This window comes from Zosterops lateralis (assembly GCF_965231275.1).
Source record: "Zosterops lateralis genome assembly, chromosome: W".
NCBI classification, from domain to species: Eukaryota; Metazoa; Chordata; class Aves; order Passeriformes; family Zosteropidae; genus Zosterops; species Zosterops lateralis.
The window spans coordinates 11,483,960-11,548,354 of NC_139801.1; the positions used below are offsets into that span (position 1 = coordinate 11,483,960).

A 64,395-nucleotide genomic window follows, 5' to 3' on the forward strand; every position below is an offset into this window, starting at 1 on the left:
TTATAACCCATACAAATTAGATAATTGTATTTATAATGGGAAAAAATATTGGATTGTGGAAAACTTGGGAACAAGTGGTGACAGGTTGGGAAATAAATGTCCAAAAGGAGAAAGATGGATTTGTTTTACATATGCTGTTGGGAGTAAAGCCCAAGATTTAGTAAAAGAGCAACTGGTAAACAAAAAGACAAAGCCAGCACAGCAATCAAAACCGGTACAAATCTCACTCCAGAATTTGTATACAAAACTGGACCAGCAATTAGAAAAAGAAATGGATATCTTGAGACTGGGGAAAAATCTATTTGTGGAACTAGGGGAAAGAATAAGCCAAGAACTTAACATAACCGACTGCTGGGTCTGTGGAGGAGCTTTGATGTCAGAGGAATGGCCATGGAAAGGCAGTGGCTTAGGCCTGGTTGAACTCCTTAAGTGGAACCAGACAAATACAAAAGGGGAAAACTGACCGGAAGGGTGGATTCTAAGCTCAACAATAATAGGTGAAGAATGTCTCTGGCGCACTGGGAAAAACTTTCTTAATGAAGTGGGAAACACTCCCTGTAAAAGATATAAGGTAAGCAATGGAACTTTTACTTGGTGGATACCAGAGAAACCAACTTGGTATTGGACTCAAAAGAAAATAAAAAGGGGAAATTGTGAATATAATAAAGTAGATGGACTTTTTCAATGTAATGACACAGAAAAAAATCCCTATTTTGGGATCCCAGAAATATCCAAATTTTGGGAGAATATAAATCAACAGGAAAAAGATTATTGGAAGGCACCAGATGGCTTATTTTGGATATGTGGAAAGAGAGCATACCCAAGACTCCCCTCTAGGTGGAAAGGGAGCTGCACTTTGGGAATTATACAACCAGGATTCTTTCTTTTACCAGGACCAAAGGGAGATCAATTAGGGATACCAGTTTATGAGGACTTAAAAAGAAATAAAAGGGATGTTTTGGAGGATTCCAGAAATGGGGGGATGATGAATGGCCCCCTGAAGGCATATTGGAAACATATGGGCCAGCCACCTGGGCACAGGATGGGAGTTGGGGTTATCGGACCCCAATTTATATGCTGAACCGCATCATAAGACTCCAGGCTGTTGTAGAAATAATAACAAACAAAACTGGTCAGGCGTTGGAATTAATATCAAGTCAACAACGCCAAACAAGGGCCGCAGTATATCAAAATAGGTTAGCTTTAGATTATTTACTAGCTGAAGAAGGGGGTGTTTGTGGAAAATTTAATACATCAGATTGTTGTTTGAAAATAGATGACAACGGAGATGCTGTTCTGGATATAGTCAATGATATCAGAAAAGTAGCTCATGTACCAGTCCAAAAGTGGGAATCAATGCTAAAAAGCAGCTGGTGGGATAATTTACTGGGAATAGAATGGTGGAAAAAACTAGGATTTTTTCTCTTATGTGCTACTGCTGGCCTGATATTTCTTCCTTGTTTAATCCCCTGTTTTATTCAGCTGATTACAAATGTAGTTCAAGGCATGCAAGTGGTAACAGTACCTACAGACTCAAAATTGACTACATCCGGAACGGCTCAAAGGATTATGGTGTTAAAGAAACAAAATTATGTAAAAGACCCCTTTGAAGAAGCAAAATTGATCTATGAAAAAAATGAACAAATAATGGAAGCTAGAAAACAAGGAATATGGCTCAAGCCAAATGAATTATTAAAAAAAAAGGGGAGGATTTGTTATATATATTTTATATAAAGTTGGCTTTTCGCAAGATGTGTGCTATATAGTGAATAATGTTGTGGTAAGGATATAGAATATAAGTTTTTATTTCTGCTTTTAGAACATTAGGTATAGTGGTAATAACTGATGTAATATGCTTAAACTGTCTGTTTGGTCGGGATAACATCCAGTGAACATGTAAAGAGGACCCTGCTATTGATATACCAACTATCAGCATCTACCACCTGAAGAAAGCATGGACCAAGGCCCAAGCTGGACGCGATAAAAAGGACACAGCCACAAAACACGCATGCTCTAAAAAGGCGGACCCAAGGAGGGGCCATGCAAAACAGTTCCTGGAATATGGAAACTAGTTTATGGAATTATATGAATATTCATATATCGATATAATGGGAAGGGTATTTAACAAGTGTCTCTGAGAAAGCAAAGTGTGGACTTGGCTAAATGCCAAGTCACCCGGCCGGCCATACTTGGCTTTTTTTATCTCCTAATTGTCTTAATTATTTTATTAAACATAGTTTTTAAAATTTACCAAAAAGTGAACCTCGTTTTTCACAATTAGTAAGTTCCAACTGGAGGTTTGTTACAACTCGTGCGGGCGGGGTCACAGGGTCTTAAAAAGCGACTCACACCTCTAAGTCTGGGAGCCCAGGATTGTAAGGGCATGACTGTAACGGCACTGACTAAGAGGTGAAGAGACGGTGAAGAGACGGGTTCTCATTTGAATATCCAAAGACTGTTTATTCAGGAACACAGTGAAGGGGTCCAGGGACACAGAATAGAGGTTCAGGGATGAAAACAGCTTTGAATAGAATCAGGGACGAGAACGAGGAGGGGCCGAGGGCACAGGGTTATAAATGAGACAAATTGGGCGATTCTGAGGGTCAAGGTCCAATAGGGATAGGGAAAAGTGGTGCAGAGGGGTAAATAGGAACCGGGGGGACTAATAGGATCACAGGGGTGGGGTATGCAGCAATACAGAGCCAATGGGGTTCAAGGGAAGGAAGAACATTCTAGGAGGGGTGTATATATAGTGAACGGGGGCTGAACAGGGTGACATAAGCTTAACAAACCAATAGAACAAGGAAACCTAAGAGATATTAACATGTGGCTGCAAAGGCCCATGGGAGGAAGGTTTTCCTCACCCTAATCTATAGGGGTGTTTCTGCCTGGTTGCATCGGTCCCTCCAGGGTTGAGGCATAATTAGCTTGGTGGCAGGCCTCTGGGCCTTCACAGACATTCAGATGAGTCTCCATGACCCAACTGTGGTCTTCCCTGTGCTAAGACACCATCACTAAAGGACAAGAGTATACATGACAAATGCAGCAATTGGATGCACTGGCTGTGATTGTCACTGCCTCGTTTGGACTCAGCTCAATGTTGTGTCACAGTGCTGCCTCTGCAGGGATGTGGGAATGGAAAGTGAAAAAGAGGTTTGCATTTAATGTCCCAGTTGGTCCAAGCAGAACTTCTGGGTAGAGGCAAAGGCAATGGGCCTCTGCCTATTCTGACCACTCCTCAGGGAACTGAATGTAAACTGAGCCATCAAATACACGTCTCCCTGAATGGTTTCCAGGGACAAATGCTTTTCCACAGCCACATCCCATTGCTTTCTTCCTCTGCCTGCAGTGGGGCAACTGGGAAGAAACTGTGGGCTGGGGTGATGAGCACGGACCATAGTGTGAAACTCCCTAGAGTCTGAGCCCAGATGATCAGACCCCTTTGAGTTTCCTCAGGACTCAGCCCGATGGCAACTTAATGGAGAGAGGCAGCTTTGATCCTGTTGTCCAAAAAGTAAATTTAATAATACAAAAATAACAAACAATAAGGCATACACTGTATTGGACCAAACCAGATCAAGACAGTAACAAGGGGCAAAAGGCAAAATGCTAAAGATGGGATTTAGGGTCAGACAGGGGTACTTATACACCCTGGTGTGGGTGGGGAGTTAAGGTGGGGTCTGAGGGAATGGTCTAATGGGGGACAACGATTAAGAATATTAAAATTCTTGCGCCAAAAATCAACCTATAACACAGAGAACCAAGAACTTTCTGGTAACAATTTGCATAGAGGGCATGTGAATAAACCTTTTGCTTATGGCACTGAAAACAGGGTTTCCCAAAGCATTTTTCCAGGGTTCTCTTTTTCTTCTCTGGGGAAACTGCCCTCTACAGTGGTGCTGTTTCTTCCTAGCTGCCAGCATCACTGCAGGGGCAATGGATTTCTGAGCTGTATTCCTCCAAGGGAACCATGAAGTTATTTCTAGCTTTGACCAAAGTTTTCTCTTCTGAGTGTCCCTGTCTGTGCTCCCCACTGTGCTGTGACCACTCCATCAGCCTGTTTTCAGCAGGCACTGATAGCTGTGATGTGCCAGGAGCCCTGGAGGGCTGCCCGTGCATTTTGTGAGCCCTGTTGCCACAATACTGAACACAGAGCAGATGTCTATTTCAATAGAGATGGCTTTGATTCCTTTTCAACTTTTCTCTCGAGCTTCCACGATGTGTGAATACTTCTTCCCAGGAGCCAAGCGTGCTGTCAGGGCCCAACAGGCAGGCATTGTGGCTGCAGCCAGTGAGGAGGGCAGCAAGGTTGAGAAGCAAGTGGAAGAGCAGCACAAAGCAAGCTGATGGCACTGGCCTCTCAGGAAGGATAGCTGAAGCTCTAGGGGCAGGGACTGAAGATGTGTGCATCTGCATTCACGTGTTTGTGTACACGTGTGTATGTGTGTGTGTATGTGTTTGTGTGGCTGTTTTGGTGCTGGAAGCCTGGCAAGGCTGGGAAAAAGCAGTCTCCTTCTCACAGCTAGTGCTCCCTAGCACTTCATTCACTTCTTTTTCCCCTCCCAGTTGCCTCCATCAGATCATCGCTGAGACATAGATTTGAAAAATCCCAGCTGATCCTTTATAGTAGATTTAAGAACATATACTGTATGTTAGAATGTATTCCAAGTAGTACTTTAGAATATATGAGATGGCATTTTAGAAGACATTTAGTGAACACTGAATGCTGTGTCTGTTACCCTTTCGCATATATCTGAGCAACACAAGTATGGGAAACCTTTGGCATACTCAGAAGAAGAACTAGAAGAACTAGCCTAAACAGCAGAAGAACAGGGCTAAGGGCGCAGATAAAAAAAAAGAACACAGACTCTAAGATGCTATGTTCCCTTGAAAACGTGCCAAGAGGGCCAAAGCACACATGGGAGAGATAAAGGTGAAGAGGTGAATGACAGAAGACCACTACCACGGCCTAGAGACCACCACCACTAAGGACTGAGCATGCCCAGAAGGGCGTAGAGTAATTACCATACCGAGCGCAGATGGGTGGGGTCAGGGAATTAATATGTATGAAGGGGGACCACAGAATGTCATGCATATGTAAGACCTCAGGGAATAATGAGGGCAAGTTCCCTGGTGGGTATGCGTGTTTTTGGTGAAATTATTCCCCACGCATCTCGACGTCAATAAATACATACCGCTCTAACAACTACTATTAGTTGTGGAGTTCTTTCCGCATCGTTTCAGTTGGCGACCGCGAAGGGACACCTCTGTCCAGCTGCAGGGGCGGGCAGAGTGGGACTCCCCAGGCGCCGCCGGGGCATTCCCGGTGGGGATCCCCTACGTCCCTGCTCACCCGCGGGGGAACAGAAGGACCTGTCGGAGCCAACGCAGATGAAGGTATGTATTAATCTAAAATGGAAAGCGTACGCTGAGATAGGAGGGCTCCAGTAAGACACGTGAGAGATGTCCACGCAATTGGGTGTACCGCCCTGGGGGTCAGCTTGCAAGTATACTGGCTGGGAACCGGCAAGGGCCAGCATAGGGATTTAGGGGATTCCCTGGCCGAGAGGCGACCTGCTAGAGGCCTTGGGGGTAGGCCTAGGGAACCCCTGCATTGGTGAACCGCGGTTGTGAAGTTATAAGAACAAAGTCCGGACTTTTTGTGTGTGTATGTGAGAGACAGTCAGGAAGTGACAGCGCATGGTGTGAGCAAGGCACACTGGGAAATGTAGTATTGAGAAAGGAGGAGGGGAATCCTCACTCCCAAGGCGTCTCAAGGGAATTTGAGTGGATTTTTGCCTGAAGAGTTGCTAATTTGTGGACCAGTGTGGTGGTCAGACGTGTTTGTGCTGATTGTGTTGTGTAGGTATCGTGCATCAGGGACACCCTTTGCTTTGCATGGCTGAGGCGGCTGAAAGATTGGGAGCAAGTGTCACGTGTTTGTGTTGTGTGTTTAGTAATGTATATTCAGACTGTTTATTGCAGAGGAAACTCTGTATTGTGTAATTCATAGGATTCCTCTCAGCCCGTCCCAGGTTGAGAAAAGTATTTCGTTTCCAGGAATGCAGGATGGCCCGGAGAGCGACCAGGGAGATTGATTTTTCCCGTACCTGCGGGACTGGGGAGTCGTGCAAGGCTGGCAGCGCGGGGTGGGGGAGGGGTAGAGGGTTCGCTTCCCCACGCCACGGGTGGTTGGGCCGCCTCGCAGTGAAGTCGCTCGCTCTCCCCTCCTCACCGGCCCTGCTGAGTGCCGCCACTTGCCGCTCGCTCGCCTTCCCCCCCCCCCCGCCCCACTCGCACTGCTGAGCGCTGCCCGCCGTTCACTCGCTCTCCCCACCCTCGGCGGCGTGGCTGGGCGCCGCTCGCCGCCCGCTCGGCTTTCGCTGCGCGTTCAGTTCCTGTCGTCCCGCACACAGCCCGCCGTATTTCTCCCTGCCGGCTCGCTGGCTCAAGTGTGACTGAGCAAAAACTGCTCGCTGCGCTGTGCGCTCCCCCCCATCTTCGGCACCACCGGCCGCAGGCGCCTGGTACAGGCGGGGCCTGCCAGGACCAGGTACCTTGTGTGCAAAGTGTATCTCAAATACATTTCTGTGGTAATACAGCTATAACTCCAACAAGCTAATAGCTTTCCAGCCTTCTGTAAATACCCAAACGTAGCCTTTTCCTCTTTTTATAGCCTTACGGCTGCCTCCCCTTCCATAAGCTGTGAAAGCATTCTATTTTCCCCTTCAGGACCCATGTTGGGACCCCAACAAGACGGCAGGTAGGCAAAGGTTGTTAAGCTACCAAGAGTGGATAGCAAGGGGAGTGGGGAAAACTATACCTAAGACTATAAATTGGTCAGCTTTATACATAATAAAACAAGGTCCCTCTGAAAAAACCACCTGAATTTCTAGACCGCCTGAGGGATGCCAGGCGCTGCCACACCTCACTGGATCCGGCATCCAAGATAGGGATGCAAACTTCAAAAACTCAGGGAGTCAGATGGGAGAAACTTAGAAGTCCTGTTGGAAGAACCATGGAGGATTTTTAGCAATCAGGAAGAAGAGTACAAACAAAGAAAGAGAAAGTTTGTGACAGTAGTATAGGAAGAAAAGAGAGGAGAACATGGGCGTAGATGGGAGTCACCCAAGCGAGACCAGCCTCAGCTGGGCAGAGGCCAGTGTGCAAATTTTAAGAAGTTTGGCCACTGAAAAATGAGTGTTGGGAACAAAGACGAGGTGGACACGAGGCAAGAAAAAGAGGGGGTAGTGGCACATGTGCAAAAAGACTGAGGGGGACTGAGGGTGTCTACCCCAGCAGACCCACTGGTTATAAAATGAAGCTGGGGGAGGAGGAGTCTCGGGCTTAAATGGTTTCTTTTCTTCCCGAGATTTCCAAAGGCTGGTGGTTCGTGTGGGTGCGAGAGAGTGTTTTTCCCTCTTGACCTCTGAAGGATTTAGGGTCTGCTGTCTGACTCAGTGTCTCTGTGTTCTGTGGTTGGCGCGAGAATGATGAGGAGTCTCAAGGTCTTGGTTTTCTTGGTTTCTCACGTTGTTTATTAATTCTTATCTTACAATTCTCAGTGTCCGGCCAAGATGTTCACAGCAGCTCGGACACGAGGTGACTCCCCCCATGTGATGGGAGGTCGCTACCTCTTATACAGATAACTACGTACCCATTATTTACAATTCTGTGCCAATGTCTATCACCTATACTAACAGGGTCATGTCTACTTTGACCCAATCCACTGAAACTACTTTGTGCCCACGTCAGTGCAGAAGATGGATGCCAAGGGAGAAGAAGAAGAACCCAGGGCATCGCCCTAAAATCTCCATCTGGTCCCTTTGCAGCTACATTCTAAAAATCCCAAAACTACAAAATCTTCTACACAGTGATAACTACACTACTCTCTGTCACACATTTGTGACTTGCAATTCTTCTCTCTGTTGGATGTTTTTCACATGGACCAAAATCAACGACTGTGTCTTTCTGGGCTCTGTGCCAGGCAAAACCCCTGAACAGACCCCAGACCCTCTTTCTCAGGTCCCAGGCCTCTCTACCGACGTCTGTGACTTTCCAGGGCGCCCAGAGGGATGCCCTGGACTCCAACAGAGGAGAAAGAAGTAAAATTTTTGGTTGACACTGGAGCAATATAGTCTGCTTTGAACAAGGATTTAGTACCTATAGATGATGATTATGTTACAGTGGTAGGAGCAACTGACCAATCTGAAAATGCATATTTCTGTAAAAACATTAAATTTAAGAAAGAGAAATTGTTCTGGAGGTAAACAACGAGCAATACGTGGAGGTGTTAAGTCTAATACTAACAGCAATTTGGGCTGATGGGGAAATTGCCAAGGAAATATTAAAACCAGGTATTTCCTGGAGTATGGGCCTTTGATGTGCCAGGAAGGGCAAAGAATGCTACCCCTATACAAGTTAGGGTTAAGGAAGGAAGACAACCAGTTAGGATTAAACAATACCCTTTGAAGAAGGAAAACAGGGAGGGAATTAACTCCATAATAGAGAAATTTTTACAGCTAGGATTGCTGAAGGAGTGACAACCCAATTTTAATACCCCATACTAGCTGTTCGAAAACTAGACTGGTTATATCAGCTAGTACAGGACTTACGGGCAGTGAATAAGATAACAGAATCTTTATCCTATAGTGGCCAACCTATACACATTGCTAACATACCTAACACCAGAGCTAATTTTATTTACCGTTCTAGATTTGGAAGATGCCTTCTTTTGCATTCCTATCCATGAAGCCAGTCAAAAAATTTTTGCATTTGAATGGGAAAGCCTGAAAAGCGAGAGCAAAACTCAGCTCCTATGGGCCCTTATTTGGAAGACAACTTGCAAAGGATCCGGAGTCCTGGGAAACCCTACCAGAAGATAGCCACCAGAACAGAGGAGCCATGTGTGGCCTGGGTGGTTGCAATGGACTCCAGGACAGAGCCATAAATGGTGTAGATTGTGGATCTAAAATTATAGACTACTCATCAAACTCCTACTTACTGCGAATGGGGGTACAGCCCTTCAGTGGACAAAGAGGCCAACTGAGCCTACAAACAGCTGAAGAAGGCTTTCATGTCAGCTCCAGCCTTAGGACTCCCGGATATAAATAAACCATTCTTCCTGTTTTCCCATGAAAAAAAGGGGATTGCCCTGGGGATATTAGCCCAGGAACTGGGCCCATGTCAAAGGGCAGTTGCCTATTTTTCAAAGCAGCTAGATGCAACAGCTAAGGGATGGCCTGGGTGCCTAGGGCTGTCTCAGCAGTTATACTAACAAGATAATGTGGAAATAGTTGTGACTAACATCGTCAATCCAGCTTCTTTCCTCCGTGGGAACCAAGGGGAACTGGTAGAACATGATTGCATAGAAACCATCAAAGCCATCTACTCCAGCCAACTAGACCTGAAGGACATCCCTCTCACAGACACAGAAACCTGGTTTACTGATGGAAGCAGCTGTGCTATTAGTGGAAGACAATACACTGGATATGCAGTCACTACCTGTAGAGAGGTTCCAGACCCTTACCAGCAAACACCTCTGCACAGAAAGCTAAAATAATTGCACTAACCCGTGCTCTTGAAATGGCAAAAAAGAAGAAAATAAACATTTATACAGACTCAAAATATGTTTTTGGAGTGGTGTATGCACATGGAGCCATTTGGAATGAAAGAGGACTACTGAACTGGACTCACAAGGGAAAACATCAAACAGTCTGATTACCTGAGAAAGTGTCAATCATGCATATAAAAGCCCATTAAAAAAAAAAAAAAAGTGAGCTCAGAATTGGAAGAAGGACAAACTGGTGAATAGGAAGGCAAAAGAAGCAGCAAAAGGTGAGATAACAACAGAAGGGATTTTGGTTCCAGACAGGCAAATTCCTCTCGAAGGTAAGCCAGTATATGACAAAAGGGACAAAAAAGTTGATTAAGAGTCAAAAGGGAACATATAACCAAGGGGTGGGCAGTTACAGAAGATAACAAAATAGTCATCCCTTCTCCTTTGTTATGACCATTGGTAAGGGAAGAACATCAAAAGACACACTGGGGAATAGATGCCCTATATAACTACCTAATTGAAAGAATAGTGGCCAGGAATCTATACTCCACTGTCGCTCAAGTATCTTTACCTCCAGACCAATCCCAAGAATATAACTGGACCAAAAATGGGCCAAATTGGAAGGGGCCAAAAGCCTGGGGAACAATGACAAATGGATTTCACTGAATTGCCAAAAAAAGGGGGGTACAGGTACTTATTGGTATTAACAGATACCTTTTCAGGATGGCCAGAAGCCTTCCCCACAAGGACTGCAAAAGCGTGAGAGGTAACTAAGGTATTGTTACAAAAAAACCCAAACAAACAAAACAAAACAAAACAAAACAAAAAACAAAAAAAAAAAAAAAAAAAAAAAACACAAAAAAAAAAAAAAAAAAACAAAAACACCACGCTTCAGAGTTCCAGCCATGATATCCTCAGACAGAGGAAAACATGACTGGAACTCGGAGCACAGGGCCTGATGCACCAGTGTATGACATACAACCTGGAGACTATGTAAATGTTAGGTCTCTTGCAGAGAAAACCTTGGAACCACTGTGGGAGGGATCGTACCTGGTGCTCCTGACTACCTTCACCACGATTAAGATCAAGGAGCAGAGTGCTTGGATCCACCACAGCTGAATTAAGAAAAAAGTTCCAGAAGTCTCTTGAGGGTGACACCAAACCAAGGACTGCCAACAAACCCACAATCAGCATTACCAGAAAACATCAGTTGCCCTCAGAATTGTGGTTTCTGCTACCCCTGGGTGAGATTAGAATGTGTGGAGTGTAGATTGGACAGGTGGTATCAATTTAGAGGAAGCAGCTTCCCCAGGTGTATGGAATGTAGACATCGACACTTTCAGGAGTTCAATAAATGGGTGTTGTTATCCCAAGTGACAGGAACACTGGTTAATTCCCCCGAAACCTGTCAGGAAGCACTAAGCTTGTTTGAATCTCAGGAGCATTTGGGGCAGGCTATTCAGTGGTATCATAACGAACTCCGGAAGCTTGAGCAGAAAGAGAGGGAGAAGGAAGTCAAGACAATTGAATGTGGGAAAGGGATATTTATCCCTGGGACTTGGGGTGTTAGACCTGACAAACAAAGCAGAGATGAGGAGATGTTTAGCCATCCCAGGAGACCCTTTCCCCACATGTTTAATTGGTACCCCCATAAGTAAATTTACTGCTTTTACAAAATGGGTAGGAGCAGGAGGAAGGAAATATATATATATATATATAAGCAAATGGATCAGGTGCAGAGAATCACTGGTGTAACATAGCCGGGGTGGGAAAAAATTGGACATATGAAAGATTGAAGATGAAGCCAAATGGTGGGGGGAGGGGCTTCCAAGTAGGCATGATAGCACCATCACTGGATGAAAGAAGACTAGAGCCTCAAGAACTGGACCTGTTAGGATCAATGCCTAGAAATTATTACTTAAACTCTCCATGGCATCAGAATGTGACTAATTATTCCAACAATGGGATTCACCCTGGGAGTGCTGGTGAAATCTGTAGAGACAAAGCATAGCCCACAATTCCAAGTAATTCATTTGGTGGGCCTTGTTGTTTAGAGAAACTACTCAGAGAGTGTAACATAGAAGGAAAACTAAAACAGCTCCTGCAATCATCTTTATTGGCATTAGGAACTAATCAGTGGCAGATTTCAAAGAAGGCAATATATCTGAGGCTTCCAGTAGTATGCAAGCACAATTGGGCAGGATGCTCTCTTTGGATGGTCACCAACATGGACTGGAATCTTAAACACCCTATGTCACCCCATCATTAGATAATAGTGGGTATACATGAGATAATATTAAAAGGAGAATTATCGAAATAGTTGACTAAAGGCTAGAAAGAAGCCTCCATAGTAGTAAAAGAATTTACTACATTTATAGAAAAGGGAGGAGATGAGACATAGATTTGAAAAATCCCAGCTGATGCTGTTGTGGTTTGAAAGCAAAACGAATGAGAGGCTCAAAGTCAGAGATATAATTTAATAAGAAGAGAGGTAAAAAGGTAAAAATAAAATAAAATAAATGCAATAACACAAATGATCACTGACAGAGTCAGAATACAACCTGAGCAGGATGGTGGAAGCAGTCCAGGTGAGGTGCTCTTTCTGAAGCAGTGATCCTGTAGAAAGGTCTGGCAGCTCTGCTCCTCTGGGAATCCAGTGGGTAAGTGCTCTTGCACTGTCCCACATACCAGCTTATATCCAGGTGAGAATGCTTGGCTCCTCCCCCTGGGCAGAGCATCTCACAATAGGATGAGGAGTGTGAAGTGGGTCCTTGATGGCCCATTAAACAGAGATAACCCCTGGAGGGAGTTACCTGTGACTCATGGGCCAGGCGTTAATGGGCCATTAGCAGAAGACACCCCAAAGGCCATTAGCAGAAGAGGCAGGGGGCTTGGGAAAACACTAGCCCACCTGGTTTCAATAGTTCATGAAGATGGTGATAGAATAAATACTTTGTGTACATCCTACACTGCAACCCAGGACAGATCCTTTATAGTAGATTTAAGAACATATACTGTATGTTAGAATGTGTGAAAAACGAGGTTCACTTTTTAGTAAATTTTAAGGAATATGTTTAATAAAATAATTAAGACAATTAGGAGATAAGAAAAAACCAAAAACGGCCGGCCGGGTGACTTGGCACTCAGCCAAGTCCACACCTTGCTTTCTCAGAGACACTCGTTAAATACCCTTTTCGTTATATTGATATATGAAATTCCATAAACTAGTTTCCATATTCCAGGAACTGCCCTGCATGATCCCTCCTTGGATCCGCCTTTTTAGAGCATGCGTGTTTCGTGGCTGTGTCCTTCTTATCGCGTCCAGCTTGGGCCTTGGTCCGTGCTTGCTGCGGGTGATAGATGCTGATAGTTGGTGTATCAGTAGCAGAGTCTTCTTTACATGTTCACTGGATGTTATCCCAACCAAACAGACAGTTTAAGCAGCTGCTACATCAACTACTCCCTTTATATCTAGTCTTACCAATAGCAGAAATAAACTTATACCTTTATATCTTTACTATGTTATTAGTCATATAGCACACATCTTGCGAAAAGCCAATTTTATAATACACACATATAACAAACCCCACCTCTTCTTTTTTTATAATTCATTTGGCTTTGAGCCATATTCCTTGTTTTCTAGCTTCCATTATTTCCTCTTATAGACACTTACTTTCCAACCAGTCACCACTGGTCCTTAAGTTTTCCACAATTTAATATTTTCCCAATTATCTAATTTGGATGGGTTATAGCAGTGACTGTCGATACGGGTATGTGCAATAAGAAAGGAACCTCAGTGTCTTTTCATATAGAACTTTCAATAGTATCTGTAGCATGATTTTGCCAATATCCTATAAGGCAAAAGACAAAGAATGAGTGAAGTGACAGAAAAAGGAATAACAGAGGTCTGGTATGGCTTATACCTCCACCCTCCATGCCTATGGGGTTGCTACCCACAGCAGGAGTATATGATCTTCTTGGTGGCAAGTACAGCGGCCAACCCAGTCTTGCCCTCTATTTCCTTGTTAATTCTTTTTGTTTGTTTGTTTGTTAGTTTTCAGACAAATTGCCTTTGACCTTTTTTTTTTTTTTTTTTTTTTTTTAACCGTAATTCTCTCCACTGTTCCTCAGGTATTTCCCACTCAACAGGCACTGGTAATCCCCATTTACTGGGATATATGTACACATGCATCACTAAAAGGCAGTAAAGTCTTTTAATCCAAAGGCCAGCTGCAAAGCCTTTTTAGAACTGACAATTAATTATACTGGCCATAGCTGCACTCCGAGTAAAACTGCATCTTTAGTTCAACTATTCCATGTCACTTCTGATACCATTTAATTTTTGAAAGCTTCCACCTTTTTAACTGTAACTAGGATTGAGGGACAGGTTAAAAAGAAATTGAAAGAGAGAAAAAAATTTACTCAACAAAAAATAACTTAAACTACAGAGTGAAAAGAAGAAAGAAGAGAAAAAAACCAACAAAAAACAACAGAAACTTCTTTTACCCCTTCTGATGTTCGAGTTTTATCATATTGAAGGTTTCTGTTGGGCCAATCCTCTGCTCAGCCTATTCTTAGGGCAGGAAGACAATGAATTCTTGCTATTCTAGAAGATTTTCCTTCACTATTTAGGAGAACTCAGAAAGATACATACACTATAAGATTTATTTCTATCTAAGGCAAACACACTCACTCAATTTGACATGCATTGATTTGAAAGATTAGATGCTCCTTAGAAACTTCGATAAGAACCCCCTTTGACAATCAACACCACCAGTTTTGTGAGCTAGGTCTTATCTGCAGCCAGCTGGAAAACTAAGAAAAAAAACCTTCCAAAACAGTTTCTGCAAAATTCATAGTAACTTATCAAGCAGGGAAATAAATGAAACTACTAGAAAAATTTTGCATATACCACAATAATATTTCCAAGCAGCAAGTATCTTGTCATTCATACTATCTCTCCTTATATTCCACAAGAAAATCTGACATCTTCTTATATAAAAAAAGAAAACCAAAACACCTTCAAAAGTTTCTTAACAAAGACACACAAAGAACTGCCCATAGAAAAAGAAAAAAAACAAACAAACAACAACAACAACAAAAAAAAAACTTCTCAACCAATATCTACATCTCAACCTCTGTCTAAGAGGCGAATGACAAAGTTTTTCCACCTTATAAAGTTATATAATTAGTACCTTAAATTATTTTTGATCCACCCATTTGAAGAACAAATCTTTATATCCCTTCTCATGACTTCTAAATAGTAGAAGAAAATTTTGCTCTTGAGAATAAACTTGACAGAACTAGATTTCTATCAGTAATTATCTGTACCTTTTTGTGGGGACAACGCTGCCAGCGTAACTGAAGAATGTCCTGTATTGGTTACAAATGTTGTGTGTGTACACAAAGGAATCACAGCTCCTGTATTAACTTTGACACAGTACCAGTTTAGTTGAAAACTCTTTCCTTAGTTCCCACTCTGTCGGGTAGTAGTTCACCCTATATTTTGTGAGCACTAACATATCCTCTTGGTATTTCACATAGGCGCTCTTCTCTGCCCTCCTTCTTTAAACAAAACAGATTAATAAGTAATAAAATGCCTTTAAGTTAGTATGAAAGAAGTACCTTAAACACACACAAAAATAGAAAAAATAAAAGAAGCAAAAACATATTGTTTGTTCTGTAAGATATAAAACCTAAAATAAATTAGCCAAAATGTTAGGGATATGGAGCCCGTCTTCTTCTTGTGATTTTCATGTACCTGCAATATTATACAGTGGAGTGACATAAACACTTTCAAAAAAAAACCAATATTACATATTTCAATTTCAACTCCCCACACTAGAATTACTTGAAAGTCCATTTCCTTTGTAGCTGTGAAGAAACAGAGGTAGCATTTGACAGACCGGACTGATTTTTAGGTGTTAGGCAGAGAAGTAAAACAGAGAAAGTCCTTTGTCCATAACTTCCAAATTTACTTGAGTCTTTTCCAGTTCATGACCACTCAGCTCTGTTTAAAATTCAACTTTGTATCACCTGGTTTAGATGCTACAGTTCATTCTTGGGTTCTCACACCGGTCTCTTGATTTTACTGACGTTGATTCAAAACTTGCAGCTTTAGTTTTTCAGCCATACCGCAGCTTCAGTTGCCTGCAATACCTGAAAAAGCATCTTCCCACTATGGGGTTAAAGAACTTCCTCTCCCATTTTTGCAATTGTAAAGCTATACCCTCTTAACATTAATTTCTCTTTATTTCATAATTTAAACATCATCTCAAAGGGTGTTACTTTCAGGTTCCAATCTGGGTTGCATCTGGACTCCCAACATACATTTTACTCATGGCATTTGAGCATAAATTTTGTTTAAAAAAAATCCCCAATAACAAAAGATCTAATTTCATCCATAATTCCTTCTTCTTCTAATTCCTTCTTATCAAACACCAGAACTCTCACAACTCTTTTGACTCCAATCTCCTGTTTCATTAAAACTATTTCTTCCTATTTCTGAGGTCACCCCCCAGCATTTGATGTCTTATAGCTATCTCTTTAGGCAATTTCAATGCACTCCCAAAAAAAAGCCAAAAACCAAACCAAACAAAAACAACTTCTAAGACCTCTAAGAATTTCCAAAATTCTCAAAAAACCTTTCAAGACCTCTAACATAAGACTCTCCAAGCTTCTGTCCCACCTTCAGGATTCCATCCAGTCACTGCCTGGTCTCCTCTCTGCCATCCAACAGCCCGAACATCACCCCCTCCTTTTTTCCCCCGAGGCACAGAAAACTCATCAGCTCAGCAGCACAGCACCATGTGCTGCATAGACCATCTTTCAAAACAAAAACTCCTATTTTACTTCAGCAGTCTATATTACACATACATTCACTCAAGAACAACAATAACAACAACAATAAAAACTCTTCAAAATGAATTTCCCCATTAATCTGCAAAACTGCACCAATCCTCTTTTTAGACAGCCCTCTTGAACCTGAATTCTTCATTAATTCCCTTGCAGTTCCCCCTTTTCCATTCAGACATTTTAACCGTTTCAACAATTCACTTCCTTAACACAAATAAACTCCACAACAAGCACACCTCTTCAGCTGCACTTACTTCCACTTACACAAAGACAACACAAAAAGATTGGTACCCTTTTTAAAAAAAAAAAAAAAAATTGTTAGTTTTTACTCATAGGTATTTGACTAACCCCCAGATGTTCTTAGATTATCACACTTTTCAAGCCTTTAGTATTCCTCAACCTGGCAGCCTTTTCCAAAGCCCAGGTGTCTTGGACCTTACACCTGCGAGCCTTTTTTGTGTTTTTATCCTCAATCTGGCAAAAACCCAAAAATACCTATATTTGGCCAAACCCTAAATGCTCTTGGGTCTTACGTAACCCTTTTAATTCAACAGCAAGTCTAGGTGTCCTTTGCTTTCTTCCTTTAAGGGGTTGAACCCCTTTTCCTGGGACCCCGTCCCAGACCAGGGGGTTCAAACGTTTCCCCCCCCCAGTATCCTGTTTTCCCAGTGGGTTGTATAGGAAAACTATCGGCTCCCTTTCTGAGGGTCCAACCCCTCCCTGGGACCATCCCAGCCACCCGGGGTTTTTTACAACCCCTCTTTCCTCTGGGATCCCGTCCCAATCACCCGGGGTCACATTCACACTTTTTATCTTTTGCTTCACCTCTGTGCTAGTCGTTTCCCTTGCGAGATAACGAACAGCATGAGAAGCCACACCACACTCACTTCACCAGTCTGAGGTACCCAGCCAGTGTCCCATTCACACAGCACACAGACCCCCCTTTTAACCCGCTCCCCTGAGAAATACTCACAACCATTTTCTTCCTCAGGTTCTTCGTGCACGAGGTTTTTACGGAGCAAAAAATACTGCAGTTTTAGGGAGCCTTTTCCCTTTTCCTTACTTGCTTTTTTCTTTCTCCTTGCTTGTCTCTTTGGATGTTTACCTGCAATCCCCAATTCTCACCAGGAAAAACAAAGTTTTGGGCCGCCAAAAACCAGGCGGGGCGCCTCCCTCGCTCTGCTTTTCATGGCGTTTCAGGGTCGAGGTATATCCCGGACGAGCCCCCAAATTGTGAAAAACGAGGTTCACTTTTTAGTAAATTTTAAGGAATATGTTTAATAAAATAATTAAGACAATTAGGAGATAAGAAAAAACCAAAAACGGCCGGCCGGGTGACTTGGCACTCAGCCAAGTCCACACCTTGCTTTCTCAGAGACACTCGTTAAATACCCTTTTCGTTATATTGATATATGAAATTCCATAAACTAGTTTCCATATTCCAGGAACTGCCCTGCATGATCCCTCCTTGGATCCGCCTTTTTAGAGCATGCGTGTTTCGTGGCTGTGTCCTTCTTATCGCGTCCAGCTTGGGCCTTGGTCCGTGCTTGCTGCGGGTGATAGATGCTGATAGTTGGTGTATCAGTAGCAGAGTCTTCTTTACATGTTCACTGGATGTTATCCCAACCAAACAGACAGTTTAAGCAGCTGCTACATCAACTACTCCCTTTATATCTAGTCTTACCAATAGCAGAAATAAACTTATACCTTTATATCTTTACTATGTTATTAATCATATAGCACACATCTTGCGAAAAGCCAATTTTATAATACACACATATAACAGAATGTATTCCAAGTAGTACTTTAGAATATATGAGATGGCATTTTAGAAGACATTTAGTGAACACTGAATGCTGTGTCTGTTACCCTTTCACATATATCTGAGCAACACAAGTATGGGAAACCTTTGTCATACTCAGAAAAAGAACTAGAAGAACTAGCCTAAACAGCAGAAGAACAGGGCTAAGGGCGCAGATAAAAAAAAACGAACACAGACTCTAAGATGCTATGTTCCCTTGAAAACGTGCCAAGAGGGCCAAAGCACACATGGGAGAGATAAAGGTGAAGAGGTGAATGACAGAAGACCACTACCACGGCCTAGAGACCACCACCACTAAGGACTGAGCATGCCCAGAAGGGCGTAGAGTAATTACCATACCGAGTGCAGATGGGTGGGGTCAGGGAATTAATATGTATGAAGGGGGACCACAGAATGTCATGCATATGTAAGACCTCAGGGAATAATAAGGAGGGCAAGTTCTCTGGTGGGTATGCGTGTTTTTGGTGAAATTATTCCCCACGCATCTCGACGTCAATAAATACATACCGCTCTAACAACTACTATTAGTTGTGGAGTTCTTTCCGCGGCGTTTCAATTGCTGCCTTGCTGCACACGTGGACCAGCTTAGCTGGAGGCTGAGGTGAAGAGACCATCTTGAGAGCAACAGAAACCAGGCGCCAAAAAATATTGAAGATGTGGTAGGAAAGGTAAGGAGATCCCTTCCTTTAGTACAGCAATTCCATGTGAGAATTATCAAGATAAGATAATTACGTCTTTCTGATTTTTTTTCCTTCTCCTTTATGCTTTCCTTCCCTTCCTTTTTTTTTTCCAGTTGATATATTTTTAAAATTACCTTTCTTTTCCTCTTTCCTCTCTTCTTTAACCCATCTTGTCTGCCTTTCCACCCTTTTCTTGGTGCTGTCATATGGAGTCTCTTCAGCTACTCAATGTAATACTCAGGGTCTGGCCTTGGCAAGACAGACCCTAGCTACCCCTCCTGCCTGAGGGGATACTTCCAATGTGCTCTGTACACAATGGTTTGGTCGGTTCTGTCCCCCTCCATGACCTCGGCCTTGTGGTTCCTTCTCCCTCGGTGTGTCTCCATTGGCTTCAGGTCAGTGCAATTACCTGCCCTTTGCCCTGCCCCCAGACCCTCTACTTAAGGGGAGACGGAGGTGGGGTTCCCTCTTTCGCTCTCTCTCTTCCCTCCCCGGCTCGAGGGAGGGGAAGAAATAAAATGGACCCTCGTGCTCAACAAAAGAGGCTTGTCTCGTCTGTTTCCCTGCCGGGGGCTGTAACCTCCCTGGACACGATGAACACTGTCAGAGCAACGTGCCCTCAGAAATATCCCACCCAGAGTTCTGCCCAGGGCTATCAGCTTCTTTGGAAAGGGTGCTTTGCTAGTGTAGGAATTTCACCAGAACCAGCCTCTTGCTATTTTCTTATATAGAAATGTTTTTAATTCTATAAATACTGTGTTCATTTTACTTTAAAAAAAAATTAGGGAAAAAAAGGCTATGTAAAGACACTGCTGGTGGGGCTGGTGCTTTGTTTGCCCATTGGCAGGGCCTCTCAGTTCCTTCACCCTTTCCACTGTTGTGAGCAAACTATTTTTGGTATTCCAAGAGTGCAAGCTTTGCTGAAATTCTGGTTTCCTGCTTTGGGGGGGAAATTAGAGCAGGGAAGAGTTATTTTAAATTACAAAATATATTTGCAATCAGGGGGAAGAATATACGAGAACAATAGTTTGAGAACAATGTTCTGTGATATTAAACTACTGAATTGGATACAATTACTTATAAATACATATATGTGTGTCTCTGTGTGTGTGCATTTAGAGATGTGTGGTTTATTTTAGAGACAGAAGTGTAAATAGAGTATATTTGTAATAAAGAGGTCAGAAACAAAACAGTAGCTCCATCTCACTTATCTTGCAATCTTGGAAACACAGAACTATCCTACAGAAGATCATATTCTTTAAGCTAAATACTGTATTGGAATAAAAAAGTTAACCGGCACAAGGATCTTTTGTGTTGAAGGTGGAAAAGTTGCCCTTGAACTTGTGAACAGTCCATTAAATTTATCATAATCCTTAGGAACATAGTGACTCACCATTCAGCAGACTGGTACAATACACACACACTATCAGCTTAGTAATAAAGACCTCATAAAGACAACACACTGATTTTTTTTTTTTCCCTGTTATGGAAAATTAAAGGTTATGTCAATACAAAATTCCTGTGCTACAGACTCATCTAGTACCATGGGTACTGTGTCTACTGGTCCTGTTAGCAAGTAGCTCTGCCTACCATTGCAGGGCAGTTCCTCCCATCTCAGCTGAGTACTTTGGCCAAATTTTAACTCTCCAGGCTGAAACTTCTGCATGGAACAGACCAATCATGCAAGAACAAAGCCCATCCACCACATTAGCTCATCTCTGACTGGAGCCAGTGGAAGGGATTTGGGGAAGTGGATGAGAATGGAGCGAGCAGGGGCAGTGCTTGCACTCACCTGAGGGGATTTGCAGCTCACCTAATTCCTCAACCAGAGGTGCTAGTTTTATAAACAGTATTGCCCAGTGTTAGGGTTTTTTTTTTTCTTCTATGAAACTGTCCAGTCACTTTTGGCCTGTAGCAAATTGTTCACCAGCTTAACTATACCCTGTGTGAAAAAGTGCCTTCTTTTGTTTGTTTTGAACTTGGCATCTGCTTGTTTGATTTAATGATCTTTAGTCTTTACATTGAAGGAGATGATGAACCAGCATCCTTCACCCACCTCTTCCATCCTAGGTATTTACCTCAGCCTGATTATTTTCCTTAAAAGTACAGGAAGTGTCAATGAAAAAATAGTTCAAGCATTTCTAAGAGGAAGATTGCAAGAAGATGTTTAATTTGCTCCCTTTGTTCTGAGGGAGGACGTGGAGCATCATACTTTTGTCAAGCATGTGCCATTGTTGTCTCATGGAGAAAATGCATGGTTTTGCTATATTACATGAAAATCTCAGTTTTTTAACACTTAGTTGGCACTGGTAGATTTTGGCAGCTGAATTATCTAAATAATCCATTTGCGCTGGAGGAGCTCCATGCACCTGGTGTCCTACAGAACAACTGAGCTGCCTCCTCTGGGGGAACCCAGTTGCAGAGGCTACAAGGAAGGTGTGATACTGAGAATACTAGAGAATGAGGGGAGACGATATATTCTGGACGTGGGAATGAAGGTGGTGAGCAGAAGTGAATGTACTATGGTACTGTTTCTAGTCCAGCTGCAAGGCTCTATAATTTTAAATTATTTATTGGATACAGAGATGTCAGTTGTAATAAGGCATTGACAAGGACTACATTTGTCTCCCATGTTAGTGAGTATCAGCAGCTTCTATTGGCAGTGCTGGAAATTCTGAAGGTCCTAAATAAGTTACCTTGAAGACAAAGTTATTTCCCTAATGCCCATGAATCAGAGACTGATTTATGTCAAAGAACTGAGAAAGTATGTGCTTACAAAAACATTTTAATTCTTCCTTTGACATCCCTGATGTTCTAATTAATAAAATAAATATGTAGTTCTTTTTTTCCCCCAATTCCAGTCAACTTTTAACTTCCACAACATCTTTGGCAAGGTGTTTCAGACTTAAAAACATGAAAGGCATTCAAAGTTACTGGTTTGGGATGCTGTATTCCACTTTTATGGGATAACCCTTTAGCTGTGCTGCTTGTATTGAGAGAAAGGTGCCAGGCAGGAGAATTGTGGGTGGCTCTAAATGCATCACATGGGATTGTCACCACAAGCCCAGGTCAGTGTAACACCAGCCAGCTGAATTTTGCAAAGGCACTGAAGGGTTTGGAACACCCAGATCCATCCTGATACATAGAAACTGGGCATCATATTTTCTAGAGAGGTGTGAGTTTGCATCAGCTCTGCTAGAACCAGATCAGACACATGTTCCCTCCCTCCCCCCAGCACATCACTATGAGGAGTTCTTGGAGTCTGTAAAATGCAGTATTTTTCTGCTTAGCACTCTAATTAATTTCATTTTATTAATTTATGTTTGAAAGTTTAAGAGACATTTCTACCACTTTTTGTGGTAGGTCTAAAGCAACTAACATGGTGCAGGCACTTTCCAAAAGCTCTGTGGTTTTGATAGCTCCCTGCAGTCTTCTGATGTAAAATTAATTATATTTTCACACCAGCAACACAAAAATAGTAGTTAAAAAACATGAAACAGTTGAAGGTCTGACTTGGGTCACATCGCTACTGTGAGGCCCTGGGAGCTGTCCTAAGTGAATTATAGATGCATTTTAAGTCTTGGAAAACAGCAGCACCAGATATTTAAAGGGCAGGCTGGGAGGGAGCAGGGAAGGTCTTTCATAGAGCAGTATCAGCAACTGATCACCTGTCTTTTTTAATGCACAAACTAGAATTTGCTAATTACAGAGGGGAATACAATATTACAGCCCTTTTCTTAGATGTTATGGTGCCAGTCTACCTCACTTCACTGCCTGGCTCAATGATTCAGTCATTGCATGACCAGATGATTACTTAAGATTCCCTGAAAGATTTTCCTCCCTGCCTTTGTTCACCATGTCATTCCTGGGCTTTCTGACCTGCCTTTTCACAGGATGTTTTTCTTTGTGTTTTTGTCACTGCACTTTTCTTTTGGTCAACCTGCCATGCATGGGAGACAGTTACAGATATAATTGCTGGGGAGAATACCTTATCACATGCTTCACAGTTGTCTTGCAAGAGCAGAAGTAGAATTCTCTTAAATAAGTCTGCTACAATCCCTTTCATGTTATATTAAGCTGCATGCAAGTCAGAAATGCATAAAACGTCAAAAGTCAGTATATGGCCCCAAAATAGGAAGAATGGTTTGGCAGTTACTATTCTCTGGTACAAAGTAAACAGGGAGAAAATATGTATAACATCAAGACAAGGCTGAGATAAACAGCAGGAATCTGGAGAGAAAAATCAAGGTAATATATGGATACAAAGAGAAAAGCAAAGCCTCAGAACCAGAAGAGGAGCAGCAGGTCTGCAATGCAGCAGCAGCATGAAATAAAAATCATCCTATTTCATTTGACAGGAGTTTTTCAGGGCTCATGTTCTAAAGATTATTAAAAGGTAGAAGGAGAAGTGATTTAAGTATATTTGAGCAGAATGAATCAGGCAGGATTCAGAAGTACCATGAGTGAATATTCATTAATTTATTTGCTGAACCACTGTACATAATTAGGAAAGCTTTTTGTCAGTAGAAATCTGTTGTATTTCTCTGGGGAATGTTTTTTTCCCCCGGGACCCCTGGAGCCTGTAACCTTATAGTTTGACCCTTCCTTCCTTTCTTGATCTCATTGGCTGAGATCCAGCTATCTTTTTCCTGAGCAGGAGACTACATAATGCCCTGCTCTTCCTTGTTTGTTCTTTTTCCCCTCTGAAAGCCTTCGAGAATAAACGCCTTGGACTAATCCCAGGGAAGAGCCTCTTTTAAAATCTTTTGTCTTGTCCCTGATATATTCCTCCAAAGCCTCTCAAGGAACTGAGCTAGCCAAAGAGCCCTGGGAGGCGGGCGGAGGAGATATATCAGAAATCTCCATTTCTTCCCAGAGGTTTATTAATGGAAAACATTTTTGAATTTAGGTATAAGGTATAAACTTTGAGAAAATTCTTACCTTAAACATTCCACACATTAAAATGAACTCCAGGTAGGCTCATAGGTAACTTAGATGTATAACTATCACACAGAAGCTTTTTAAAGTCATGCTATTTAAAAAAAAAAAAAAAAAAAAGGTGCAGAAGAAAGTAAATATTTTAGTAACAGTAAAGGCATAACAAACTGGCAAATTGGAAAAAAATATTCCACCATGATCCACAAGCCTGTCCTTAACAAACATTACTGTTTGTTTTTTGGTTCAAACCACAGTGAGTTAAGGATGGAAAGACTGCCTAACTGAAATTCTTGTCTTCAGGCTGTTTTAACACAACCTTACCTTAAACAGAGGTGTGTCGCCACAGTGCAACATTCCTCTGAGTCCTGAGGGAGAAAGACTGCCTGCTGTCACATCCTTTCTGAAAGGACCCACCCTATCAGCAGGATAGCTCTGGTATGGCCAGCAATCCAACACTTCCAGCTTACCTTACTTTTTCTTGGATTTTAGACCTAGAAAACTATGAGTTTGAGGGAAGCCCTCACATACCCATGAGGATATTTGTGATGGATCCATGTGATTTCTATACTCTTGCTCAGAGGGCTGCCAGGAAGACTAGTGCCATGAAAGATGTCAATTTGAGCTTTGCTTTAGTAACTGGCAAAACTTACGTGTATAGGAATGTGAATCACACACACTAATGTGTGACTCATGCATGAATGGGAGAAAAGTCACTTCAAAACACTGTTATTTTTCCCTCTCCAGGCCCTGGTAGAATGTTGGGAGCAGCCCACCTCACCAGGTGGTGAGGGACAGAGGTGTGTTGGGACAGCCCTGCAGCAGCCCATGCAGGTGGGGAGAGCTGGCCAAGGAGGGGAGAACCCTCCTGGTGAGCCAAGAAAGAGCCAACCACCCTGAACTGGGAGCTGAACCTCCAAAGATGAACTGGACCTGCCCTCACCACCTCCATCACAGCAGTCTGCCAGGAGCACCCCTAAGACAAAAAGGTCTAAGGAATAAAATACAAGTTCCTGAACTCAGTTGAGTGTTGTTACTGTAAAGTGCCTTCTCAGTTAAATGCCATTTACCTTGTACCTATTGTTATTATAATTGCAAATGCCTTTTCTAAATGCCATCTCTGTTAAATGCCACCTACCTGTACCCCTTCTCCCATCGAATATTGCCTCTGCTGCTCCCGCATGGCAACCGATGACACCACCTGGCATGCAAATGAGGAGAACTCCCATGGGCCTTAGCACCCAGCGGAAGTGGGATTGACACCTAAAAACCCCTAAAAGCTAGCGAGCCATTGCCCAAACAAAACTCCAAACTATGTCAGTGAGAAGAGAAGAACATTGGGCTACCTGCTGGAGCTCTGTGTCTTGGCACCGTGAGTTTGTTAAAAATGGGCAGGAAACAATGTTTTCTCCTTAAAATGCCTTTATTGATCAGCTCTCAAGGGGGTAGCTCGAGGGATGGTCTGAGCCATCACTGCTCTTCCTGGTTCACCGTTGAGGAGGGGGGGGGCAATTCGGCTTTGCAGGTTCGGTCACTGCAGAGACGGGAGCCCGTCCTCGTAGGTGTTCCCGGAGCTCACTCAGGCCGGCCCGATCCAGGGGTATCCTCCCCTTCTAGGCACCCTTTAAGTTACAGCGAGATACAAAAAAACTGTTTACCAACACTTTAGGGCATAGCCAGTTCAGTACTGTCTTTTGTGGGTCCAGATCTTGCGTCGGCTTGTCTCGGCTGGGGACTTTCAGTGCTGATTATGTTCTGGCTCACAGCGAGGCTTCATGGGTGTTTCACTGATTTCCATAGCAAATGCCAGCAGGAAATGCAGACGGGGGGCACGCAGCGGCCATGCCGGCGGTGGTGGCAGGGCGCCCGGCGTTGGCAATGGTGGAGGACTCACGCCGGTGGGGGCACGGGGCTGCGCCGGCGGTGGCAGCGGCCCTGCGCTGCTGCTGAGAATGTAGGCTTGTCGCGGTGTCGAAGGGCAAAGAGCGTAGCGGCCGTGCCCTGGCCCCCTCTGGGGAGCGCGGATGCGGAGAACAAGACTCCTCGCCCCCCCACCCCCCGAAGCGGCGGCAGCAACCCGGGCAGCGCCGCCACTGCCTCCCTCCTGCAGGGAGTGGGGCCATTGGTGCCCAAAGAGCAAACGTGCCCCCTGCCCCTGCAGGGAGACCACAGAGGTGGCCACACCACAGGGGCTTAGAATTACAAACCATTCGGAACATTAATACACTTGAAAAGAATGAAAATGAGAGAACTCCTAAAATTTAGAGTGTTGAAACCCTTAGTTGTTATGTAATAAGTGTAATAATATTTTAAATGTTTATAATTGTAAATTCCTGTAATGTAGCAGTAGAGAGCCACCTCCTTGGTCCCCCTGGAAAGATGGGGGGGCCTGTTTGGTCGCTAGAGGCCGCCCGCGGTCCCCCCTCGCCGACAGTGGAGCGGGCTCGCCCGCCGTCGGGGCTGGGGGGGGAGGGGGGGGGCGGCCGCCGCCGCCAGAGCCACGCCGTATGCCCCCGCAGTCGCCGCCCCGCTCCCACCCCGCTCCCGGAGCTCACACAGCCATCGCGGCTGCCGCTTTCCCCCCCCAGGTGGCTCGCTCGCCTTGGGGCGGCTCGGCCCGCTCCCGGGGCCCACTCCCGCGCCGCGGCGCGGCCGTCCTTTTCCCCCCTGCCGCAGAACAGCTGCCCCGGGCGGCCCGGCCCGGCCCGCTCCCACACCGCTCCCGCCATGAAGCCGCCAGAAGCCGGGGGCATGCACACCCCCCCGTCAAAACCGCTAAACCCCTGAGTCCCCGCTCCCCCCCCCCCCCCCCGGCCGCAGAATGGCTCCCGGCTCCCGCCGCAAGACCCCAGCCGCCGCCATAAAACTCCCGCCATGAGGCTGCCGCACCGCGGCGATTATGCAACCTCCCTAAGCGACCCCAGCCACTAACATGCAAATTAAAAAAACCCAGTGTAACCTGGGACTATTTTTAAAACCAAAAACCCCCTACCAAAACAAATCAATGTAAAATTTGAACCCACAAAAGACAGTACTAAACCGTGTATACCCTAAAGTATTAATGAACAATTTTTTGTAACTTGCTGTAACCTAAAAAGTACCCAAGAAGAAGCAGGACCCCAGACCAACACAATGAAAACTAGAACTCCTCGGACCCCCGACGAGGAAGGAGCTCCCAGCTCTACAGCAACTTAAGCCTGCAGAGCCGAACAAGACCCTCCTCCTCAGGGTGAACCTGGAAGGGCTGCCTGTCGCTCGAGCCCCCCTTGTAAGAGCTGATTAATAAAGGCATTTTAAGGAGAAAAATATTATCTCCGCCCATTTTTTTAACACACTTACTACACAACAATCAAGAAGATTTTAACACTTTAAATTTTCAACATATAACCAGGAGTTTTTGGGGTTTTTTTAAACTCTATTTCTTTCAAGTTGAACAGCACTCTCTCTGCATGACTACCTTAGACTTTTCAACAAGCCAACGTTTCCCCAGGGGCTCTCGCGAGGATGGAAGCCTCAGTTCTGCCATGCGGTGTGCGGCAAAGTTGATCACCTGCTCTCCTGCGTCGTCCATCGTCCATCGGGAGCAGCAGCGGTACGTGCGATCCCTCGGGCCCCCACCTAGAGCTGACCTTAATAAAGGCATTAAAAAGGAGCAGATCTCCTTGCCCATTCATTTCAGAAGGCATCACCACTTTTGTCACAAAAGCAAGTAAACCCCATCAAATATTCCCTCAGTTATTTGTACCCTGTTAGTACCCTGTGTCTCCAGGGCATAGGAGCCAGGAGTACAGGGGTGATGGGGTGTTGACAGTGGGGCCAGGGAAAAGTGCTGTGACTGTGCAGGAGGGACCCTATGACAGCACCTGAGGGGTCGGCATTGCCACTGGTGAAGCCACACCTTGAATGCTGGATCCAGTTCTGGGCCCCTCAGCTCAGAAAGGACATTGAGGTGCTCTACTGGGTCCAGAGAAGAGCAACAGTACTGGGTGAAGCATCTGGAGCACAAGTCTGATGAGGAGCTCTCGAGGAAGCTGAGGATGTTTGGCCTGGAGAAAGGACACTCAGGGAGGACCTTATCGCTCTGTACAACTCCCCGACAGGAGGCTGTAGCCAGGTGAGTGTCGGGCTCTTCTCCCGGGAAATCAGCGACACGACAAGGGGATAAGGTCTTAGCTGTGCCAGGGGAGGTTTAGGTTGAACATTAGAAAGCATTTCTTCACAGAAAGGGTGATTTAGACATTGGAATAGGCAGCCCGGGGAGGTGGTGGAGTCACCGTTTTTAAGGAAAGACTGAACGTGGCACTCAGTGCCCTGGTCTAGTTGACATGGTGGTGTTGGGCCATAGATTGGACTCGATTAACTCAGAGGTCTTTTCCAACCTATTTGTTGTTGATTCTGTGACAGCGCGGGCGACCCGGGGGTCTCCGTGGCCCCTCCCTCCGCCATGTCCCGGTCCCGGCCCGCCCGAGAGGCGGGTGCCGTGACGCCAGGGCCGTGCGGCAGCTCCGCCCCGCGAGGCCGGGGCCGAGACGGAAGCAGCCGCTGCACAGCAGCCGCCGCCTGCAGCCAGAGCCTGACATGGCGCTCTGAGCCAGCCTCGGCCGCGCCGAGAGCCGCCACCCCAGGGGGCCCCGAGCAGTCGCCCCCGCGCCGGGACCGGGGAGCGGGGCATGGACAGGGCCGCTGCGGGGAGCCCGGCGGGCAGGGGACAACGGCGCTAGCGAACCCCGCCCGCCCTTCGCGCAGCGCAGCCCCGCGGCCGCGAGGTGAGGAGCCGGCGGCGGGCGGGGGCCGGCGGGTAGGGCGGGGAGGGAAGGAGGGAGTGCGGCCCGCGCTGAAGCCGCCGCCTCCCCGCCGCTTTGTCCTTCTAGGCCCCGCCGCCGTCCAAGAGAAAGAGGCCGAGATCGGGGAGCAGCGGGCGGCGCTCGCCCGGCCGCCGCAGCCCGCCATGGCCCATTCGCCCGTGGCGGTGCAAGTGCCCGGCATGCAGGTGAGCTCCACACCGGGCCCAAAATGGAGGCGACGGGCCCAGCCCCGGCTCCGGAAGCGGCGCTTGCGGCCCGCACCGGGCGGAGCCGGGGCGCGGGAGGCCGCGGGTGGGCCGCGTTCGGGCTGGAGAGAGGCCAGGCCGGCCGCCTCGCCGGGGCAGCGAGGGCGTCAGGGAGGGAAGCAGAGGGTGCTCTGAGATAACGGGAGGCTTCGGGGGCCGCGTACCTGCACCCTGGCGGGGGAGAAGGGATTCCTCTCCTTGCCTCCTTTGTTCAGGGGTGGCCGCTCCGCATCCAGGAGCACGTAAGAGCCTCTAAAACTGATTAAAGGCGAAGTGAAGTTAATCGCAGGGTGTGTGGGTGCGCTGTAAATGACATACCAGGCGCCCTGACAGGCGGACCTGCTGCAGGACTTGCCCACCGCCCTGGCGCTGGGCCTGTAGTGCAGCTTCCCGGAGGACCTTGGGATTAATGGAAAGGTGGTATCTGCCGGGTCTGGTGGGGACAGAGCACTGGGGAACATAGTCTGTTAGAAACCTGCACCTCTCCTTGCCTGGGAATGAGGCCTAGTGTCGTTTTTGCATGTTTGTGTTACCTGCTTAGAAAACAAACAAGTTGGTATGTTGCTGTCTTTCATAGGAAAGGTGGAATACCCCTGACTCTTCATTCTTACTCCACTGGACAATCTAATACAAATTTGGACAGAGATCTTTATCAATGTAAAGTAGTTGAGAACCCAGTTCATTTCAGTGTTAATTTTTGCTTGTCAGACACTGGTAGCCCAGTCAGTGTATTGAGCATTCTTTTAACTTCTGGAATAGTCATACCTGTATAGCATTGGAGGGTTTTTTTTCTCTTCAAATAATATAGAAACATTTATGATACATCTCTGTGTATGTGAGAGATACAGTAGAGTGTTCAGGAGGCTTCAGAACAGAAAGTTAATATATCTCTTGGTCAGGTAACTTTGTGACTCCTAGAAAGTGTAGAATTGATGTATAAACAGTATTTATATATTAATTTATGCCAGTTACAGTGCTATGGTTTATTTTACCTTTCTCATTTCTAATAATTTTAGGCTTTCTGAAATCTGTTAAATTATGGTCATTCACTGACTTTCTGTTTCTATAAGAGGACACAAGCCACATCTTCTCAGCCTACTTGTTCCATTGTGTCAAAGTAACTGTTGCGTTAGAACATTCTGAAGAAATTTTGTGATAAAAGAGTTAAAGGCTTTAATCTGAGCTTCTTTATTTTCAGCCTCTGGGCTTTCTAGTGTGTTTGTATTTGGGAAACTTCTGTTTCAACATTCTCGTTTGTCAATTTCCTATTTTTATATCTTCTTAATGTATTGCTGTCCTATTTTCTGTAACTGCCATCCCAAAAGGACCTTGAAGTTATTTAAGGTTCTGTTTTTCCATTGTTGTACCAATAAACTTTATCCTAATAGCATCCTTATCCCTACTAGTATTATTATTAGTGTAACCCACAGCCCCTAACATATATGAGTATGTTAAAAACATTTTTTAAACTATTAGATAAATCCAGATGCATAGAATTAAACCCCCAATTTTTCCTTGGTTACCTTTTTTTCTTTATGAAGATGATTACACAAGTCCTGAAACCCTCAGAATACAAAGAAATAGAATTTGGTGTGATGTTAATCTGCTCATCCTTCTTCTAGAAATCATAATACAGAGTGTTTTAATTAAAAAAAAAAAAAAAAAACCCAAAACAAACAAACAAAAAAAAAACAACAAAAAAAAAACCACCTAAAATCAACACAACAGCTGCACAGAAGTCTGAGGTAGAAGAGTTGTTTCCTTTGGGTTTTTTTAACCTGTCTGGACTATTCAGTCAGGATCATCTAAGTGATGGTAAAAGCGTGCCTGCTTCTGCTCAGTGTTAAAGTAAATGTGCGGTGATTGAAGAAGGAATTAACAGGTTCTTCTGTGATGCAAGATGTAATAGTTATGTTAAAACTGTCACTGTGGGAAAATGTAATGTCAAGCCTCTTGTTCTGTAATCTGTTGAGGGAAGGTTTTGTTGAATATAACAGTTGGAAACTGAATTTGTCAGAGAATGTCACAAGCTTGCAGTTTTCAGCTTGTCATCTTAGGCTTTCCCTTATATTTGATTATACAAAAAAATCAAGAAAAATCCAGAAATAAACATGTTATGTAATTCACGCACTCCAAAACCAAGGCTTAAGACAGTTTATCGCCAAAGTATATCAGAAGTTTTTTTGACTCTTAATATTTTTCATCTTATGAAGAGTCAGGTCCCCTTTAAAAAAACCTCAAACATGGAAAATTACCAAAAATCATATAGAGTTATTTTGGTGGACTTGGAGTCTGACTTTAGTCCCCCGGCAGCAATGGCAGACTCAGAGGTAGTATTATCTGTTGCTCCTATGAGTAGTTACAGAGCCATTTGTTTATGTAGTGGCTACATTCTGTTTAACCTGTCTTGTGTCCCTAACAAAACCAAATTTTATACCTAACAATTCTTGCCTCTGCAAACAACTTCCTAAACACATTCATTTTCCTTGCTCCTTTGGAAAGGCTCCACTTGATGCAGTTGTACAGTTTTAACTTACCCCCAGCTGCTGAATTTCTAAGCCCATTCAGTAAAATCAAAGTACTCAGTGTATGTATAAAATGAGTGCCCTGAAGCTGAACATGATACCCCAAATGATGGCATTTTACACAGAATCCAGGATGAGATGGAAAATGGAAAGGATGGTGAGCACAGTTAAGGTGTCCTGGTTACAGGAAGCACAGTTTGCAGTGAGCTTGATTGTCAGGTTTGAGGTTTTATTCAGTAATGTCACGGTAACTTTGTTCCTTGGGATAAAAATATTCAAACTAGTTCTTAGTCTGGAATGCTTTGAGATCTCAGAGTGAGAAACCTGTTCACCAGCACTGTCTTCAAGGAATCCAGTTGAACTCCTCCAGAACATTTCTGGATACAGCTTGCGAGAGATGCTGTTGCCTGCGTCTTTGCCAGCCCAGGTGCTGAAAACAGCTGGAGTGAAGAAGGTGTTGGACCCCTTATTATTAGTCCTAAGTGCTTTTGTATTGCCCAGCAGACAGAGGGTTGTTTGTTTCAAGTGATCAGAGCATTTCAAGGATGTCAGTCATTTGAGATTGATGTGTTTCTGATGAACTTATGTTCTTGGCAGCATCTCACACAATGCTCCAAAACTCTTTACAAATAAGAGGTTGGAAACTGTTCACTTGCAAGTGAGTAACAATTAACCTTTCTAAGGTGGGCAGGGAGGCTACTTTTCAATGTCAGCATTTAATTTTTCTGAACTAGTCTGTAAACTTGATGGAGCATCACTCAAGTAATAAATGCCTTTTTTAGCTGGTAGAGTTTTAATGTATAAATTTACCCTTTTCCTATTCTAATTTATCATGCAAAACCTTAAGTCTGTGAAATACTAATTTATTAACTGATGTAAGTATTGATTCTTCTCATTTTTATTTTTTTGTTAGTATGTATGTCTTTGGAACCTGGTTTGGGGCTTTATGTCCCATTATCTCTGCTATCCTACTCATCTAAACGCTTTCTGTTTCCTTTCTCATGGCTTTGTTGATATCTCCTGATTTTGTATGACAGTAGTTTTGAGCACAGCCAGAAAGGTTGTTTAGAACTGCTCTCCATCTGTTTTTGTTGGCATTCAGACTATCTTGCAATAAAGAACCTAACTTCCTCTAAAAGTAGAGCAGCCAGGAGCATGTGACCTGTCATCAGGCAGTGTACTCTGATTCACAATTGAAGGACTGCTTGATTAAATGAAAACTTGGATGTCAAGGTGAGCTTTGCTCTCTGTGCTGCCAGTTAACAGAGTGGCTGTAGGGCACTGCTCACTGAACGGCCTGAGCCTGGCAGCTGGAGAGTCCCTCCCTGCAGGCTGCTCAGGGGCAGATTAGTTAATGCCTAGTTGTATGGGTAGAGAAAGATGAGAGGTAGTGTTTAATTTTGTTAGTGGTCCTTTTCATAGCCCTAGGAAAAAAAACACATTTTCTCTTAACTTAGTGCTCATCTAGAAATGTGTGGTACCTAAAGCTAGTCTGGAAGTGTGTCAGATTTCTAGTAAACCTTATGCACTGAAGTTAAAAGAATATGGCTTCTGTTAAGAGCAACCAGTCTGTTACTGTAAAATACTTAAATGTTTAGAAAGTGGATGTTAAGAGGAACTTAAAGCTTTGAAGAAAGATCCATTCTTTTAATTTATTCCTCTCCTAGGAACTGAGCTGTATCCAGATGCTTCTACAGCAAATTTGAAAAAGCTTTGAACTTTTACTATTTAGAAACATGTCTTACTTAGGGAAACTGGAAAGTCTAGCACTTGCAGGACACCAGGAGACTTCCACAGTGCCTAGAAAACTGATGTCTTATGATTAAGTTGATGTGGACTGTGGTGTTTTTTTCCAGTTTCAGTTCCTTGACTGGTACTTTGAGCCACAGTGCAGGTAGACTGCAGAAAGACAGTATTTGAAGACTTATGGAGAACAAGCCTCTTTTCTGTTTGAAGCAGATCTGCTTTAAAATATTTGTGGAATTCAACACTGCAGTTGTTCCTTTTCGGGTTGTGCAGGACCTACAAGCTCTATTGTATCTAATAGTAGATTACTAAATCAGCTCAGGCTTTATTAGGTGAACTTGGTTCTTCCCTCTTATGCCTTGTGCTAAGTTACTCTGGTGACAAGAAAAGTAGGGCTCAGTCATCCTTATACTGTCTTACTAGTGTCAAAGGAGGAGAGTAGACAGAGCTCTGAAAAGTATTCAGTACATGGGAACTGTCCAAGTATAATCACCTGGAATTCAGTAGATGCTTTTATCAGGGTTAAAAGAAAAAGTACAGTCCTGTAGTAGTATTTTCTGTGCATATTTTACGGTTTTATAGACACATTAAGTGCTTTGACTTGGAATTCTGAGGCAAATCAGTTGAAGCTGGAGAGAGCACATAAACCAATTCACCTTAATCTCTGTGCTGTTCTGTGCCATCATACACTGTCAGTTTTGAGCAGAGAATAATATTCCCCCAAAGGTAAAAACATTACATCTGAAAACAGTTCTAACTTTTAAAAGTATATAATTGTTATTTTATTCTGATTTTAACATGGAATATGTTTGCACTGGCTGTTTTTGAACTCCAGTGTCTCAGCTTTACAAGTCCTGATCAAAGTTTTGTCTTGCTTTTCTCCTTTTTCTCCAAAAGGATAATGTATAGCAAGCAATAGCTCAGTAATATATTGCAATTTTTAATTTAGGTACTTATTTTGAGGGGAGGAATATTTCTTTATATATGGAAACTCAGTGGTACACCAGGAAGCATATGTATGTCTCTGTGCCTCTGCAACAGCATTTGTCCTATGAGACCTGTGAAATGTATTGGTGAAGATAGACAAGAGTAGTAGCCTCAATTTTCAGTCATCTCTAAAAGTGAAAGGCTGAATTTTAGAGCTAGTAGTAAAAGTACCACTTATTTTCTCTTTAGTGACTGTCTTCAGATTTAGAAGTCATGAAATTCAGAAAATTATAAGAGACTTGTTTTATCTTTCATTTATTCTTAGAGACTGAATTTAATAATTTTCAGAAGGGTTCAGAAATGGGGTTTGGGAAGATGAGGTTGGAGAGGAACAGTAGAAAGTTGGTTTTGAAATGCTTCTGTGACAAATATTTTTTGTCATGCTGTATTGTCTGCTTGTCTGTTGTCTTTGAAGAAATAAAGAGTTGGTGAGGTAGCTATCACGTCAAGAGTCACTGTTCCAAATCCTGCTATTTCTTTCTTACAATAATTGGAAATAAAATTCCTTCCTAATACTGCCTCACCAGTATTGACTCTATTAAAGAACTGTCATTTGTTCTTTAAATTTAAACTTCTTGCAGTTCTTCTGGAACATGTCTGTTCTGCTGATTAGATGAGGATCACTGAGCACACTCCTTAGCTCCGAAAGGAGAAGCTTAAATATCCTGGGAAGGATGCCCACCTGGTGATATTCACTGAAATCTCCTCTGCCAGAGGATTGCTAGCCAAATAGATTTGGCAAGAAGGACTGAATCAGAGAAACTATTAATACAGGTACTGACAAGGTAGCAGTAGTTTGCTGGTCTCATTCTTCCTCATTTTGTGCATGTTTTTGCAGAGATGGGCTATATTGATTAGGTCCATAGCTCAGGAAAGAGTGTGGCTTCAACTTAGTTCCTTCTTCATAAGGAAAACTTTGAAGAATTGCACAGAACTGCAGATTTTGGAACTGTGTAGCCAAGTTTGTGTTGCTGAAGTCTGGATTTGAATGGTCTTGATTGAGGCAGCATATCTGAAAAAGCTTTGTGACAAGGTCTGTCATGGTTCTGCATGAATTCTCACTACATCAGTAAAGGAAAAAAAGGAATGAGAAATGTGCAGAAATCTGCAGGTTTCACATTTGAACCTTGGAAGGGGGAGTCTGAGAGCCCAGAGTGGCTTCAATGTTTACATGAACCAGAATTCAAGAACCATGTGTTCAGTCCTGGAGAATGTTGCGTTTTTTTCCTGTTTCTTCCTGCTCCCCAGTCTTTTGCAAGCTTTCCTCTCAACTGGGTACTGTTATATGTTTTGAATATCTGAATAATGTTGACTGGGTGAGGATCAGAGGGTGTCTATGCTTTGCTAGATGTCAAGTTGTGTTTCAGTGGAGGCTTCTGTGTTGGGAGCTGAATGCAGAATAATAAAAACAGTGTACAGCTTGAAGTGACCATGAGTGTTGTAGCATGCCTAAATGTAAAACACTGAGTAAAAAAGATTGAATTTCAACTGATGTAGATCAGTTAAAAACACAGAGAATTATGAGGGGAGCAAAATGTTCTTGCTGTTGATCTCTCACCTAGGAAGGTATCATCTGGCAGCTGGTCATAGCAAGAACATTTTTACATTCTTGTACAGCTTTATTCTAGCCTAGTTGGCAAGAAGAATCTGATTCTTTTTTTTTTTTTCTCCAGGGTGTTTATTTTCATCCCCTCCCCCTTCCCCTTGCCTTTTATGTAATGAGATGCTTTGCCACGATATGAATGAGCTGCAAATTAATTGAAAAAGGAGTTTCCTGAAAGGGGCAGGTTAGTTCTGGCAGCAGAGGTTTCTTTCTTTGTAGCTCATTTTGGAGTTGTATTTCTGGTTTTTCGTTGTGTGCTTTTTGTAGCTTCAGGTCCGGTATCATAGATATGATCAAGGGCCAGTGTTCAAGAAGAGAGTACAGCTTTCGAGCTTGTAGTCCTCTAGCCTCGAGGAGAAGACAGAAACATAGAATTCTAGTATACTGGTATTTGCCTTCCTTTCTCCATATGATCCCTCCCCAAATTAATGGTGATACCCTCTAAGTATGGGATCCCACTTAAGGTTCATTGCAGGCAGTCACTATGCCTGGAGATTTATTTGTGGTAACTAAACTTGTGCTTGTGACCTGCTCTTTAACCCACCCACACTGTGGTTTGGAGCCATCCTTTTCAACTAGCATGTTTGTGCCTCACTTTAGTTTTGTTTGGCCTGAAAATAAGTAATGACTTCTTCAGTGGAGAGATTTAGCAAAAGTACTAACGTGTCATACTTGAGGTCTTTTTACTACTTTTTATTTTATGAATTGGCAAGTTAAAAACCTGGATTTTGTTGTTATTTGTGTTTTATCTGGCTTGTAGTATAGTTCTAATCTTATTTACAGGAGGAAGATCTGTGTATCAAGTCCTGACTTATACAGAAGAAATGCTAAAATGTCTTCTAGAGTGAGAAGGCCTGTCAAATTTATGTAGCAGTTGCCACTTAGCTGTATTTAAATATTAGGAAAATGGTTGAACTGCTGTAATGATATAGGTTATTGTTGGCAGAGTTCTGACATGGTAATTCCTTTAAATGGATGTGGCAAGAATAAAAAAAGTTGGTTTTGTACTGATAAGCAGGCTGATGCTGAAAGGAAAGGCACGCTGCTAAAAGTAGGCTGCAGCCCATAAATGTTTTTTTTTTCCATATTCCTATTAGATGTGGCCTTTGAAATCTCTCTGCAGAGTACGTTTTTCAAAGCAGTTCTTAAAATGGAGAGGTTGCAAGTGTTCTTTAGCAATGAAAAATTGCAGTAGTCCTTTATGTTCTGACTTCTGTTTCAGGTTAGTTCGTTGAGGTGGGTTAGTTACTCATTCAGCAGTCACTTGCCCTGCACTGTTCAACAGAGAAGATAAAACTTGTTGTGAAAGATCAATTTGTTGAATTCTTTAAAAATGCAGAACAGAGTTAGTTGAAATGCTGAGACACCAGAACCTGTTGATGTCTTCAACTGATGTCTATCTCCATTTCAATCCTGAAATCTGTGCTTCTAGCTAGAAAACATTCAGCCACTCACATTTTTTTCAAATCATAGTAAAGACTCAGTTGTAATTTGTGTGTCCCCCCTGCCTTAATTGCTCTGATTTTTTTAATAGGCTGTGCTCCTCAGAGATGTGAACAGACTGGAGATCATGCAGCTGTATGCAGTGGTTTGAGGATGTTTTAAAAATATACTGGGTAGTTAAAAGGTATTGATACATAGAAGCCAAGTGGGACTCCATTTGAACTGTAGGATGTGTAGAGTATCAGTTATAGAGAAACTCACTGTCATGGGAAATTTCTCATTGTTTCCTCAGTGCGGAGTACTCTTTATAAATAATTTGTGTAAATTTTTTTAATTGCCTTGTGTCAAAGAGCTAATCTTTGGGACATATGGTATTAGTCTTTTTTTGTGCTTATTGATACTTTTTCCTAAGCTACTTTATGTTGTGTGAAAGAACAGCTAAGAATAGAGGAAGCGACTTCAGTGGTTTCCATTTTCAGCATAACATACAATTGACAGCTTGCATCTGCCACAGGTCAGAGATGGTTTGAATATGAAGGTAATTCTTTCCTTAAAAATCTGACAATAGGTGGATTTGAATGCCGATTTTAGAGTTTTGATAGTCATATAAATTTTCAAGCAGCTTGCCTTATGGCTAACTTGATGAAAACAAAGCCACATGTTTTTGCTTGCTGTTTTTGCTTTTATATGAAATTCCTATGGTTCTCACTAAAAATGGCAATGAGTCTTGGCCTTGTCAGATAAGAGAGATGTTTCATAAAGGGTGTAACAGAGGTCAGGTCCCATTTAAGGACAGCAAAACCCAGATCTAGTTCTTACTACCCACTAAGTAGAAAAACCTGTAGATAATGTAAAAGTTTGATAAAATCAAATTGGGTTTTTTTTTGTTTGTTTTTAAAATAATTTTCTCTGCATATGGATCATACAGTTCCAGTAAATATAATCAAATCCTGATGTTTTAGTCTTGAACAGGACTGCAGGGCAGCATCAGAATTTATTTGCTTGCCAAAATAGCTGAAAACAAGTGTGTGTGTTCAAGATGGAGAAAAAGAGATGTCTATAGGTTCCACCCTTGTCTTGAATGTCAGCAGGTTCATTTTTCTTATTCTTTGTAAGTAGTAATGGATCTGCACCTGTGCCTTCATTAACTTCAAACTATTTAAATTTTTATGTATACACACGCACACATGCCTATGTCACATTTTCTGTAACTTTCCTTATGCAGGTAAAATATGGAAATATATATAATTTATGTGAATAAATATTGTTACATGAATTAATATGCATGATGTATAATTAGTGTGTGTGTGTATATATAAAATATCTGAAACTACATGCAGATAGTGTATGGGAAGAGATAAAGAATGTATCTGTTGATTGACATTACTCTTAAGAAGTACTATAGCCTATCAGGTTTGTCAATCTTACTCCCTCTTAATTTTATTTTTGGGGGATCTGAACAGAAGAAAAATTTAAGAGGTACTTTATTATCTGAGAATAGATAAATGCCTGCAAATGGAATTGCTTGAAATGACAGTCTCTTAAACACAGATAATTCTGATGGCTTCCAAAGATACCAGGACCTGTTAGACTGCCATAGTAGTGGTTGCTTGAAAAGCATGAGTAAACACTCTATGGTCTTCTCTTGTCAAACTTTTATAAAATCCTTTGAACTAATTATTATATCTTTATTTAATTAATGTATATTTGGATAATGTAGGTGTAAGCGTAGGTGAGCTGCTCTATAGCAGTGCTACAATTCTAAGGGAACTTCTGCTCCAGATAAAGCCTGGGAGATGCTTGAAAGTCCTCATAGTGTAACAGCATTTCTCAGTCAGGTTTTAGAAATACTGTTAAGACAAGAGGATGTATGTTCTCACACTGACAGACTACTTAAAAGAAACCTCACAAGACTGTTAAAATAATTGCTTTAGGAATCCTAGAGGATGTTAGATGCTTGATTTTGTTAGAATCAAAGCATTAGTTCAGTCTCTGTCCAAGACTCTTTGAAGTGTTGTTTATTCATTTAATTGTATTCAGTACCTTTGAATGAAATTCATTAATGAGCGTTTTCAGAAGACCTATTTCTGTAAAGGAGCTGTCTTGCACCGACAGATCCAGGCATAGCCTGACATACAGTTTCTTCTTATTTGGTCTATGTTTTTAGATTTCTGTAGAATATTGGAGGCTATATATTCAGTATGTTTTAAGCTTGTTTTAAAGGAAGAATTCAGAATTTGAAGAACAGGTACAGGACAAGGTCAAAGGTGAAAAGGTGAGTCACCAAGTCAGTCTTGTAGCAAAACACAGCTAGGACATTGCTTCAGAAACGTGTTTATTGGAATCAAAGAGGTTATATAAGCCAGATTGGCAGAATGCTTGACACAACAACTGGCAAAAATTGTGTTTAAAAAAAAAAAGTATGCTGGCAAAAATGATGCTTATAGTGTTTTTTATTTGGGGCTTCTGAGCAGATGGTCAGACTGGATGACCTCCTGAGGTCTTTTTGGAGCCAGATTGTGTGACTTTCTGTGTGCGCATACAGATGCATATAAACACATACAGTGATGGCACAAGGTTGAATTAGAGAGGAGGAGAGGTTTCCTGAAGGCCCCAGGCTGTGTGGTTGTGCTGGGCTGGTGAAATGGTGTACTTGGAAGCAGTGCAGAGGATGCAGAGGGCTTGTGTTGTCACACTCGTGCTGGTGCTCTTAGTCACACTGGTGGGACTGGAGCTGGCATATGCATGTGCCTGTTGTACTTGTTGCTGCTTTTGTCTGTGGAACTGGGCTTAGGGAGGGAAAGAGCAAGACATTCTCTGCCTGATTTGTCCACTTATAGGTATTATCTTTGGAGAGGTGATAATGGAGTCCATATACTGTCTATTGTGTTGTTACCATCTGCTGCCCAACAGACACGGCTTCACATGGAAACCAGTATTTATTTTAAAAAAAGAATACCAGTTATTCATGCAGGCGTCTTTCAAAGCTTTTTTCCATTTCAGTGAAAGATCCGTGAAACAACAAGGAATAACAATGGGTGGTTTTGCTCAGGAGTGTTAATAGTGTTAAAAATCTTAATTTCTACCATATTAGAAGTTTAGCTGGCAGCTAAGTTGCAGAAATTTACTGGTATGTGTTGAGGGTGTGTATACACACATATACATTTCTATTTATATAAACTATATCTCCATCCTTTTCTGTACATTTGTTTATGGAGCAGTCTTTTAAAGTTTTGTTTTGTTTCCATTAGTTAAAGAAAAACATTCCTGTAGAACAGTAGGCTGAAAGACAAGGAAATTAAGAAAGGTAAAAGCAAATCTATTTCAAAATGCAGTATTTGTTCTCAGGCCATGTTTTAAGTTATGTAGTGTTACAAGTTTGAAGTCTTTCCAAAGGACATTATCTCAATATTAGCTGTAGTTGGTCGGAAATATTTGTCTTTATCCTGGAGTGTCCTACAGTCCCTTGTCAGCCTCGGTGAGTAACAGAAGCTGTAAAGCTGACTTTGCTTGCTGTGAGAGGATTTTCTGAGAATAGAAAGATGTGACTGTTTCCTCAAGTAGTCCCACACAGTTTGTCTTCCTCTGATGCCCCTCTCTTCCACCTCCTCCTCCCAGGGATGTACATGGAGTTCTGCAGCAATGGGAAGTCCAGCCATGACTGATCTCTCCCTGTACTCCAGCACTCACACATAATGGCATCAGGAGTTGTTGGAAGATAAAATGGCCTTTAAAGCTCTGATTCACCTGAAGTAGCTTGGGGGAGAAAATTTGTAGGCCTGATTTGTTCTGTTGATGGTGGTTGAGTGAGTGTATAGGATGGAGTGCTGTGCTTTTCTACTGAGGAGCCCAAAGGAGTTTTCTGCTTAAGGTCTCTCCCCCAGCAAAATCCAAGTGTTGCCCTTTGAGGTGATCAGACATTTGTGAAAGACTGGATTAGCTGAATATGTCTGTGATTAAATTGCTTTTATTTTATCTGACTGGAAGTGTTTAACAGGTTTAATCTCAGATCAACAATACCTATTAGTATGAATGACTCCTGAAATCCCAGATTCCAAGTATGTCTTGAAGCTAGTTTTTGTGAAGATGAGTATTTAAGCATCAATAAAAAGTTTTGCCAGTCATCTTTCTTGTTTATTGGAAGTGCGTGTCTCTGTTTATTGTAAATGGAGAACTATCAGTTAATTATTCCTTATTGTAACTAATGCAGTTGAGAAACCATTCCTGGCTAGAGGATGGCTTTCCATCTTACCTGGAAGCAGGGAAAGGCTGGGTGGCAGTCGCTGCTGCTTTTGCCACACCTGTCCCTACAATAATTTTTTGGAGCACCCCTGGAAATAGATTTTTAATTCAGATTTTTTTAAAAAAAGTTTTTTAGTCTTAGCAATGAAATGATGGCAGGAGCTGATGCAGTAGTGCACAGCAATGTGTTTGTCTTTGGACAGTCTGAAGATTTACTGGTGTTCTGGGACCATTTTAACTAAAAACTTTATGAGCACCTGAAGCCTTCAGTCATTTTCTTTCCTAATATAACAATGTTAGTTCTCCCGGGTTTCAGACCAAATAGGTCTTTTTTTTTCCATTTCCTTTGATTGTGTATTTGTTCATCTTTTAGGTCTTTCACTGTTTCTATCAACAGAAGAAAATACAAGTTTTTTGCTTAACTATTTCTAAAAATCGTTTTTAATGGAGCAGAGTAGCAATGAGCTCATTACAGACAAAGGGGAAACTCCTCATTCCTGTTGTAATATACTGCTCAGGAGCAGCAGTGTGTCTTGTTTGTTTGCAAAATCTAGAAATCTTACCTCCACAGATCACTAAGAATCTGCTGTACTAATTCATGTTCCCTCCTCTTGTGATAGCAGAAATAACAGCTTGGTATATATGAGCAGTGAACTGATTCAGCTGAAAATAAACGTGGCAAATCATATGGTTTGGTTAACTCTTAGCAAAATCGGTTTCCTGATTAATTTCACCGTATTGTGGAATAAATTCTGGTTCTGGTCAAAGGGAAGAAGCAACAGTAGGGACCCACATGTAAGAAAATGGGACTGTCCATTTTGGACTAGCTTAAAGTACTAATGTGTTTTTTTATTTCCCCAGTAAAAATTTTCTCATGAATTTGCAAGAACACCAATGTAAAGTTATTTTCTGGAGTTTCATGTTGATACTTGAGTATTTGGTTGTGTAGGGTAATCTGTGCTTTAGGTTAAATGTCTGCTTTCGCCAAACCTGCTGCTTCTTTCGCTGGTTCTGACTTTTGGAATGTGAGAAAGATGCAGAGCAAAGCATCTCTTCCATATTTTCAAAACTCTTTACTGAATTAGATGGCTTTTTTTCAGGCAGGAATGTTTCTTTATTTAGCACTGATTTGTGCAGTCAGTTGCCCAGTTCTGATAGTAGTAAGGCGTTTAATTCTGTTGATCTGCAAAGTACAGGCTGTTATGTTCTTTTGGTGTGTCAGTCTGACCACTTCAAGACATTTCTCTGTAAATTTTTGTACTCTGGTCTGAAGTTCTGTGTTCTTAAACTGTGGAGTATGTCATTCATGTCCTTCAAAAGCCAGTGCTCTGATGTTTGGATATGCAAGGTTCTCTAAGCAGCCACATGGCATGCTTTATCTTGATGGGAAAATGAGAATTTGCTTCCTTTTTGTTGCCCTCCCGACTACTCGAGTGAAGCTAAGAAATTTAAAATATTTTTATAATAACCAGTCTGGTGATTTTAAGAGTTGTTATCCAGCAGAGATTCCAAACCAGCAATGTACTCAGCAGTGTCCTCTGCTCCCCTCTGTAAGTCGTGTAGTGATTCCAGCCAGTTCCATTCAGTGCCACGGGTTCAGTACTCTGTGACAGCTTCTTATTCCTTCACTGAACACATCTCAGTCCCTTTGGCTCATCTTTCTGTCAGCACTTTTAACTGCCCTGAAGACATCTGGTCTTACCTGATCTCAGACTCTTGCAGTCGTGCCATCCTCTCCCTCGCTGTGTTAGGTGACAGGATGCTGTGCCTGCCCCAGGCTCTTGGCCAGGTGGGAAGCCCAGTATTTTCTGCCTGGGTGAATGTTGTTGGTGGTCCTGTGCCAGTAATTGCATTCCCCAGTCTTCTGAATTACTGCACAGACGGGATTAATGTTAAGAACAGCTCTATTCTTTCGTTTTAAAGGGTTGTTATGTGAGGAAGTGAAATGAGGTTTGTACCTGACTCCCTCCTTAGTAAGGCTCACTTACCTTTGACAGAATTGCATAATGTATGTTCTGTAACTAATAGCTGAATTAGAAGTTAGTGTGTAGGAAATAAATTTACCTGATGCAACCCTTCTCGTCATGATAAATCTGGATGATGCGATTCTTGGGGAGTAATGAGGGCTAATAACTTGGAAGTAAATTAGGCAACTCGTGTCTTTTTTCCCTTCTTTTTTTTTCTTTGTCTAGAACCACAGAGCAGACCCAGAAGAACTATTCACAAAATTGGAACGCATTGGGAAAGGCTCCTTTGGTGAGGTCTTCAAAGGAATTGATAATCGGACACAGCAAGTGGTTGCCATAAAAATCATAGACCTTGAGGAAGCAGAAGATGAAATAGAAGATATACAGCAAGAGATAACAGTTTTAAGTCAGTGTGATAGTCCTTATGTAACAAAATACTATGGATCATATTTAAAGGTAATGTATAATATTGCACAAAGATTTGCTAGAATGCTGCTAGGAAAATAATCTAAAATTAAGGAAGATTTATCTTGCCAACCTGGCATTTTTAGTAGGTTTTTATTTTTCTTTGAACAGTTTTTCACTTCATTTTTCTCTTTTTGCTGCTTGCTCTTTGGGGCTTGGATTTGCACAAAATGGCTACAGACTGAACAGAGTTGATAAAGGATTCTTTTTGCCATTGCTTTTGGACCTTGGGTTTCTCTCCTCCCTCCACAATCCCTGGCACAATTTTGTGGCCTTTCTGAGCAAGAGAAATATACCTTCATAATTACAGAAACAAAAGCTGTTCCTAGTGTGGAAAGAAGCCCTGCACCATGTAAAATGTGTTGGCGGTTATGCAGCTTAGTAGGCCTGAGACAAAGTAACACTGACATGAGCAGAGTTATGTAACCACTGTGTGAAATGTTATCTAAGGCATAATTTAACAAACAAACAAAAATGAAAACCTACAGAAAACCAAAATGTTGAGTAAAACTTTTCACCTTACATAATGCTTAAATGTTTTGTGCTGCTGACATATTTTAGGTGACTTTTAAAAAATCCCTGAAAGCATTTAATGTAAGCTTAAGTGATAGTTCAAAGTATATGAAATATCTGGGATGGGTTATTTGCTTGTGTTTGGGTTTTTTGTTGGTTTTGGTTTGTTTGCTTCAGTTTGGGAGATTTTTCTGGTTGGCTTTGTTTTTTGGTGCTTGGTCTCCCTCTCAGCATTTCTGCTTTCTTAAGGCGTAGTGGGATTTTCTACATTTTAAAGACATTTCTGATAAGTGTTCTCTGTGTCACACTTGTGCTGTATCTTTCAGTGATACGTAAAAGTATTTGCAGAATTTATTTAGTAATATTTGTAGATTTTTTTTCCATTTTAATTGCAAAAGTATTCAATCTTTTATATTTTAATACTAAGTGGGCAAGTTATTTTTCCAATATTTCCAGTATATTTCATATACTCCAAATACTAAATTCTCATTTTGGCTAATGTAAGACAGCTGTACTGGCTTTGCTGTTTACTGTGAATTCTTCACACCCAAGTAAACATACAAATTGTCATTGATAACCCATTTTTGCTTCTCTTTATTAGGCTCAATCAGTGGGATTTTTGTTTTGTTTGTGAATAAGTAATAAATGTCTGAGAAGTAGGATTTACTTTCCACTGTCACAGCACATTAGAACAAACAGGTTCGTCTCAAGATAACTTTGAATTCAACTAGTAAGGTTCCCCTGGAGCAGTGCACAAATGGTACTGCAGATCCAGACACAATCGGTCTTTTTTATAGTCCTTTATTTTCTGTGATGAGCTAAGTCCTAAATTCTATTCTCCTGAATATCCAGAATTCCAACTTTGTGCTGTGAAAGCCCAGTTGTTTGCCCTGAAGTACAAACAGGTTAAAGGAAGTCTTGGAAAGTGTTTTTACTTGGAAGTGGTTTTGCTTGGAAAAGTGTTTTGTGAAATCTCAGAACTAAACAGTTTTTGCAGAAGCTATAAATGGAGGAATTAAACTTTGATTGGGTGAGGATTTGTTTGTTTGTTCTTTGTTTTCTTAGAGGTGGGGAGTGGAAAAGGCTTTATAAGTTATGGATTGAATAGGGAAATAAAATAGTCTTTTCATTATTTACAGCAATATAGGTATGGAAAGTAAAGTCTAGTTATTCTATTAGTGCTGTACAACTGTTAAATTCTGCTTAGGTTTTTTTTTTAATTATTTTTAAACAATTCTTGGTAAATGTAGGTTCATGTTAATGCTGCAGTACTCTCCTCACCACTATGTGAGTTCTTTCCATTTCTGCTATAAATGGATAAATTCTGAAAGATTAATGCTGATCTCTTGTTTACTTTTCACATTTGTAAAGTTTTTGGGAAAGGAAAATTTCTGTGCATGGAGTTTGGGGAGGTGCTTGTGGAATTTTGGTTTCTTTCCCATTCCTTTAAGAAATTCCTCTTAACACAAAAAAAACCCTAAAAAGTTGTTCACAGGAATGTTTTCCATCCAAGAGTAGCATGATAGGTAATTCTGCTGCTTGCTATTCCCCAAGTAAATGAATAAAAATGTCCAAAAATAAATTACTACCTTTAATTCTGTAATTAAAAATAAATAAAGCAACTTTTTAAGTAGTATATTCTATCTAAATTGTTCTTAGACTAGATTAATCCCTGGTTGCTAGTTCAAGATCTTTCAGCTTGAGACTCCTCAGGGGAAAGAGGGTATTGGCTTTGTTCAGTGTGCAAAGAATCTTTTATTCTGCCTTTTCATTTTAGTAATAGCAGGTATTTGGAGAGTTGTGTCTGTCTACTTTTGTTCGTTTGTTTTTTTTACTTAATTGCTCTAGCTGTTAACTTCTTGTTAGCTATTTCTTTGAGAGTGGCTGTCAGCCGAATTGTTAAGCTGTGTAGTACTTCATTCAGGATTTAATTTTTCTATACACTGTAAGTATCTCTTTGAAACAATGAAATGGGTTCAGTTGTGTACCAAATGACTGTATAATTAAAGGTTAAAGAATATTGAGGTTAAATTCTGAAAAATAAGACACCTTATTTCTTATAAAGCCAAGTCCTAGGCTGCAGAGATCAGAAACAGTTTGCCATGGATATAACTGGTGTGAAGTTCACATTCACAGTGGTCCCATATGTTTATACCTGGATACTTCAATTTATATATAAAGATCACTGAAAAATTCCTAGAAATACTTTTTAAGATAATGGTTAAAAAGAGCATAAGCATAAGGTAAATAGAAGGTATTTCAAAATTTAAGATACTTTTTTTTTCCTTTGCATCTTTATTGACAGGCAAACAAAACACTTGAGCCAGTGTACTATGTTTCAGGTCATGCTTTATGGACTAGAAATAGTTTACTGAAGTGTATTAATCTTACATGTAGCTCTCTCTGAAGCTGTGGAAATGCCATTAGAAATGTTTGTAGTTTTACACTGTTCAAAGAGAGTTTTTTCCTGACTAAATACCAAAGCAAACCCTCAGTGCAAAGGCATTCAGGTTGCCTACAGCACTTACTGATATTTCTCTAGTTCAGTAATCTAGATCTGTCTTAAATCTTTAAATTTTATAGTTTCTACTTTGAAGAAATCACAGCTGAGATTATGTGTTGGCTTCAAGTTTATCATGTATAAGCCTCAGTTCATCCAATTGAACTGTAATGGAACATCTTCTGTTGTAACTTACTCTTTTAAAATCAATTTTAACTAAGCTTTGAGTAAGCAGATTGTTCTTGTCATCATTTTGTAGTTTTGGAGTTTTCCCTCTGACAAGATAGTTGATAGCTAAAAGTTGTTACAACTAAAACACAGAAGAAGAGATGTAATTGTGAGGGAGTTCTAATTGCAAACATTTCAGATGAGGGATTTTATTTTTGTACCAATGATAAGGTCTGTTCTACATATTTTGTATCTTGACAGTTTCTTTGCACTTCAGGATGCAAAGGCAGCCTTGTGGCTGATGGAGATGGAGTGGCCCAGTCCCAGGGAACCTGGGGCTTGCCAGCTACATGTAGGTGCTTCCAGATGCCCCTGCTGCTGAAAGGCAGAAGGGAAGAGTGTCTTTATTTCAATTACTTGACTTGCTAACTTGTGACATTCTGCAACCGAGCTGTTCATTAGCTACAGCTTGTATATCCAACTTGTAAATGTGATTTTAAAAGTATGATCAGTCCCTTAATAGTTTTCCTAGCAGTGCAATGTTACTTGTCTGTTATCAGGTATTTTAGTCTTGAAAAACCTTATCATTGGGACATGATGGCAAGGTCTGCTTCCTTGAGGTTCTTGTGGTAAAGTTGGTGCCAGTTTTCAGTTATTGTGACCCCAAAAGGTACAAAAGCCCCATATCATGGTAATGTGGGATATCTTGAAGTTCAAATGGGAGTTTCCCATTGAATTAACCGTAAAGCTTAGGTATTAGTAATTTTTTCCTAAATTTTCTTTTGGTGTCTGGCAGGATCAATAGTGTTTCCTAACATACTGGTAGGTGATATGCAAGCATATATACAGTCAAATAATGCACCTTAATAAACACATTTGTGTACAATAATAAAATGTTTTACCTTTATATCATGGCTTTCACTAATGTGTGTAGAATCATATAGGCTTCAGCTGTATTGCAACTTTTGTGGCTCTAAGATAATTTAAGTCCTGATGGAGGTATTTGTAGATACTTGTAGATATTTCATATTTATAGAAGGTCAGAATCTAAATTTGTCTCCTCATCCCCTATTGCACTTGGACTGCAATTAACATATCAATAAATAAACCATTGGGTGTGGAGGGTCCTCTTGATAGGTTAGATAGCTGAAATGAGTGGTTTCCTCCAGCCTAATGGCTTGACAAAATGCATTACTCCCCTACCAGTTCAGGCAAGAAAAAGATTAAAAGTATTAAAAGTTACTGTAGTTCTGGCATGTTCTGGTTACACAAATTTGGAAAGCACACTTGATGAAGTGCTTCAGCTGGACTTTCCAACAGTACGATAGAGATAAATCTCTTGATGACTGGAATTCCATAACTGTTTTCCTTATTTGTGCCATTTAGACCAAGGTTTTCAGTATCTAGCCTTGTAACTATTACAGCCACCTGTTTGCTCTTTTCTTTTGCAATTAAAACAAACCTGAAGTTATTCTCAGCTTTTCAAGTTCAAATATGGAGAAATCTTACAGTATCATCCAGAGACTTCCATCAGAATTGTGCAGCACTTTGTGCAGCAAAGCTTTGAGACAATCTAGAGATACTTGTTGTTTTGCCCTGTCTATTTATACTTGGCTGACAGAAAATGGCTAGGAAAAAGGTTGTTCATGCCTGGCTAGAAAATATCCACACCTGTAGTGGCATGGAATGGATGGTGAGATGCCGCTACCCTCCTGAAAGCATCTCTTCAGGAAGCTGCTCAGATGGGCACATGAACAGTCACTCAGGTCCACACACACACACACCACTGCTAGCTCAGTGAATGAAAGGCAGGAAGGGTCTTCTGTATAGAGTTCCAGCAGGGTTTATTTCAGCTGCATGCCGAAGAGATCCAGGGACAAAAGACAAGGGTTCAATAGAGTGTCCAGGGTTAAGTATGGGGTCAGGGGCCAATGATCTGAGGGCACAGGGGTGGTGCAAGGGCAGGGCAAAGGGCAATAACCTATAGGGAATATGAGGGCGGACAATCAGTGATACAAAAACCAATGGGGAAACAGGGAAAGGAGAACTCTCTAGAACTGGGACATATATAAACAATAGAGGTGGGCAAGGCCAACGGGCCAATTGGAAAAGCAAAACAGAGGTAGATTGCCGTAGTGCTGCAGAGCACCACGGAGGAAGCCTTTTTCTCTCACCCTAAGCGATGACGCATTCTCGAAGCCTATGGTAGATTCCTCCAGGGCATTGCCCTGGAAGTTCCCCTGATAGGCTCAAGGGCTTCCACACACACCCAATCACAGTGGATAGTAGCAATTTCTTTGAGACATTGTTTGAGAAACAGTACTTACTCATTTTCACCCTGTGCTGTTTTTAAGTAATAGTCAAATCCTCCAAACATGTCTGGTAACCACAATGTTTGCCTTGAACAGGAGTGCTTTGCAGGTCTTCTGAGCTGACAAAGTTGGGCTTTATAAAAACTGCTAAAATTAGCCAGCCCTTCCCTGCTGAGATCATAATATTGGAATAGACTCTCATAAATGGTGCGCTTTTTAAATTCAGTATAAATCCAATAGAGCACACTTTGTTAGGATGATTGGATGTGGTGCTTTCAGAAACTGCACCTTTATTTGCTTGCTGAGTTTTCTTTAGATTTCCATCCCTGGGCAGGCCATAGGGTGGGAAAGTATACAGTGGAGAAGGCAAGAGGCTTTAAGTGTACTCCTGCCCTAAGCTTGTGCTCTGTAATGAGGAACTAGCACTGGTAAATATTTGCTGGAAACTTATTCAGTGTGTGTGGTACTTCACCAGCTGTGGTTCAGTTGAGTATTTTTAATAACTGGGTTTTTTTTTAAATAAATATATTTATTAATGGAATTTTCTAGAGTAGTACCACATAGATTCATATTTGAATTTTGTCTTTTGAGGGGACTCTGGCAAGCAAGTAGTCTGTAGATTTGCTACCAAGTGTTTCCAGGTTTTTTTCTATGAACCAGCCACCTTTTGCAGTGACAAGCCGAGGACAAAGTCAGCACCTAGAAATCAGTGTTAGCACAATTTGTCAGTTCTAGAGGTTGAGACATCTCCGCAGAGGAAGTGCAGAAACTCACATATTCTCAAGGTCCATTTTAAATAATTATTTGTATTTAATTAAAACTTAAACCACTGTCTTATCACTTTTTCCCCCCTCTAAGTTCTGTTCCTTTAAGTGAAATAATTTTAGATACTATTTAGCAGAAATTGGTTAGTCGTGATGGTGTTTTTTCATTGCTTTTTTAAATACAGAAGTCAGACTTATTAATTAATATTTTAGACTTCAGAGGAACTGTATGATCATTCTACAGGAAGTAGCTGCATACAACTAGGTGATTAACGAGACTCTCTATTTGCCTTTTCCTAAGAGTGTGCTGATAGTCTATTGAAATATATATAAATTTTTATGGCAGTCCCGGACTTTTGACAACTCATGCCTTCCTATACAGGGCACAAAACTATGGATAATAATGGAATACTTGGGTGGAGGGTCAGCTTTGGATCTTGTAAGTATATGATTTTTTTGCATTATAAGTATCAGTGAACTTTATTTCATTGTGTTTTTATATCACTTTATAAAAAGTACCTGGAGGCAGCTGATATTACATCACTGCTGTGTGGTAATGCTCCAAAAAGTGTGAATTTGAATGGTAATTCTCTCACATTGAATTCATGTTAATTTTTCTTTTACTCTTTGTCTCTAAGCATTAGGAAGCATCCATTGGTTCTCAGTCAAATGAAGCAATGGGTTTTTGTGGGTTTTTTTTTGAGAAGTCCTTTTCTTGCTGTATGTTTGGTGGAGTTTTGGATTTGGGGTCCTCTGTCCATCGCTTCCCACCTCCTCCAAGTAGAATTCATTACACTTCAGTAAAAAATGTTTCCTTTAGGTTTGGATCTCAGGAATGAATGAGGAGGGTGTCCACAGACAGTTAATTTTAACTGGTTAAAAGGTGTTGGGTTTTCCACGTTCAGGTATTTTCAGTTAAGCATGAAAGTGCCTTTTACTTCAGATAGTGTGGCATTCATGGAGGATGTAGCCTGGAGAGTTGGCAAGCACAGTCCACTGAGTGTGGATGTGTTTTCCCCATGGTTTCAGTGCAACTCTGCATCAGCTGCAATGCTACAGACCCACCCTTTACTGTAAGATAATATAGCTCAGTCTTTGTATGATTCTGAAGGGAAAATATCATGTCTTCACTATTACAGAATGGTAATAATTATGTATTTGCTAACAGGGGTCCTGTCTGTGAGAGTTGAAATATGTGCTTGACTTCACAAATCTATTTAAACTTCTTTATGAAATTACATCACATCAACTCATCAAAAGCATAGTAATTAGGTGTAGCATGTGGTAGTTTGTAGCTCTAGAACTTGGCCCTTTTGAGAAAGGGGCTGTGAGGTACTCTAACACTTTTGAGTAATTGATTGTATTCTGTGGAGTATCAGAAACAGGGAAGTAGCTTTTACTAGTGCCAATTTAAATCACTGAACCTGTAGAAGAATAAAATTTTAGAAGAATAAAGTTTAAGTTTTGCCTCATTTGCCTCACCATAATTTCATGGTGTTCACTGTTTTGGTACTGTGTTGTTGGTATTTTTTTGATCACTCACCTTAATTTCTTTTGTTTTGTTTGCATAGCTTTCTAATGTGCAAAGTTTACACTTAATCTATTAGCAGCTTTATAGTAGCATGTTATGTTCTTGATACAAAAGCAAGCATGGAATCAAAAAGGCTGGGACAAGTAAAAACTGCATCATTAAATTTAAAACCCACAGTTAACAGATTAATCTATTTTGAAATTGGTTTTCTTAATTTACTTAATCTAAATTGCAAAATTCAGTCTGCTGTGTTTGCTGCCTGTAGGGAAATACAACTTTGTGGTAAGTTAGTTGCTGCTTTTCTTGTGCTTTGCATGCTGAGAGGAGCACAGGCAGTGTAAGTTTGAGGAGTAACAGCATTTTCAGTATATTGGCAGTAGAGATGTGAAGGTGATCATTCCAGTGGCACCTATTTAAATTAAAATATTTACATATTGCATTGAATATTTCATTAATTTTGTTAGTTCTTTACTTTAAAAAAATGTTTCAAGTTTAAGATTTAATTTAATCAAAGCAAGGCAAAAATTAGATACAAGACTAAAATTATTTTAACGTGTCTTTTTTCCGAAGCTGCGTGCTGGCCCATTTGATGAGTTCCAGATTGCTACTATGCTAAAGGAAATCTTGAAAGGTCTTGACTACCTACACTCAGAGAAGAAAATTCACAGGGATATAAAAGGTGTGCAACATTTCAAATGATACTTTGTTAAAGCCTTTAAAAACCATAAAACAGTATTCTAATTAGTTATTATGTTATTTCCCCTTGGCAGCTGCCAATGTCTTGTTATCAGAACAAGGTGATGTTAAGCTTGCTGATTTTGGAGTTGCTGGGCAGCTAACAGACACACAAATTAAGAGGAATACCTTTGTTGGAACCCCGTTTTGGATGGCCCCTGAAGTTATTCAGCAGTCAGCATATGATTCAAAAGTAAGTATGAGAGTAGAATTTATTTTTTTTTTGTATCTGATTATCCAACAGCATTTATTTAGATTTTTTGATTTTAGCTCTATCAGTATGGGGAGGAAAAAAAAGTAGATTTGAAATTACAGGGTTTCAAATAATAAAATTAAAAGTAGGATTAAATTGGTTTTATACAGTAGTTACAGTAGTTACATGTCATTGTACTCAGGTGCAAAGTCACCAAGTAAAATGGTGATGTCATGTCTCTTCCAGAGCAACTCCCTGAATGTGGGGTGGTTGGTTGATTTGGTTTCAATTCAATATTTTGCATTTAATTCAAACAGTAATAAAGTACTCACAAAGTAAAATGTCAACAGAACGTGGCAGTTTATTTAAAGCCAACATGGTGGCCAAAATGTTAATTTCTTGTCACATTTTTATACACAGCTCTGGGTATAATTTCTCAAATGGTATTTCTGAGGATCCATGTAATGCTGAAAATTTTAGCACAGGTCTTGAGAAGGTAAAAAGTAACTTGGTGGCTGTGACTTTGTACCATTATGGTAGCTTGTGCCTTTCTTTGTCATGAGAGCTCTTGATGGATGACTAATTGCAAAGGAGAGTTTCCCTATGTGAACTAGCAGTAGAAAAGCAGAGTTCTTCCATGTTTTTGTGAGAGTTGAGAACTGGTGCTAGAAATGACAATAAGGAGGGAACAGTCCTCTCTTCTGTGTGTAAAACCACAAGATGTCCTAGAGCATGTGGTTGGTGAAACAGCAGCATGTTTCAGTCTGGCATTGGACTTTCCACACTCTGTAGATAAAACCTTAAAATAGGATCAAGAGAATATACATCTTGGTATGTGGGAAGTAATTCTGTACTTATGTGATGTGCATATAAAGAAAAAACTGTTGTGTAGAAGCATCCGTGACTTACAGGGACAAGGTACTCTGCAAACCTGAGATATTCTAGAATATGTGGTTTTATTGCAAGGGTCGTGGGTAGAAAGGGCCTTCCCTTCAGCCACCAGCCTCGGCTGAAGGGAAGTCCCAGAGAGAGAACGAGAGAGAGAGCAAGAGGGTAAGCTGGCAAGAAGAGGGGAGAGAGCTAGAGCAACGTGGCAGGGGTCAGAGTGCAGGGGGAAGAGAGCAGAGGTAAGAGCAGGGAAAGGAGAGTGAGGTCCAGAGAGAAAGAGCGAAGAGGAGAGCCAAGAGAACAGGGACCGGAGAGTGAAGAGGGCAAAGAGAGAAGAGAAGAGGTCAAGGTCCAGGTTACAGTGCATTATATCTCCTTTTGTGATGAATATTCTAATTTACAGTGACCAACCAATACAAGACACAAAATCCTATAGAATCTACATACAGCCTGTAAGAACTACTACATTACCATGTGTTATATTTTAAACTCTAAAAACTACTCTTTAGACTTTTCTGTTTTGCTACATTGACCTTTGGATCCCTTAGCCAGCAGAAAGGTATTGTTCAATCAAAAGGGATTCTCCTTCAGCTGGCTAGGCTATTGTCTTCAGGTTATATAGTAACTAAGACTCGGTATCCTACAACTCAAAATAAGCTTCCATTTCTATCTCGACTATAGGTTTCACATTTTCAGAATCTTTTGCCAAGCAATCATATTTATAAGGTTTCCCTGATTAATCTTTCCCAACACTGTTGGATATCTGAAGTGTCCTGAAAACATTCACAGTCCAGGAGACTTTCCCAGGATCAGTCAGACTTGAAGGTATTTGTGTACTTGTCACAAGGGTTCTTGCTGATAAAAAAGTTGGAATTCCATTTAGGGTTTCAGTGGTCCCACTAATGTGTTCCCTAGAGCATTTTGGAAAAGCTCTCTACCCTGCTTTAAAAATGTGTGTTGGCCCAGTCAGATTTGGAGTAATTCTTCTGCTTGCCCTGTGTATAGATCAGCTTTACCACCCCTTCATTTACATTTCCCTAGTAACCTAATCTTTTGTCTTCCATATTGCCTCAGTGTGTTGCAAGAGCAATGTCTTCCTCCTTTTTTTCCATGCCAGTAGGCTGGTGGGAGAGCACAGAAGATACAAGCCTTTGGTAGGAAAGATGAAGGATTTGGATAGGATACACTTCAATTTCTAGACTAATTGCAATGACTATTTTGATATCTGGGCTGAATTTTAATCTTTTTCTTCTCTCTCTAATCCAAAAGGCTGGAAAATAAACTAGAAATTCATACATTTTAGTAGTGCCAGAGATTTGTAAGCCCCATCTCTTTCAAATAATTTTGCACCAATACACAGTTGTTGGTTATGGTATTTCAGTAATAAACAGTGAGTTAGTTTAATTCTTTGCTATAAAGTACAGCTATTTTAGGTCTTGTGAACAAAAAAGAAATATTGGAGAGATGCAAATTGTAATCCTTGTTTACTCTATGGGCAGTTATGGTTTGTGATTCTGTGCCAAGTGTAGTCAACTATTGCCAAACTCTTTTATTGAGAAACACCTTTAGTGTTCTAAGTAGCTACTGTAGCTCATCTAAAAAGATGCAAGTAATAATACATTTCACTTTGGAAAAAAATCAAAATCAGAAAAGAATTTTAGAATACTAGTATTTTATATATGATATCAAAATATACTATGCTTTGATACAAAGCCAGAATTTGTTTATAATGCTTGCTTTTAGCTAAAATAAATGGTACTTCATTATTTTTCTGTGACTTACACTGTGAACTTGGTGCTTCAAGTGGTGTTTCAAGTCTTAACTAGTTGTCAATAATTCTCCAGCTAAATTCATCAAGCAGTCTGTTAGGAAAAAAATTAAGTGATCCCCTGCTGGATTTGATTCAGCTTTCTGCCTTGTTCCTTTAGAGTGAGCTGTCAAACAAGGTTGGATACCTAAACAAACTCTGAATTAGACATAGGAAATTTGTGGCAATTTGTCATTAAAATATGGAAAAAATCAAAGGAAGATCAATATTTCTGAAGCTTTTCCAAAAGTGTGTAAATTTAGGCATCCATTTAACTTGCTGGCAGTGTTAGAACACCAACTGCAACAAAAATTATGATCCAGATGTTTGTCAATAAAGACTGATTAAGTCAGCCAGGTCTTTGTGAGTCAGGTGTTCCAGAAGTGTTAGAAAGGAATGTTTGCATTATCTACTTAGGCCAACATTAATTTTATTATATAGATGCATTATATGTGAAAGTTTCTGTTATTGAATGAATACAGTCATGACAGCCCATAATTTTGTACTAGCAGTCCCTTTTCCCTCTCTCAGGCTGACATATGGTCGCTGGGCATCACTGCAATTGAACTGGCCAAGGGGGAGCCTCCCAACTCGGATATGCATCCAATGAGAGTTCTGTTCCTCATTCCGAAAAACAATCCTCCCACTTTATTAGGAGATTTCAGTAAACCTTTTAAAGAATTCATTGATGCCTGTCTGAATAAGGACCCAACATTTGTGAGTAGATAAATGTGTATGTGTGTAGATGTTTCTGTTTTGTTTTCTGTTCTCCTATGCTTGTGAAGTATTTTGCTGGCATTGTGCATCATCAGTGAATGAAATAATCTTAGAGACTGTACTTTCCACTGTAAATTTTAGTGCTGCTTTTTAATATCTCTGTCTTTATCATAGCTTATTTTGTTTAAAATACTCAAAAAGAGGAGGGAGAATGCTGAAAGAAATTACGGTGGCAGAGGCAGATTCCTAAAATGCACTCTAAACTAGGATAATGTCAGAAGAGAAGCTTTAACAGAGGAGAGAATCATCTGAAATCCTTTTCTTCAGCACAGCTTTTGCTGTCTGAATTCAGCTTACAAGCAAATGCTGCACTGGAGTTTTCATTAGTCATTTTCCTGGGTGTGACCTTCTAATGTTGAAGGATAAGCTGTATAGTCCATAGGTGACTTGATTGTATTTTTAGTGTGCTCGTAAATGTGGATTACTGACTTTTCTGACTTCCTGTTTCACTAATTTCCAGATATTATACAAGTTAGCTCTAGAAGTCTGTTGTCTTACTAAGTCTCCTCTATTAGCATTTAAAATCATTAAATATTAGCATAAAATTAAATATTTAAAGTGTTTCTTACAGCGCCCCACTGCAAAAGAACTTCTGAAGCACAAATTCATTATGAAAAATGCCAAGAAGACTTCCTATCTGACAGAACTGATTGATAGGTTTAAGAGATGGAAAGCAGAGGGACATAGTAGTGATGAAAGTGATTCTGATGGTTCAGATTCGTAAGTTTATTTTCAGTACAGTCTTTTTTGGGGGTGTTTTTTTGTTTAGATAATGTTCTTAAAGTGGGTTTGCTGCAGCTTTTCTGTACACGTGTCTGTTCCGGTTTTTTTTGTCTTCTTCCAAGAAAACCCTCTGTATGACCCTGAAGATTAATACATAAGTCATGTACTTGTTGCCTCAACTTTCTCTCTTTAAACTCAATTTCAGTTCTGTTTAAGTGCTATTTATTTCCTAGTCTGAGGCTAGTGGTTGTACCAAAACCACTGAATCACAATTAGAGATATTGCAGAGCAAGGTTGAGGTGCATGAAGAAGTTTGCACAATGCCTGTGGAACAACATGCTTTCTGTAAGTCTCTTGTTTTTCTGACTGTCAGATAACTCTTAAATGGGATGCCGTGGGAGAAGGTAAGCCTTGTAGGTCGATAACATCTGTTTGCTTTTGATCACATTTCAATTTATTCAGCCTCTTTTAAAGTTCAGTTAATGTTTCAATACATGTTTTTCTTCTAATTTTAAGGAATATGGAACTAATCCTGATAGACTTGTTATGTATTTGGGTTACCTATGCTTGCTTGGTGTTCTGTTGTATTATGTACATCATGTCCTTTTTGTTTCAGGGAGTCCTGCAATAAAGAAAATAATTCTCAACCTGAGTGGAGCTTTACTACAGTTCGGAAGAAGCCGGATGCCAAGAAGCTCCAGAATGGGACGGTTCGTACAGACAGAGGAGTTCTTCTTTCTAACTGCTAGTTCTGAAGCCAGTTTAAGGAAGATAGTGATAAAACTTAGTAACTTAAATTTTCATAAGAACTGACTGGGTTTTTTGCAGTTCAAGACAATGCATGTTAGTGATATTTGCTATGCCATGTCAGCCTCAAATGCAAAATATACTGCAGATGTACTGTAGACCAGTCAGTATCCATTCATAGAGATGGGAATTTTAGTCTCTTACTGGTGAGGAAAAACTGAACTGTTTTTCTGATGCTGAATGACATTGTTTGAGATGTGTCATCAGGCATCTATTTCAACATCCCATAACATTTGTTGATGTACTGTGTCTTTGTGGGTGTTGTGATGTATTTTAAACACTTTGTTAAATTTAACTCAACTTCCAAAATCATGTGTGCTGTGTTAAGAGGCAGTGTGTATGTTGTATATATGCTAATGTATGTTGTAATATGCTGATGTAATCCATATTTGTTAACTTCTAGGATCAGGATCTTGTTAAAACCCTGAGTTGTTTAACTATGATAATCACCCCTGTGTTTGCTGAGGTAAGTGTTGGCTTATCAAACTTCTTTGAAAGTATTAGCCAAATGTCTAAACTTTTCTGAGTTTTAACTTTTTTGGTTTGCTCCTCAGCTCAAGCAGCAAGACACAAATAATGCTAACAGAAAGAAAGCAATTGAGGAACTTGAGAAAAGCATCAATGTGGCAGAAGCAACGTGTCCAGGGATCACAGATAAGATGGTGAAGAAACTTATGGAGAAATTTCAGAAGTAAGTAGTTTAGTGATAAGAGAAAGATCTACTATGTCCAGTGCTTTAAACCTTTAGCTTTGTAGTTATAGGTAACACTTCTGTTTGAGACTAAAACTAATACTAACAATTACTGTATCTGGTCTTAAAGTGCTGCAGCTTTACTGTAGTTGCTATATCTTGCTTCTTTAATTTAGCCTGCAGGTTTGTCTTAAGCATATTTACAGGCAATAGAGGAGAACAGAGAATCTTTCTTACCTCTTTTAGGAATGTTTTCTTGAGAATGTCACTTCTGGTGGGTTTTTACTACGAACCATTGAGATGAAGGCATGTACTAGTTTAGTGATGCAGAAATATTTATGGGCTGTTTGCCTAGCTGAAACAATATAATTAACAAGTTTTTTAACTTGCATTTTTTATCTGTAGATTTTCTGTTAATGACTCATCCTAAGAAACTTCACACAATTGACTGCTGTTTCATATGGACCCAGTGAAACCCACCAAAACTACTTCAAGCTTGGCAGTGCTTAGCTCATGAGCTCCTTGTGCCTTTTGGATCTTTGCAACATATTGATGGTGATTGAGGATTTGAAAGAACCTACTGAACTATTTTGTGGCAGTGCACATGGTTTTATATTTTCAGGAAATTATTTTGTAAAGAACAACTTTTAATACTGTAGTTTCACTTGTTTAATCTGATAAATGTTGAGGTGCAGTTTTGCTTTTAGAAATAACCATTACTTTAGCTAATAGAATGTGCAAGTACAGTATGTTTTGATGCTATTTTGTTCCTGTACATGGAGTTGTACAGGTCTTTTATATTCATGAGTTAAACTTTTGTAAATCACTAACAAGCTTCAGAGAAAAATTGCTTTTTCACAAGCTATTCAAGACATGTAATGTAGTGGCAAGTGTACTGCTGTAGCACCTGCTTCAACCAGCATATAGTTATCATGCCCTGAAAAACAAACCTGCAACAATATCTATTTTAATTCTAAATTGGTACAGTATTTTAGGCAGCTCTATGATTAAATATATTTGAGAGCAATATGGCAATAGTTTGCAGATGTTATGTAGCAACAGGTCTATCCTGATGTACAGTCTGTGTATTACCTTTTAGAACAGGTTTTGAAGTAGTAACTCAATCTTATATCATCATGGTAGGAAAATTTAGAGCAATACAGTTGAAAGGGTGGGGCTTTTGGCAATAATGGACAAAACCTGAAGTCCAATTTAACTTAATTTTTTTTCCTCTGAGTATACATGCCTGGGTGGAAGGGAGCCAGAGAAGCTGAGCGTCACATGTTACATACCTCACACGCAGGTATCAGTGTAACACCAGCGTTCTGTGTGGTGGTGTTGTTTCTCCTGTAAGATATTTATACACATTTTTGTTCTGAAATACATTAAATACAGTACATCAACATAATTTGTTTCTAATTTTCTGAAAGTGTATTTTAAATATGTATTTACCAGTTAATACGCAAACAACTGATTTATAGATATTCTTTCACAAAAAGATAGTACTGTGCAGTACGGAGTGATTTTTTTCATAAAAAGTAGGTAAGACTATAAAATTGCTTTCAGTTATATATTTATGGTACTGCTAGATAGGTAATCTCTTCTGTTGTTTTGTTTTGATTTGTTTTTTTTCCTTTTTCAACCCAGTATGTATATTATGCTGAAGTTTTGAACTGGGATTGTTTTTCAGTACTTAGCTGTGGAACTCTTGGTGTAAATTTATTTTTGATAAAGGCTGGATGTGTTTATTTTATGGTTCAGACCTGCGCATTTTGTTTTTGCACAAAAGTAATTTTAAAGAATCTGAAATATATCTGCCAAATATTGAAAAAGTAATAGTGTACAAGTAAATACTGCATTTTTTGTCAAGTGTTGCCATTACATCGTCTTTATATAAAGGACACTTGTGAGAGATGGTGGTTAGATATGCCAAGGACAATTATTTTCAATGGTGCCTACACTGTAAAAAAAATTACTTTTAACTCCTTGTTTTAATTTAAAAAAAATGTTTCTGTTTAAAACTTTCATCTGCTATATAACTGAAATTCAATTAGAATTTATATCTGAGAAAAAGTCTGGAAATAGTTTTTGAAAACAATGTTATGGATTAAATAAATATTTTTATAAATGTAAAATTAGCAAAAGTTGTAAATACAGTTGATCTGAAGCTTTACAAAACTGCATCACAGAAACAAATAGTAGTGCTCCTCTAGCTTCTGTAGTTGTTTAGTCTTGTAAATCTGTTTATAGATGAAACTTATTTCAATGTTTTTGGGGGGTTAAAATGGTTTAAAAATAAATATTTAAGTTCTGTAAACTTTCATGAGCTTGTTCTGTTGTGCATCATTTTATTCTGGATTTCAGCAGCTGTGCAGAGGTGTGGACATGTCTGTCACAGACTTGTGTTGTGAGAAAGATGTTCCCTGCGTGGGTGCTTTGCAAAGCTCTGAGTGCCCCACACTGTCCTTGTCCAGAGGACACCTTCCAGCTGCTATGCTCCAGGGAATGGATGGAGCAGTCCCGGGGTTCAGTTTAGTTCCTTTCCTAGAGAGAAGACTCTGGGATGTGTGAGCTCAGACATGTCTGGCAGTGCAGTGATGTCACAGCTCGGTCACAGCTTTGACTGCCTTTGGCCTCGGCATGGGGCAGTGAAGGGACACAAAGGCCTGTGCTGCAGCTCCCTCAACTTTCACCTCGGCAGCCTCAACACAAATCTCATTTTAAGGAGCTTCATATACATTTTTCAGAATTAAAAACATGTTTTTACTTCCATGTCACTTCCCTTTAGGTGTTCTTTTTCTGTGGGAAAGAGCTGATGGGAATTCCTCCTGAGTTTTGTAACTGGTGGCTTTACCCTGTTGACACAGGATCTTTAATCTATGCAACTGTGAACAATTCTGGGTAGGTGGGGTCAGCAAATGGCATGGGAAATTGGAACTTGACATGTTTGAGATACAACTGTAATAAGTTGCTGAACTATGGTGCCTCTTCTTTTCCTGTGGAATGTATGGGATGTATGCCTACCTCGTGGGACAGCATGGGAAAAACTCCCCCACATGTGTACAAAACAGACTCATTCTCTTGTATTACAGTCCATTCAAGAAGGTTTTTTATTGTGCTACATATGCCCGAAGTCTCTGTGCAATGTAAGACTATAATTAGCTCCTAAGGAGGGACATCTGTATTGCTGGTTCCAGAGATGTGTTGGAGTCCAGGGCATCCCTCTGGGCGCCCTGGGAAATCACAGACCTTGGTAGAGAGGCCTGGGACCCGAGAAAGAGGGTCTGGGGTCTGTGCAGGGGGGTTTGCCTGGCACAGAGCCCAGGAAGACACAGTCTTTGATTTTGGTCCATGAGAAAAACATCCATCAGAGAGAAGAATTGCAAGTCACAAAGGTGTAACAGAGAGTAGTGTAGTTATCACTATGTGGAAGATTTTGTAGTTTTGGGATTTTTAGAATGTAGATGCAAAGGGACAAGATGGAGATTTTAGGGCGGTGCCCTGAGTTGTTGTTCTCCCTTGGCATCCATCTTCTGCAGTGACTTGGGCGCAAAGTAGTTTCAGTGGATTGGGTCAAAGTAGAAATGACCCTTCTAGTATAGGTGATAGACATTGGCACAGAATTGTAAATAATGGGTACGTAGTTATCTGTATAAGAGGTAGCGACCTCCCATCACAGGGGGAGTCACCTCGCGTCCAGGCTGCTGAGAACACCTTGGCCGGACACAGGGGAGTCACCTCGTGTCCGAGCTGCTGTGAACATCTTGGCCGGACACTGAGAATTGTAAGATAAGAATTAATAAACAACGCAAGAAACCAAGAAAACCAAGACCTTGAGACTCCCTTCATTCTCACGCCGCACCGAGCCCCGAGCACAGACTCAGACTCAAATCCTTCAGAGGTCAGGAGGGAAAAACACTCCCTCGAACCCACACGAACCACCAACCTTGAAATCTCGGGAAGAAAAGAAACCATTTAAACCCGAGAGAGATGAGCTGTCTTTTTTCCACATGTTTGTTATTGATGAACTGTGTAACTTAATCAGCAGTATTCTGTTGCTGGCAGATAACTAATGGAAAAATAGATCAAAATATTCATGCAGGAACCATCTTCTTGATCTTTTGGTTTGCCAGGCTTCCTGCTGTAGGTTGAAAAGAATTGTTGCTGAAGTAATCTTCTCAAAGTAGTCTAAATTGCAGAATAGAGAAATGTATTTGTTCTTGGGTAGATGAATCCTTTACCAATGTAACCATTCTTTAAGCCCTTGCTCTCTGACCAGTCAGTGTAGTGTCATCACACCAGTTCTTGCCTTGCAATTTAAACAGCTGAATAGGAGTGTGTAGGTTTTATTTGCTTGCACAAAGTTTAGTGATTGTTAAAAGTCTGATTTTTATCACACTGTTTTATGACTTTACACTAATAAAATTATTTTCCTCTTTGCAAAGTTTTAGTGGTGTGTATGTTGGCTTGTCTTATTTCACAGCTTTATCTATTTTGTCTAAACTTTTATCTGTTTTATATAAACCAGTTACTGCACTGAGTAGCTTAATGTTTTCCCACTGTGATGCTGCAGTGCCTTCTCCCCTACAATAATCCTTTGTGTAAGGACTATACCAGTTTACATTTTCCAGGTTCTGCTGTTTGTCTTTCACCACCAGCAAACCAAATCTTTCCACGTCCTCTCTCCATCCTTGTTTTGTTCCCTAGGGAAAAAAAAATCGCTTAAATAGATGTCCTTATCTCAGGGGTGAATAAGCTGAGCAGGGAGTGAGGGGAAGGACTTAGTCAAGGGTTGTTTCAATTGTTCATTGACAAGTAAGGTACTGCTTACTGGGATTGTTCCTCAATTTTAGTCAGTCCCAAGAAAGTGGTTTACACAATGAATTTAGCTTGGAGATGTCAATTTGTGTCACTTACTGATGAGCTGCTTTGTTCCTCTGCTATTGTTGAACATATGTAGGATGTGCTGAGGCACAGTGCCCACACTGTGCCCCAGTGCTCCCTAGTCCATGGAAAAATCCAAAAATAGTTCCCAAGTCCTTGTTTCTCCCTCTCAATGCTGTTTTCCCAGCATAGTCTTAAAGACCAGACCTGGCAGTTCCTGAATATTTGGGCAGGGTGTTTGTACAATGATCTCTCGTGGTGGGACTGTCTGCTCTGGGACACGCTTTAAGGTGCGTGTCCACATGCTTTGAGAAGCTAACAGTGATTGTGGATGTATCCCAGGGCTGTGTGTGCAACCTGTGTTTGAAACACTGCTGCTTTTTTTAACCCTCTACCAAACTGTGCCCACAGACTGCCATTCTTAAATGTACTGAGTGCTTGTTCTTGCTCTTTCCAAGGTGCAGAGCTTTGGGAATGGGGAAGAAACAACCCTCTAGCCAGAAAGATTATCCCTTTTTTCAGTAGAACATGTGTCAGAGCAGCATGAGGGATCTCTGCAGTTCACAGCTTCAGCACAGGGTAACTAGGAGCAAAAGCAAACCTTAGAATGTACTCACTTGTTGGGCTAATGCATTTCTTTAGGCAACCAACCAAGAATGTGGCTGTTTTCAGCAGCGTTCCAGGATCTCCACAAGTCTCCCCAGTTGCTGGGACAGCAAAGGCACCGAGGGAGCCAGGCAGCAGAGGAGGAGAGGGAAACCAACTCCTTGGAGCACTGAGGAGGGAAGATCCTGAGCAGGGAGGCTCAGGGCAAGGTGTGCTGGGGGGAGTGTGCCTGCAGGACCGGAGGTGCAGATTTCTCAGGACAGAAAGAGGAACTCAAAACTCCGGTGTGAACAACTGTTTTTTATTGTCCACCTTCTAAAACAAAGGACAGCAACATGCAGAGTGAGCAGGACCTATAAGCCCAGTTCTTTCTACATTTTAATCTATTTTTTTTTCTTTTTTTTTTTTTTTTTTTTTTTTTTTTTTTGTCCCAGCTTCCATGTTTCTGAAATCCTTCTAGCAGGCTGCAGTGGTTTCTCTGCCATGGATTTTCTGGGCTGTCCCTCTGCTTACAGCCATGTCCTACAAAGACTTACAGGGTTGTTCTTAAAGAAAATTATCAAGATCTCCCCCTAAAATCTTATGGAGGTGTCATCATTCCCAAGATTTCATGTAGG

The 64,395-nt window shown here is 41.1% G+C and overlaps 1 protein-coding gene across 2 annotated transcripts; it reads left to right on the forward strand.

The window, feature by feature from the left end:
* Positions 1-28,726: 28,726 nt before the first annotated feature.
* Positions 28,727-60,609, forward strand: LOC310922085 (serine/threonine-protein kinase 26-like; the record flags this gene model as incomplete). Of its 2 annotated transcripts, XM_083882396.1 has the most annotated exons (11): positions 28,727-28,841; positions 43,640-43,870; positions 50,519-50,575; positions 52,238-52,346; positions 52,438-52,595; positions 55,822-56,007; positions 56,639-56,787; positions 57,407-57,500; positions 58,001-58,063; positions 58,152-58,288; positions 58,694-60,609. In XM_083882396.1, the coding sequence occupies exons 1-11, from the start codon at positions 28,800-28,802 to the stop codon at positions 58,716-58,718; spliced, it is 1,251 nt and encodes a 416-aa protein (XP_083738522.1). In that variant the 5' UTR covers positions 28,727-28,799. The 2 variants fall into 2 exon arrangements, with proteins under 2 accessions (XP_083738522.1, XP_083738523.1); XM_083882397.1 differs by lacking the exon at positions 58,694-60,609 and having other exon boundaries at positions 58,152-58,292.
* Between the last annotated feature and the right edge of the window lie 3,786 nt (positions 60,610-64,395).